This window comes from Salvelinus sp. IW2-2015, linkage group LG13, assembly GCF_002910315.2.
Source record: "Salvelinus sp. IW2-2015 linkage group LG13, ASM291031v2, whole genome shotgun sequence".
NCBI lineage: Eukaryota > Metazoa > Chordata > Actinopteri > Salmoniformes > Salmonidae > Salvelinus > Salvelinus sp. IW2-2015.
In genome coordinates, this window is record NC_036853.1 from 10,665,012 (window position 1) to 10,730,328 (window position 65,317).

Here is a 65,317-nt window from a genome sequence, read left to right on the forward strand (position 1 = left end):
TTATGGCAAGAACAGCTCAAATAAGCAAAGAGAAACGACAGTCCATCATTAGTTTAAGACGTAAAGGTCAGTCAATACGGAACATTTCAAGAACTTTGAAAGTTTCTTCAAGTGCAGTCGCAAAAACCATCAAGAACTATGATGAAACTGGCTATCATGAGGTCCGCCACAGGAAAGGAAGACCCAGAGTTGTGGCGAAATCCTGCACTTAAGTGCACTGCCACTTTAAGAGCTCATGAGCAGTAGGAAGGAGGAGATAAAAGAGCTCGTTAAGCTCTATTGGAGAGAGCTCTTGTTGGCGCGACAGTTTGGTTTGTGTGTGCTATGCGACGACGTGTTTGCTCTCATTTGGGACCGCGACAGTTTTGTTGTGTGCTATGCTGCAGAGGTGTTTTGTTTGTCTTCAGCGTATGTGGTTGTACAGTGTTTGGATCAATCCTCGGTGTGATCGCTGCTCTCTGCTGCAGAGGATAAGTTCATTAGAGTTACCAGCCTCAGAAATTGCAGCTCAAATAAATGCTTTATGGAGGTCAAGTAAGAGACACATCTCAACATCAATTGTTCAGAGGAGACTGTATGAATCAGGCCTTCATGGTCAAATTGCTGCAAAGAAACCACTACTAAAGGACACCAATAAGAAGAAGAGACTTGCTTGGGCCAAGAAACACTAGCAATGAACATTAGACCAGTGGAAATCTGTCTTTGGTCTGGAGTGCAAATGTGAGATTTTTGGTTCCATCCGCCGTGTCTTTGTGAGATGCAGAATAGGTGATTGGATGATCTCCTGTATGTGTGGTTCCCACCGTGAAGCATGGAAGAGGAGGTGTGATGGTGTGGGGGTGCTTTGCTGGTGACACAGTCAGTGATTTATTTAGAATTCAAGGCACACTTAACCAGCATGGCTACCACAGCATTCTGCAGCGATATGCCATCCCATTTGGTTTGTGCCTAGTGGGACTGTAATTTGTTTTTCAACAGGACAATGACCCAACACACCTCCAGGCTGTGTGAGGGCTATTTGACCAAGGGGAGTGATGGAGAGCTGCATCAGATGACCTGGCCTCCACAATCACTTGACCTCAACCAAACTGAGATGTTTGAGATGAGTTGGAGCGCAGAGTGAAGGAAAAGCAGCCAACAGGTGCTTAGCATATGTGGGAACTCCTTCAAGAGTTGGAAAAGCATTTCTAATGAAGCTGGTTGAGAGAATGCCAAGAGTGTGTAAAGCTGTCGTCAAGGCAAAGGGTGGTTATTCGAAGAATTTGTTTAACACTTGTTTGCTTACTACATGATTCCAAATGTGTTAAAAAAATTAAGAAAGAAAAACTCTTAAATGAGTAGGTTTTCTAAACTTTTAACCGGTAGTGTATGTTTACCAGTTCAGGGCCGGTGAGGACCAGTGCTGATTTCTCCCCAGCCCTCTCCCTGTCCACACACCACAGCTCTGTCTCTTTGCCCTTGGAGAAAGTAATCTCTGGATCAGGAGACTGGAGGAGCTGCCTGTGGGAGGATACAGAAAAATAGATATATTGGAAAGTATCGTCAATGTGTGTGTGTGTGTCCATGTGTGTGTGTCCGTGTGTCTCTGTGTGTTTGTCCGTGTGTGTGTGTATGTGTGTGTGTGCGGGAATGTGTGTCTTTGTGTGTCTGTGTGTTTTCGTCTGTGTGTATGTGTGTGTGTAAATATGTTTGACCTCAGTTCATCCCCTTCTAGTAGTCTGGTATCAGGATCCAGAAGTCTGCAGGCGTACCCTATGTTCACCACTGTCTCTGCAGAGAGAAAGAGAGAGAAAAAAGGAGTGAAAGACCAACAGACAGAGACAGACAGACAGCGGGGAGCAGTAGTTACCTTTCTTGTCCCCGGTCAGCACCCAGACTTTGAGTCCAGCCTGTCTGAGCATGGAGATGGTCTCAGGGACCTCGTCCTGCAACCGGTCCTCTATAGCTGTCACCCCCAGCAGCTGCACAACAGGAACCAGGATGTAGAGAGTTTATCACTCTGATTTGGATCACATTGCATTTATATAAAGCGTTCATGAGTTTCCTTGATGGGCGTCATCCTTTGGAGCATAGGAATTCTCCTCAAATGTCATTGTATGGTAAACATACTGTAATGCAGTGCCCTGATTATGAGGATACCTTTAGATCTCTCTCCATGTCGTCATGCAGCCGTTCCAGCATGTCATCACGATTACGGGTTGTCATGGCAGCCTGGGCCATGGTTTTGCTCCACTCCTCCCATTTGGCCTCAGATACAGTACGCTCAGCTATGCACAGAGTCCTCAGACAGGACTGGGCAAACAGCTGGAGGAGGACAGGAATATACTGGATGAGATGCTGGATGAGATGCTGGATGAGATACTGCATGAGACCTACTTACTCTGCTTATTATCAAATCTAATTGTATCTGTCACATGCGCCGAATACAACAAGTATAGACCGTACAGTGAAATGCTTACTTACAAGGCCTTAACCAACCATGCAGTTCAAGAAATAGAGTTACGAAAATATTTACTAAATAAGCTAAAGTAAAACATTTAATAAAAAGTAACACAATAAAATAACAATAACAAGGCTATATGCAGGGGGTACCTGTACCGAGTCAATGTGCGGGGGTACAGGTTAGTCGAGGTAATTTGTACATGTCAGGCTACCTGCCGCCCCAGTGTGTGTGTGTGTGTGTGTGTGTGTGTGTGTGTGTGTGTGTGTTGTGTGGTGTGTGTGGTGTTGTGTGTGTGTGTGTGTGTGTGTGTGTGTGTGTGGTGTGGTGTGTGTGTGGTGTGTGTGGTGTGTGTGTGTGGTGTGTGTTGTGTGTGTGTGTGTGTGTGTGTGTGTGTGTGTGTGTGTGGTGTGTTGTGTGTGTGTGTGTTGTGTGTGTGGTGTGTGTGTTGTGTTGTGTGTGTGTGTGTGTTTTACATCTAAGGCTCTCTCAGTGCTTTCCAGATGTGGACAGTCTTTTTGTAGTCCTCGCAGGATCACTATGTCAGCACCTTTACAGTATAACTTCAGCCCTCCCTCTGGCTCCCGCACTGCACACACAAAATACATCAGAGGATAGAACACATTTATACATGTCAGGAGAATACATCAAGATGAGAGACTGAGGGATAGAGAGATGAAGGGAGAGAAAGGGAAAGGGTCCAGGATAGGGGAGCTGTGGGGCAGATGCATCCAGTCTCACTCAGGTAGTCACTAGATAGCCATGCTAGAACGTACAAAAGAGGAAATTCTGTCAGATCTTTTGAGAAAGTACATCATTAGGATATATTTTTTACGGGTAAGCTCAAGGTTAGGGTCGTACATTCATCCTTTCTAACATGGCCAGATAGTAATGTCAGTCTTACCCAGTACAGACATGCGTCGCCTCTGGCTGGTGAAGTCTAGCAGAGTGAGGAGCTGGTAGTGGCGTTTGAGGCCCAGCTCACTGACTGTCAGAGAGTCCCTGGTCCTGGAGAGGAAGACCCAGCCCAGCTCCCTGGCTGCCCCCACCAGGGCCTCTTCGTCTGGGGACGCAGCCTGGTACACCGGGGCCCCTGGGACAAACATCACACAACAGAACTGTAACAGTATCTGGGCGATTCCAAGCCAGCATAGCACAAATATATTTTTTGGCATCTCAGATTCTTCTGGCAATTCTCACATAGTAGATTTATTAGGAGGAAGGATGTTCGGCATACTTTTTACATGAAAATCACGAAAGTGGCAATTTTAGGCCCTTTTTAGACCTATATATGCCTCTTGTCAGACCCTATGATCTGTGAACCGTACATGATACAGACAACATCTTGGTGTCATTATGCTCCATATAGTGCTCTCTCAAATATGGAGTACGTCTAGATTCTGAAATACTATTTTTCACATTCATTTATTCAACACAGAATTATGAATATGAATATCTCAAAATAAACCTTTTAGATATAGCTTCTTATTTTTAGACATATTGCTTGGAACAATATACTCTTCAAACAAGTCACATTTCCAGAGTGGGTGCTCTGCTACTTTTAATGATATGACCCATTTTATACATAGAAATTGACATTATAGATCAATATAATGTTCCCTTTGAATCCATTTTCCCTTCACTGTCTTGCTCATAAAATGTATCATACCTTCAGAATTAGCAGAGAGCCCACTCTGGAAATGTGATGTACTTGTTCCAAACAATATGTCTTAAAATGAACAAAATCAAAAATGGTTCTTTTGAGATATTAATGTTTTTAATGTTGAATAAATTACTTTTAAAATATGTATTTCAGAATCATGACAAACTCCATATTTTGGAGAACACTACAAAGAGTATAATGACACCAAGATGTTGTCTGTACGGTACGGTTCACAGATCATAGGGTCTTACAGGATGCATGTATAGGTCTAAAAAGGGCATAAAATGTCAACTTTCACTTTCAAAAGGGTTTGTGATACAAATGTAAAAAGCATGTCAAACATCCTTCCTCCCAATTCATTTTCTATGTGTGAATTGCAAGAACAATCTGCCATACCAAAAATATATTTGGCCTACGCTGGCATGGAATCGCCCAGCTGTATTGTTGTATCATGCTGAGATGTGTTCCTACTTCTTGAGAGGGTTTAGTACAATTTTATTTTACTGTACAGAAAACACCAAGTATTTACTGAGTTAAATTTACGAACTTACATGGTAAAATGTTAATTACACAATAATTACTTGTTTGCCCTCACCGTTCTTCCATTCGGTCATGACGGTGTGGCAGAGTGCCAGTGTGGTGAGGAACTGTCTGCTCTGTGTGCACTGCTGCCCCCTCAACTTGTCCACCAGCCGCTGGTCAGACAGATACAGACCGCCACAGGAGAACGGGTTCCAGCTCAGGTCTAATGTCTGGGGGGAGGCAGAGGTGGGGCAGAGAGATGGAAGTTATGTTATTTTGTTTGTCTACTACTTCATGACTGATTTGACAATGTGCAAATAAACTGAATTAACCACATAACGTGAATGTTTTCCTCTACAATGATTTGGTACATCTAAATCTGGATCATTACCTGTGATTCCTCTGCACTGATTGACGCATCACCTGAAAAATTCAAAAAAGAGAAATTAAGACATTTGAGATAGAGTGGCGAGAGTGGGGAGAGTGGCGAGAGTGGGGAGAGTGGCGAGAGTGGCGAGAGTGGCGAGAGTGGGGACCTTTAGACTGACAGTAAGCATGTTCTAACTACCAGACCGATAGTAGTAGTAGACAGTGGGCAGATGGGGAATGTGATTCCAGACAAATTTCAGATTACACCTTGACTCTAGAGGGCTGGACCAACATTCAATATTTAACACTTATGGGCGTGTCTATATTATTATTTTAACACTTACGAGTGTGCCCTGATTTGTTATCAGAGTGGCTGCGGATCCGACTTTTCTGGACCCCTCTTTCCTGACAGCTAAAGGTCCCGAAGATTCTGCGCATGTGCAGGATTCTCTACTTTACAAACAGTCTCTGCTTTACTCGTAGAGGCCAGGCTACTCTGGTAAATGGTGCTGGTTTAATAAAGTTGGATCAAAGTTGAATCAAAGTCTGCAAGATCAGATAATGATAGTATTCTACATAATAGAACCAAATATAATAGCAGAGTATACCATTACTGTAAGACAAAAACACCACCTAATTTCATGATTCAGGATTGTGCGAATGGTCACATTTTTCTCTCAAATCAGATTTTTCAAAACTCAACAGCATGACCACTAGGCAAAACATAGGCTTTCATTTCAACTAAAACACAGGTAGGCTATGCTACAGTTTGTTAACACCATCTGCTCTAAAATCAAATCAAAGTTTATTTGTCACGTGCGCCGAATACAACAGGTGTAGACCTTACAGTGAAATGCTTACTAACCAATAGTGCAAAAAAGGTATTAKGTGAACAATAGGTARGTAAAGAAATAWAACAACAGTAAAAAGACAGGCTATATACAGTAGCGAGGCTATAAAAGTAGCGAGGCTACATACAGACACCGGTTAGTCAGGCTGATTGAGGTAGTATGTACATGTAGATATGGTTAAAGTGACTATGCATATATGATGAACAGAGAGTGGCAGTAGCGGAAAAGAGGGTGTGGCAGGTGGGACACAATGCAGATAGCCCGGTTAGCCAATGTGCGGGAGCACTGGTTGGTCGGCCCAATTGAGGTAGTATGTACATGTAGATATGGTTAAAGTGACTATGCATATATGATGAAAAGAGAGTAGCAGTAGCGTAAAAGAGGGGTTGGCGGGTGGTGGGTGGCGGGACACAATACAGATAGCCTGGTTAGCCAATGTGCGGGAGCACTGGTTGGACGGCCCAATTGAGGTAGTATGTACATGAATGTATAGTTAAAGTGACTATGCATATATCATAAACAGAGAGTAGCAGCAGCGTAAAAAGAGGGGTTGGGGCGGCACACAATGCAAATAGTCCGGGTAGCCATTTGAATACCTGTTCAGGAGTCTTATGGCTTGGGGGTAAAAACTGTTCAGAAGCCTTTAGGTCCTAGACTTGGCACTCCGGTACCGCTTGCCATGCGGTAGTAGAGAGAACAATCTTTGACTGGGGTGGCTGGGGTCTTTGACAATTTTTAGGGCCTTCCTCTGACACCGCCTCCTCCTCCACTTCCGGGTTGGAGCGAGTAGTCGCATTCCGCATTCCGCTTCGCTCCACAGGTAGTATTACCATCTCATTTTCATTTTCATTACAGTACAACGGTTTGATTTGTTTGATCTTAGCTAGCTACATAGCCGTCTTTGTATCAAAGATAATTGTGTAGTTATTGAGGTTCGCTAGCCAGCTATTTTCGTCCTAACGTAACGTAACGTAGTCAACACTGCTAGCTAGCCAGCTAGCCAGCTAGCCAGCTAGCCACCGAATAGCAGCACTGTAGAAACGATTACATTACAACGGAACGACTTGATTAGTGTAGTGTTAGCTAGCTACATAGTTGTCTTTGCTATCTTTGTATCTAAGATAATTGTGTAGTTTAGAGTAGTTTAGAGTAATTATCGGTTAGCTAGCCAGCTATTTTCGTCCGCCGCGCTGCCGTTCTCCTACCTAGTCAACACTGCTAGCTAACACTGCTAGCTAGCCAACTTCTACCGAATAGCAGCACTGCAGAAACTTACATTACAACTTACATTACAACGGAACGACTTGATTAGCGTAGTGTTAGCTAGCTACATAGTTGTCTTTGCTGTCCTTGTATCCAAGATAATTGTGTAGTTTTGAGAAATTGTCGAGGTTACCTAGCCAGTTAGAGGTTACCTAGCCAGCTACACTTTCAAACAAAGTCAACAACGCAGCCACTGCTAGCCAGCCTACTTCACCAGCCAGCAGTACTATATCATTTTAGTCAATAAGATTATTATTTTTTTTATTTTTTATTTATTTATTTTTTTGCAACGTAAGCTTAACTTTCTGAACATTCGAGACGTGTAGTCCACTTGTCATTCTAATCTCCTTTGCATTAGCGTAGCCTCTTCTGTAGCCTGTCAACTATGTGTCTGTCTATCCCTCTTCTCTCCTCTCTGCACAGACCATACAAACGCTTCACACCGCGTGGCCGCCGCTACTCTAACCTGGTGGTCCCAGCGCGCACGACCCACGTGGAGTTCCAGGTCTCCGGCAGCCTCTGGAACTGCCGATCTGCGGCCAACAAGGCAGAGTTCATCTCAGCCTATGCGTCCCTCCAGTCCCTCGACTTCTTGGCACTGACGGAAACATGGATACCACTGATAACACTGCTACTCTACTGCTCTCTCCTCGTCTGCCACGTGTTCTCGCACACCCGAGAGCATTCTGGTCGCGGGGTGGTGGCACTGGGATCCTCATCTCTCCCAAGTGGACATTCTCTCTTTCTCCCCTGACCCATCTGTCTATCGCCTCCTTTGAATTCCATGCTGTCACAGTTACCACCCTTTAAAGTTAACATCCTTATCATTTATCGCCTCCAGTTCCTTGGAGAGTTCATCAATGAGCTTGACGCCCTGATAAGTTCTTTCCTGAGGATGGCTCACCTCTCACAGTTCTGGGTGACTTTAACTCCCCACGTTACCTTTGACTCATTCCCTCTCTGCCTCCTTCTTTCCCACTCCTTCCTCTTTTGACCTCACCTCTCACCTCCCCCCTACTCACAAGGCAGGCAATACGCTTGACCTCATCTTTACTAGATGCTGTTCTTCCAGCTAATCTCATTGCAACTCCCCTCCAAGTCTCCGACCATACTTGTATCCTTTTCCCTCTCGCTCTCATCCAACACTTCCCACACTGCCCCTACTCGGATGGTATCGCGCCGTCCCAACCTTCGCTCTCTCCCCCGTACTCTCTCCTTTCCACCTATCATCTCTTCCCTGCTCAACCTTCTCCAACCTATCTCCTGATTCTGCCTCTCAACCTCCTCTCCCCCTTTCTGCATCCTTTGACTCTCTATGTCCTATCCTCCAGGCGGCTCGTCCTCCCCTCCTCGCCGGTGGCTCGACGACTCACTGCGAGCTCACAGAAACAGGGTATTCCAGTTGAAGCTCGCATCCGCTACAAGACATGGTGCTTGCCTACGGAGCTGTGAGGGGAACGGCACCTCGGTACCTTCAGGCTCTGATCAGGCCCTACACCCAACACGGGCACTGCGTTCATCACCTCCTGGCCTGCCGCCTCCCTACTCTCTGAGGAAGTACAGTTCCCGCTCAACCCAGTCAAAACTGTTCGTGCTCTGGCACCCAATGGTGGAACAACTCCTCACGACCCGGTCAGCGGAGTCATCACCACCTTCCGGAGACACCTGAAACCCACCTCTTTAAGGAATACTGGATAGGATAAAGTATCTTCTAACCCCCCCTCCCCCTTAAAAGAGTTAGATGCACTATTGTAAAGTGGTTGTTCCACTGGATATCATAAGGTGAATGCACCAATTTGTAAGTCGCTCTGGATAAGAGCGTCTGCTAAATGACTTAAATGTAAATGTAGAGGTCATTGTACATCCTTCACAACAAGATTGTAGGCTACTTCGAAACAACACTGAATAACTCAATATGATCTAAATGCATATCTCTATAAAACTGATTGAGATCAAATGGTTGGTATGCAGATGCTGCGTAAACGTCTTACCGGTTAAACTTGAAGAATTAGCATTTACGATTGACAGTGAGAAAGGTGAAAGGAGGGTGACCACAACAATGTGTTCGGAAAGTAGAGGCAAAGAAACACATGCGCAGAACTTGATTTGGATCTTCAGCTCTGGGGAAAAGGTATCCAGGAGGGCGGGGCGGTTACTTTTTGTTATAGTGCCCAGCACTTCCAGACAGCCTTGTAACTCAAGCCCTGAGTCTGACACACATACAATTGTAGGTCTTGGTCTTTAGTCAGATGCAAACAAAAGTGAGTTCAGTCACTGTCTTTCCGAACCAGGGAGCAGACTGAGAACCCGCTGCACAATAACACAAGGCACTCCAGGCCCTTGTAGGTTTAGTGGTGAAACCAAATCTAACACACACAGACAGAGGGTGGTTGTTTCCAGGTCATAGGCCATCCTTACCATAGACGTCCCCTGCAATGCAGCACTGTCTGAAGAGCAGGCGGTTCTGGGTGAGGGTGCCTGTCTTGTCACTCAACAGATGTCCCACCTGACCCAGTTCCTCATTCAGAGAGGTGTTCCGGGCCTGGGCAGGGATGGACCTCTCCACCCCTCCTCGCATCTCTACGTCCCAGCCTATAAACAGGCTGTGCAGCACGTGGATCATCTCAAACCTGCACACAGAGACATAAACAGACTCAATACTAGATATGTGACCGACAAAATACATTTCAATAGAGATTCATAGACTGCTGAATAAGTATGCTGTGTACAGTACTATAGGATTGGAAGAGCTGATTCCACTTTTCGATTTCTCGTATTGGAATTGAATGAATTCAAATAGAACTGACACCAACCCTGGTAGTGTTACTCACGTGATGTAGAGAGACATGGGCATGGCAGGGCTGAGCAGGATCACATAGCTCCAGTAGGTGAGGAAGGCTGTGTAGATGGGCGAGTTTCCTTTCGTTAAGGCAGACAGAACCTCTATTTGGGACGACACACGCCCCTGAAATACTCCCGACCCCACAGCCAGCAGTAGAGCCACCAGCAGCAGGAGCAGCACTATCTGAGATCACAGACATAGTACATGAAGTTAAACACACACTAATACACAAAAGCACTTTTAATACACGAATAAAACACATGTTAGCGTGTTTAGTGAGACAAGACAAGAGGCGCATATAACTCAACAGATAAAACCATCTATCTCCATAACTCTCACACTGCTTTACTTCCTCATCCTCTCCTGGTCTTTATCACTCACCCCAATGACAACTTTGTTCAGGACCTTCTCAATCTGAGTCATCTTGACTCTGAGCCGACCAACGTTGCGAAGGATTTTACTATCTGAGCCTGAGGGACAGGAAGATCTGTGTTATTTACATGTTCAATTTCATTGTCCTTGTCATTGATCTGTTAGGGGGAAAGAGAGGGTGCATAAAGTATTGAAGCAGGGGCTATGTATGTGTGCTGAGTACCGGTGTATATGGCCATGCCAAAGGCTGTGTCTGTATTTCGAAGTACTGTTCCTCTCAGCAGGATGTGTTCACTGTCCAGAGGGTGGCGCTCTCCTCTCCAGCGGAGCTCCCCCCGGAAGGTGTACAGATGGCTGTTGGGCTCCTCACACAACACAACGCCTGAAAGAGGGAGGGAGAGAGGGAGAGATGGGGTGGAGAGCGAATAAGAGAGGAAAGGAGGGAGAAAGAGAGAAAGGGAGGCAGAGAGAGAATGATGGAGGGATAAAAAGAAAGAAAAGGCTGTTTACATTTGTAAACCCTCTCCTCCAACCCTACCCACTCAGCCCCTACCCATATGGTCATGTGCCATCGCAATCTTCGCTCTCGCTCTCCCACTACTCTCTCCTCTTCTATCCTATCGTCTTTCCCTTCTGCTAAATCCTACTCCCTCCTGTCTCCTAATTCTGCCTGTTTGACCCTACTCTCCTCCCTTTCCACATCCTATGACTCGCACCGTCCCCTTTCCTCCCGGTCGGCCCTCCACTCCTGCTCTGTGGCTCAATGACTCAGTGGGAGTCTACAGAAAAGGGCTGCGGGCAGCTGAGCGAAACTGGTGGAAAACAAAACTTCCAGAGGACCTATCATCCTTTCACTCCCTCCTCTCTACCTTCTCTTCCTCTGTATCTGCTGCTAAAGCCCCTTTCTACCAACAACCTGCCAACTCGACCCCATCCCTTCCTCCCTTCTCCAGACCATCTCTGGAGACCTTCTCCTATTCCTCACTTCCCTCTCCTATTCCTCACTTCAAAATGGCCAGAGTCACTCCCCTCCTCAAGAAACCAACACTCAACCCCTCTGGCATCAAAAAGTACAAACCGGTATCCCTTCTTTCTTTTCTTTCCAAAACACTTCAGCGTGCTGTCTCTGACCAACTCTCTTGCTATCTCTCTCAGAACTATCTTCCTGACCCTAACTAGTCAGCCTTCAAGACGGGTCATTCAACCGAGACTGCTCTCCTCTGTGTCACAGAGGAGAGCAGCAACATCAGGGAAACTTGCAAGAAGGGAGTAGTGAATCATATTACTTCTGCAACATCTTAAATTGAGACTCTCATTCTCCTTAATTGCCAGCCTGAACACGTTATGGAAGAGATTAACTGTATAGGAAGCTCTGAGGACAGCCAATAGGTCATCTGGATTGTGGACAGCCAATAAATTGTCAGATGCAAACAGATTATAATCTTTAGTGGAAAACAGTTCTTGAGGGCTTGACTTTTTTTATAGGCCTACTGGTGAACCGGTGTTTGAGTTGTGTGGTTGCAATATCATTCATTTCAATTGATGTGCTGCACAATGGACATATAATGCACAATGTCTCAGGAAAGACTGTATGGGTTGGCAGTACTAAGTATAGAAATCAACCTGGACCTAGAGGCCTAATGAAAACATTTGCACACAAAAAAGGAGAACTTCAGGAGACCAGAGGAGTCTAAGAAGTTGGATTTCATTTAATTTAAATTCCTTAAATATTGCAGCCCATTTGTGTAGGCCAGATAAAACCCACTGAGTTCAACGATAAATAGTGACTGAATTTATACTCAATAACTTTTTTCCTCATTGTCAGGCTATTTGATTTGTCATTTTTATAAAAAGTTTATAAATAGCGGGTAAATACTGTAGGCCTATATAGCTATAGATAGTACACTGCATAATGAAACAATCCCCAATAAGCTTGTGTTTTTAGGGTGGACTGACTATTATTTGGCATTAATAGATTGTTTTTAAGCACTTTCTATCCAAGCTGGAAGAGAGCGCGATGACAGCTCAGGTTCAGTTAGGCTATAAAGGACAGTTGTATATTCAAAAAAAATAATTGGTAGCTGATTAGTATGCTGTTGCATCGAAAATACATTTTACAATTTCCAGTGTTTGAATTTTACATTTTAATTAATGAACAAGTAATTACATAATTGCCACCAGCCAGAAGTCTAAAAATGGGAAACTGTTATGCCAGCGATCCCGGTTCACAACTCCACAATGTCCCCCACCCAGAGTCCAAAGAACCCTGGACAACACCCTGGCATGACCCTGGACAACACCCTGGCATGACCCTGGACAACACCCTGGCATGACCCTGGACAACACCCTGGCATGACCCTGGACAACACCCTGTCATTCTCTGCAAACATCAAAGCAGTGACTCGCTCCTGCAGGTTCATGCTCTAGCTACAACATCCGTAGAGTACGACCCTAACTCACACAGGAAGCGGCGCAGGTCCTAATCCAGCCACTTGTCATCTCCCGTCTGGACTACTGCAACTCTCTGTTGGCTGTGCTTCCCGCTTGTGCCATCAAACCCCTGTAACTTATCCAGAATGCTGCAGCCCACCTGGTGTTCAACCTTCCCAAGTTCTCCCATGTCACCCCGCTTCTCCGCACCCTCCATTGGCTTTCAGTCAAAGCTCACATTCACTACAAGACCATGGTACTTGCCAGCAAAGATGAACTGCCTTCAGGCTGTGCTCAAACCCTACATCCGAACCCGAGTACTCGATTCTGCCACCTCTGGTCTCTTAGCCCTCCCACCCCTACAGGAGGCCAGCTCCCACTCGGTCCAGTCCAAGCCCTTCTCTGTCCTGGCACCCCAATGGTGGAACCTGAAGCTAAAACAGCATAGAGCTTCCCCATCTTCCGAAAACATCTTCCAAAAAAAAAACTCGCACACACATTTTTCTAAATAAATAAATTGCCTTTCGTAAATTAACACTCACACTTCACCCCCCCCCCCCACTAGCTCTGAAACATGTACTTACTATGACTGTGATATGTTGTAATTTCACCTAGCTATTTTAGGATGAACGCACTACTGTAAGTGGCTCTGGATAAGAGCGTCTGCTAAATGACTCAAATGTCAAATGCAACCTGACACTGACATATTGTTATTATGAGCTCACCCTCATTTTTATACACTTTGCATTTTTTCCTAATTCCCTTTACTTCCTAATGCTCTGAGTCAGGGCGGTGACTACTATTGAAGGCAGATAGGGTCTGCTTCAGTTATGAGCTCACCTTATTTTGCATACGCTTTGCATTTTTTCCTAACTCTCCTAATGCTTTGGGTCAGGTGGTGCCTACCATCGAAGGCAGCCAGGGTCTGTTCTGTGGGGTCAGAGGTCATCTCTGTATGGGTGGCGTCCAGGGCCTGCCGGTACTTTAGATTGGTCTCTCTGCAAAGACAGGGACCACGGTCAGGCTTCATAACCCTCAGCTTAAAATAAACAGGTCATATCTGGTTCAGTGTACAGTATAGACAAGAGTACATTGTCAGTATATGGATGTTTCTGTCCCCTACCCATCAATGTCAGCTGTCTCTACGTAGCACAGGCTGTGTGGCTCAGAGCTGCAGAGGAGCAGTAGATCTGCCTACAAGGGATACAGAAGGAGAAGATGTCTATAGAGAGAAGCACAAAGGGAGATGGGCGACCAGACAGTCAGGGCTAGGGAACCGCTTTGGTGGTGCTGAATCAGCTGAAGCTAAAGCCTAGGCATGGAAACTCACCGGGATTATCTGGTCTTTGTGAATCCGCAACACATCTCCCACACACACATCCTTCCACTGGGATGGGCTGAAACTGAGACGTGGAGTGGAGAGAGACAGAAGGTAGAGAGACAGAAGGTAGAGAGACAGAAGGGAGAGAGACAGAAGGTAGAGAGACAGAAGGGAGAGAGGCAGAAGGTAGAGAGACAGAAGGGAGCGAGACAGAAGGGAGAGAGACAGAAAGGAGAGACAGAAGGGAGAGAGACAGAAAGGAGAGAGACAGAAGGGAGAGAGACAGAAGGGAGAGAGACATAAAGTAGAGAGACAGAAGGGAGAGAGACAGAAGGGAGAGAGACAGAAAGTAGAGAGACAGAATGGACAAAGAAAGGAGTTGAGGTAAAGACCTATATTATTTCTCTTGTACTAGAAGCACAAAGGAACTGACATAGAGTAGATTGACACAAACGTTTAAATGTTTTACAATTCACAAGGGTGTCTGAAGTTAGGTTTGTGCCCTAAGAGGCAGAGCTGGCATCTTTGTGCTCACCTCTGGGAGATGAGAACATCACTGGGTCGCTTATTAATCTGAGAGTCACTGCGTCTCCTGGCCTGAGGGAGAGAGAGAGAGATAGTAGAGACAGACAGACAGATAGTAAATGGTGAATAGGAAAGAGCGAGAGAGAAAGAGAGAAAGAAAACACAATTAGGGGACCATATAGTGACACAAGCTGAGAGATTTACATCCTTCACTAATTGACAAGTCAACACCATAACGCAGTGATGCACTTAACCACAGAATGCTCCATGCAAAACATAATCGCTGCTGGAGGAGAGAAGCTAGCTAAAATCTATGCAACTTGGAAGATCAGTTTGTCAATGAGTACAAGGAGTAAATGAGGACAATGAATAAGAGAGGTGCGTGATTGGAGGGTGAGTGAGTGAGCTCACCAGGTCATTGGCCAGGTCTTTAAGCCCCCGTACTGACAGCACTATTACCAGGGGAATGGTGGTGGTGTACCAGGGGATGGACGAGATGGCAGGGACACACTGGAAACACACACACACATGCACATATGCATGCACTCTAGTGCTGAGCGATTAACCAAGATTTTTATTGTTGTTGTTATTAAGCAACTAATTGACCGACGTTGGTTCAATTACTTGAATACCATTTTTTTTTTGTGAGCCCAACGAGCTGTTTCTCTAGAGAGAAATCAAATTATTCCCGAGAGAAATCAAGTCAAGAACTATCTGGACTGAAGGAAGTTGTAGTTCACATTAAGCAAATATTTAACCTAGTTCAGTGCATAAATGTGGTAATTGCCTTCAATGACCATAATCCATTGTGCCTGTTCTTTCCTGCTCGGACAGAGACGGATACACTTTTACAGCTGCTACATTAGGTTAGATGGACACACCGCATAGAACGCATGAGAGAGGAACGTACACAACACAACAACGAGAGGGATAGAGAAGAATGTGATAGTATGCCTTATCTACTTTGAAGAACTAGTCAAATGATTTTGTCAGACATACTTAGGATATAAAATTTGAATGTTCACTATTTTCGGATTTAGAATTTCCATTAAAAAGCTCTAAAGTCATTTCAATGTCATTATTTCATAATGCATTTAATGTTTAAAAAAAATATCAAAACCAAAATCAAAAAACCCTAATTATGTTTTAATAATTGGACTGAAACCGAACTGACCTAAAAAAGCACTGTTCGCTCAGCACTAATGCACGCACACACACACACACACACACACACACACATTGAGTACCACATTCACTGAATCACAAGTATAAATTGCACATAAGCTGCTCATACTAGAACACTAGTCTAAAACAATCGAAAATATTACCATTCTTTTGTCAACATATATACAGATAAATAAAATCACTCATGTCAAATATTGCCCCCAAAAAACATATGATTTACCCATCCTCAGAAACCATAGAAATGAACTGATAAATGATAAATGAAACCCAGAGTCTGACCTGCATCACCACCATGAGGAGGAAGTAAAGGTTAGCTACTCGCTGGAACTGTTCGTACAGCGTGAGGGGTAGGAAGGTCAGAGGGGAGTACTTAAAACTGCGCACCACATTGTCCTGGCAACCCAACCCAGCGGACAGACACAGAAAGAAACACAGAGAGAGAGACACAAGGGAGACGTGAGTGTTTGTCAATTAGTGGGTTAGTGTGTTTGTGCCTACAGTGTTGGGTTACAACAACACAGTGTACTGTGACTCACGGCATATCGGCCCCAGCGGAAACACAGAAAGGATCTCCGCTGTCGATGTTTGTGGAAGTGGCGGCTGTTTGCTCTCACCTCCCACGTAATATCTGTTAAAGACAGGGTTAAAGAAAAGCCTATTACAACCACAAATTGGCTTTCTCTATCACCAATGAGATTTGAGGAGGGCATAGCACAGGGACTAGGTCACGTCACTGTCCATCACATATGGGGTAGGATGAGATCATGTGTGTGTGTGTGTGTGTGTGTGTGTTTGTGTGACAGACTGTAGTGTGTTATTATTACATCTCTCAGGGGGAATCTTGCAACCCCTTATTCCCCTATCCCGCGCCTGGAGAAGGCAGAAATTACTCTAATAGCTTCTTCTGAGGAAACCGGATCCCTTAAAACACTCCGTCATTATCAAACTAGGTCAAAGGTCATAATTTGGATGCTTTATTTGACATCTAAACACTTTTCTTTGTTTCATGCAAATATGGATGGACACAAAGACTGGACTGACCTGTTTCAGGGTTGGTGGTAGTATCCCCTTTGGGCATGGTGCTATAATGACTAAATATACTGTTCTGGAAGAGTGAAATAGAAATCAACAGGCAAGTTATTCATAACATTGACTCTCATGCCAGCCTTGTAACTCATTACACTGCTGCCATGCTTGCTTACCTCATAGAACACACAGAGAGAAAGAGGGAATCTTGACTTCTCAAATCATTGACTGTGACCTATTCTCATCAGAAAGACACACAAAATCCTATGTTACTACTGGTCGTTTGAGGTGACTGAGTGTGAACTCAAATGGTCCCAAGGTTTAACATTTAAGACGTTCGATCAGTAGATGACAAAATACCTACCGAACATGAGTTAACCCAGCTTTGGTTGAAAGTCTTTGTTTGGTAAGCAGTTGGTAAAACTTGTCGATCCAACTATTTGAGTATCATACTTTTAAGCCAGGACTCTCAACAGGTAACACAACAAGAGGCGGTGAATCGTGGTTCGGTGGTAGATATCCTGTTTTCATCTGTCACCATGACCTAAAGAGGAGTAATGATCGTATTCAGTGGAATGAATGTCGACACAGTTCACCTCAGATAGACCAGAGAGAGGGACTCCACCTCCTTAGCTATAACTCTCTAATTCCCTCTTCTCCTTACAAAGAAAAGAGATAACAGGTAAATGTTACCTGATGACAACAAACACCAACCCTAAACACTAGCCTCCCGCACACAATTTAGCTTAAACAGCACAAACTCGAATAAGCTCCCACAATAAATGAACTAAGAAACGTACTTCCTAACAAACTCATAGCTCGATGTTAAAAAGTTTGTAGGTGTGTAGGTGTGTAGGTGGTCGTTAATAACACTCACCTGTAAACAGCAGCCTTTGAGTATCCCTCCATGGCATGTGTGTCTCTGTGTGTCACATAACACCTGTTACCAGGTGACTGGCGCACGTGCCAACGACCTCAGCAGTCAGACCACAGCTGAATATTAACATGGTGGTGACTTTCCACACATTCTCCACAGCATTTCATAACAATTCACCTGCTGTCGTTCCTCCCTCTCTTCCTGCCTCTCTCAGTCCCTGCCCATCTCTCCTTCCCAGGTAGCTTCAGTATCAACATATTCTACCTGCACCTGCCAGAGGGAGGAGGAGGGAGGAGGGAGGGAGGGAGGGAGGGAGGGAGGGAGGGAGGGAGGGAGGGAGGGAGGGAGGGAGGGAGGGAGGGAGGGAGGGAGGACAATGTATGGGAGAGATGGGAGAAAAAATTAAATGAAAGGTGGAAAAGAAGTTATAAGAGTTTGTGGGAGAACACAAATACCAGTGGTCCCTCGTTCCCCAGCCCCTTTCTCCCTGGCCATTCAACACTGGACCATTGAATGTACTCGTCTGGACAGAGGGACTCATTGACGTCTTTGGCTGATTTCAATAGTTTAAGGAGGATGGGAAAGCGGTCTTACAGAAACAAGGAAAATTATTTGAGATTTAGTCTTGTCACAATGCTAATAAGGCTAACTAACACAGGCCTTAAGTCAGGTGAAAGTATGTATAAGTAGGAATAGGTCACCATCTTTGTCCTGGAAATACCAGGCCAAATTCCCAGCTCTGATTTCCTTTCACCATGGGTTTCATGTTCTTTCCCCTCACAACACACGAGGTCTCCTTTTCTTCCCCACTATCCCCCTTTCTCCTCTTCTCTCCTCTCCCTTTTCCTCTCCTCCTATCCTCTTTCTCTGTCTTCTTCCCCACATCCCCCTCTCTCCCCTCTTCCCTCCTCTCCCTTTCCTTCTCCTCCTACTCTTCCTCTGTCTTTTCTTCCCCACATCCCCCGTCCTCTCCCTCTTCCCTCCTCTCCCTTCCCTCTCCTCCTATCTCTCCCTCTGTCTTTTCTTCCCCACATCCCCCTTTCTCCTCTTCCCTCCTCTCCCTTTCCTTCTCCTCCTATCTCTCCTCTGTTTTTCTTCCCCACATCCCCCTCTCTCCCTCTATCCCTCCTCTCCCCTTTTCTTCTCCTCCTATCTCTGCCTCTGTCTTTTTCTTCCACATATCCCCTTCTCCCTCTTCCCTCCTCTCCCTTTCCTTTTCCTCCTATCTCTTCCTCTGTCTTTTCTCTCCCTCTCTCCCTCCTTCTTTCTCCATTCCTCTCTCCTCTCTCCTTCTCGCTCTATTTTTCCCTACCTCTCTCTCCCTCTCTCTCTTTCTCCCTTCTTCTCTCCTCCTCTCTCCTTCTCTCCTTCCTTCTCTGTCTATTAGATCACTCCAAGCTGCAGGAGGACTGAGATGAGGATGGAGGGGCACAGTGAGCTCCCTCCCATGGGTGGTTACTATGTCTTTATCCTCAAAGGGAAGCTCCTGTCCACACAAAGCCCCATGTATCGACCTTACAACATGATGAAAAACCTCCATACACCTCAACTAGGAAAGTGCTTTCGGTATACCACGTTATGCCATAAGCAATTTGATTGTTTATGGCATAACATTGTCTGCTATTTAGTGACATGTTCTGTTAACTCACTATTGCATTGGGATAATCAATGAGACCTGTGAAGGAAAATATGTTACAGTAAGAGGCCTATTACATTCAATATGTATGGCCTATAGTATTTGAATAGCCATTCTGGTCTAAATTCTTTTTCCAGTCCTCTTGTGTATTTCAAGTTCTCAACCACATTCAGAGGACTGGCGTGGACCAGAAAACCACCCAGCTAGCACATCATGTTCTGAGAACCATATGTTTCTTAGAACTCAGTGAGAGTGTGTTTGTCTTATGGTTATTTTGCATACAACTTTCTGGAAATGGTGCAGGAAAGTTGCTTGGCTTTGGAACATTCTCAGCATGTCACGCCCTGACCAGAGAACTTTTATACTCTATGTTGGTTAGGTCGGGGTGTGATTTAGGGTGGGTCATCTAGGCGTTTATATGTCGATGTTGGCCTGTTATGGTTCCCAATCAGAGGCAGCTGTTTATCGTTGTCTCTGATTGGGGATCATATTTAGGAAGCCATTTCCCCTTTGTGCTTTGTGGGATCTTGTGTTTGTGTAGCTGCCTGTGAGTAGTCCAGAACGTCACGTTCCGTTTGTTCTTGTTTGTTTTGTTTGGTGAGTTTCTATTTATTAAAATATGTGGAACTCTACGCACGCTGCGCCTTGGTCCATTCCTTATGACGAACGTGACACAGCACATGTAGCTCTTTCCTACAGTCAAATGACCAAATCGCCTTCTAGTGGCCTCATGGGTGGAATGTTATTCATATTTTTCATAATTAATCAACTTTTTTATTTAATTTATTCTTTTATCCGGTGTTTCTATGTCAAACAGTTTTGCTATATTTCAGTCTCCTGTGATGTACATCAAGTGTAACATTGGGATTCAAATTCTAAATGTAAGACATTTGAACTATATCTGACATGGTACAGGTGTCTTCTTTTGTTTAAAACCCTAACCATGTGTGTGAGGTGTATACATTTGTTTCGAAGTAGATTTGTTTAAGACGACCAAGAAACCCTCTGTGTGACCATGATTTAACCCACGGCAGTAAAAGGATATTGAACTTGACAAGAAATATATATTGGTACTTTCACAGAACGTTTCCTAAAAGTTCAAACATGGTTACATTCAATTTCTCTCTACCCTCTATCTTGTTAAGTGTGTGTGTTGACTGCTCCCACTAATTGGCCACACCTGAGTGCTTGTTTCCTTTGAATTTGGGTCTATTTGAATAGACTAAAATGAATAATTTTGTATGCATACCAACACATGGCATGCTCGCTCCATCCTGGTGGCGCAGTGGACTAATTCCATGGATAGAGAACAGAAGATTATAGGTTAGAATCTCACTGATGCCATGTCACTTTAAAAAATAAATGTGTTTGCATGGTTATTGTCTAAGGAAATTAATGTCCATGTGTTCTATCTGGGCTTGAAGTTACACAAAGTTAACCCAAAATAAGCTAGCACTGTTATTAAAAGTCTTATTGAAAGATTTAAGGAAGTTATTCAAAAACCTCCAAATAACCTATAATTTCTGTTCTGAGAGCGTTTAATTTGATTTGATTTAATAAAACCTCCCAGGAAATCTTTCAAGGAACCAGAGTAAAACGTTTTCAGAACCTCCATGCAACCTAAAAAATGTATGTTCCCAGAACATGCAAAATGTTCTGTTCTCAGAACATTTAAAAAAACATTTTGTTTTACCGGTCAGGAAACCTATGGCTTCTTTCCCACAACCAATGTGAAACCAAAAATATACATTCCCACAACCTCCAATGAACCAAATGTGCTAGCTGGGCGAGGTGGCCACATCAGTGGAAACTACTGAATGGCCTGGAATCACCATGGAACTACAGCAACTGTCAGGATTTAATATCAAAATGGTGGGTCAATTTCCTTAGGTCAAAAGGCAACATATCACCATTACTGTTTGGAAGATCAGAAGTGGACATGCAATGACTATCATTGGTATCAGTATGAAATAAATACATATATAAAAGCCCCTAAGATACATAGCTAATTATCTCAAAGCATGTTTTAGGTTCAAAAGGCATGTGTTATCAGAGCCATTTAGATATCATACAAATCCATTGTTCAGTCAGCCCACCATCTTGTGCTTTTCTCTGTTGCATTGCCATCTGGTGGTTGTAAATAACCACTGCAGCTTGACAATCCACTCAACAATTTATTACCAGTCTATAAACATTAACAAGACGTCATGTTCTGTCAACACATATAAATATCTTACAGCTAGTTCAAATGGTTCAATTATATGTACTCTATTTAACATAGCGTTAAATGTGGTTATGTTTTTTACTCATACCTATATTTGATTATCCTCAAAAGGGCCCCATACTAAACCTTGAACGCAAGTGTCTTTGTGTGTGCACACTGTGTATTTTATCAGGAACAATCAGTCCCATCTATTTTTAAATGTGGGCTTGAGCAGAGTGGTTTTCTGAGATGCGTTGAGGCATGGAGTCTCAAACCTCCACACACAATAAGACCAGTCGGCCAGGCTTTTTCCACTACAGTTTAACTGCTGCCTGTTATACCTGCTAAACCTCATATCCCTCAGCAAACACACAAACACACAAACACACACACATACACACATACATACACACATACACACATACGCTTCGATGTGAATCTACCACACCACTGGAAATAGCACAACAGGAGGAGGCCTACTTATGATGGTACATGTAACCGTTGGGACAGTTGCTGATTGATGTCCACACACAGAGAGCTGGATGGGCAGCAGACATGCTGCAGTATATTTAGTTGGGAGTACATCAGTACCACTGTGTTGGTGTCAAACTGCAGCCCTGTAGTGCACAACATAACACCTTCTGAAGAGAGAGGACTGGAGGCCCCTTTGAGCTAGCTCCATCTCACCTGGTTAGAGCAAACCCGTACTCAGTCCAATCAAATCAAATCAAATTGTATTTGTCACATGCGCCGAATACAACAGTTGTAGACCTTACCGTTAAATGCTTACTTACAAGCCCTTAACCAACAATGCAGTTCAAGAAATAGAGTTAAGAAAATATTTGCTAAATAAACTAAAGTAAAAAATGTAATAAAAAGTAACACAATAAGATTATATAACAATAATGAGGCTATATACGGGGGGTACCTATACCGAGTCAATGTGCGGGAGTACAGGTTAGTCGAAGTAATTTTTACATGTAGGTAGGGGTAAAGTGACTATGCATGGATAATAAACAGCCCGGGTGGCCATTTGATTAATTGTTCAGCAGTCTTATGGCTTGGGGGTAGAAGCTGTTAAGGAGCCTTTTGGACTTTGACTTGGAGGTCCGGTACCGCTTGCCGTGCGGTAGCAGAGAGAACAGTTTATGACTGGAGTCTTTGACTATTTCTCGGGCCTTCCTTTGACACCGCCTGGTATATAGGTCCTGGATGGCAGGAAGCTTGGACCCAGTGATGTATTGGGCCATATGCACTACCCTCTGTAGCGCCTTACTGTCAGATGCCGAGCAGGTGCCATATCAGGCAGTGATGCAACCGGTCAGGATGCTCTCAATGGTGCAGGTTTAGAACTTTTTGAGGATCTGGGGACCCATGCCAGATCTTTTCATCAGTCTCCTGAGGGGGAAAAGGTGTTGTCGTGCCCTCGTCACGACTGTCTTGGTGTGTTTGGACCATGATAGTTTGTTGGTGATGGGGACACCAAGGAACTTGAAACTCTCAACATACTCCACTACAGCCCTGTCGATGTTATCGGGGGCCTGTTCGGCCCTTCTTTTCCTGTAGTCCACGATCAGCTCCTTTGTCTTACTCACATTGAGGGAGAGGTTGTTGTCCTGGCACCACACTGCCAGGTCTCTGACCTCCTCTCTGTAAGCTGTCTCATCGTTGTCGGTGATCAGGCCTACCACTGTTGTGTCATCAGCAAACTTAATGATGGTGTTGGAGCCGTGCTTGGCCACGCAGTCGTGGGTGAACAGGAAGTACAGGAGGGGACTGAGCACGCACCCCTGAGGGGCCCTGGTGTTGAGTTTCAGCGTGGCAGATGTGTTTTTGCCTACCCTTACCACCTGGAGGCGGCCCGTCAGGAAGTCCAGGATCCAGTTGCAGACAGAGGTGTTTAGTCCCAGGATCCTTAGCTTAGTGATGAGCTTTGTGGGCACTATGGTGTTGAATGCTGAGCTGTAGTCAATGAACAGCATTCTCACATAGGTGTTTCTTTTGTCCAGGTGGGAAAGGGCAGTGTGGAGTGCGATTGAGATTACGTCATCTTTGGATCTGTTGGGGTGGTTGGCGAATTGGAGTGGGTCTAGTGTTTCCGGAATGATGGTGTTGATGTGAGTCATGACCAGCCTTTCAAAGCACTTCATGGCTACCGACATTTTTTAATTTTTTATTATTTCACCTTTATTTAACCAGGTAGGCTAGTTGAGAACAAGTTCTCATTTACAACTGCGACCTGGCCAAGATAAAGCAAAGCAGTGCGACAGAAACACAACACAGAGTTACACATGGAATAAACAAGCGTACAGTCAATAACACAATAGAAAAAAAGAAAGTCTATATACAGTGTGTGCAAATGGCATGAGGAGGTAAGGCAATAAATAGGCCGTAGTAGCAAAGTAATTACAATTTAGCAGATTAACACTGGAGTGATAGATGAGCAGATGATGATGAGCAGATGATGGTGTGTAAGTAGTGATACTGGTGTGCAAAAGAGCAGAAAAGTWAATAAAAACAATAYGGGGATGAGGTAGGTAGATTGGGTGGGCWATTTACAGATGGACTATGTACAGCTGCAGCGATCGGTTAGCTGCTCAGATAGCTGATGTTTAAAGTTAGTGAGGGAAATGTAAGTCTCCAGCTTCAGCGATTTTTGCAATTCGTTCCAGTCACTGGCAGCAGAGTACTGGAAGGAAAGGCGGCCAAAGGTGGTGTTGGCTTTGGGGATGACCAGTGAGATATACCTGCTGGAGCGCATGCTACTAGTGGGTGTTGTTATCATGACCAGTGAGCTGAGATAAGGCGGAGCTTTACCTAGCAGAGACTTATAGATGACCTGGAGCCAGTGGGTCTGGCGATGAATATGTAGCGAGGGCCAGCCGACTAGAGCATAAAGGTCGCAGTGGTGGGTGGTATAAGGCACTTTGGTAACAAAACGGATGGCACTGTGATAGACTACATCCAGTTTGCTGAGTAGAGTATTGGAAGCTATTTTGTAGATGACATCGCCGAAGTCGAGGATTGGTAGGATAGTCAGTTTTACGAGGGTAAGTTTGGCGGCGTGAGTAAAGGAGGCTTTGTTGCGAAATAGAAAGCCGATTCTAGATTTGATTTTGGATTGGAGATGTTTGATATGAGTCTGGAAGGAGAGTTTACAGTCTAGCCAGACACCTAGGTATTTGTAGACATGAGTGCTACGGGGCGGTGGTCATTTAGGCAGATTACCTTCACATTCTTGGACACAGGGACTATGGTGATCTGCTTGAAACATGTAGGTATTACAGACTCGGTCAGGGAGAGGTTGAAAATGTCAGTGAAGACACTTGCCAGTTGGTCTGCACATGCTCTGAGTACACGCCCTGGTAATTCGTGTGGCCCGCGGCCTTGTGACTGTTGACCTGTTTAAAGGTCTTGTATATCCTTCGCGTCGGACTCATCAAAGAAAACATCTTCATCCAGTTCGAGGTGAGCAATCGCTTTTCTGATGTCCAGATGCTCTTTTTGGTGATAAGAGACAATAGCAGCAACTTTAAGTACAAAATAAAACTAACAGAATAGCACAGTTGATTAGGAGCCTGTAAAACGGCAGCCATCCCCGCCGGTGCCATTAGAAAAACTTCCACATGAGCTCAAAAGCAGTGCAACACCCTGACCCGAATTACAGACTTGTAAACCTTCACACACTCTGAGGTCAATCTGTAATCTCTGTGGCCCTTTACATACTACTGGATGTGACATGTACCGATGGGTGAGTGGATTAGTGTGGGAGAACTGTACTTTCCTCTTTGAAGAGTCTACCAGCCAGGGAATACCATCCAGGCTCTGACCAACCTCTGCTCTCAGTCAACCTGTCACCCTGTCACCCTGTCACCCAGTCACACTGCATCTGAGGCAGGAGGTGACACTTGTGAGCTAAATGAGGCAGTGAAACTTCCTGTGTAGAGTGGTTAGCACCTTAGCCGACAGGAGAGGAGCAGGAATCATGCAAAGACAACAATATTTCAAAAGGGCCTTTCGACCAAGATGGTGAACATGAAGACATGATCTGTTTTGAAATTGAACCACGTCTTGTCATTCACATTACATTATGTTAAATTGTCAAAATGCACATGCACACACTTCTGACAACTAGAAACAGAAAGCAAAAGAAACAAGGCCCAAAGGTCTTATATTTTTTCTAAAAGTATTTTTTTTATCAACTCTTTAATTAACCATGTAAGATGAAGAGTCGTAACCTGTCAAACAATACTTGATGTGTACTAGTTTACAGGACACCACAATTAACCACTTTCCGGAAGTACTGTATGTGAGACTGTGCATGGGTGCAGCACCCTGTGTGTTAGCTGTGATAAGATGGGGGTTGGGAGGATGAAGAGGTGAGATGGACAGGGTTCTGCTGCTTGCCTATAGATATGCTAGCTAGCGTGTCGCTTTGTTGATATACTGTAGGCCTATGTATGCAGAGGAGGAAAATTCCATGCAAGCATAAAGGCAGGAAGTGGTTTTGCCACACAATGAACTGAAACCTGTACTGTATCTCAATAGTTTAAAGTGGCTTCCTCTCCTCATACCTCCATCTGCACTAATGTGAAAGAACTGGACAGTTGTGAGAAAATACCCGATAGGCCATCCACCACATTGTTTTCAGCCACCATGTATTCTCAGTTCAGTGCAGATAAATGAGTTTAAACTACTTTAGACTATTATTGATATGCCCTCCTGGCAGTGTTGGGAAGTAGTGAACTACATGTAGTTCAACTAGTAATTTTAAAACATTTTGCAGTAGCTTTGTGGTAGTTGAACTAAACTCAAATCTAGGTAATATTTCCTGTAGTTAATTACTTTTTTTGCCATGTAGCAGTGTAGCTACAGTCCATTCAGAAAGTATTCAGACCTCTTCCCCTTTTCCACGTTTTGTTATGTTACAGGCTTATTCTAAAATGGATTAAATGGACAAAGCGAAAACAAGCTTTTAGAAATGTTTCAGATATATTAAAAATAAAACAGAAATACCTTATTTACATACAGTATCAGTCAAAGTCTACTCATTCAAGGGTATTTCTTTATTTAAAAAAAATTCTACATAGTATAATAATAGTGAAGAAATCCAAACGGATATTTTCATTTTTTAACTTTTTTATTTAACCTTTATTTAACTAGACAAGTCAGTTAATTAAGAACAAATTCTTATTGACAATGACGACCTACACCGGCCAAACACTGGGCCAATTGTACACCGCCCTATGGGACTCCCAATCACGGCCGGTTGTGCAGCCTGGAATTAAACCAGGGTGTCTGTAGTGATGCCTCAAGCACTGAGATGAGGTGCCTTAGACCGCTGCTCCACAAACAACACATACGGAATCATGTAGTAACCAAAAAAGAGTTAACTTCTCTAGGATAGGGGGCAGCATTCTCACGTTTGGATGAAAAGCATACTCAAATTCAACTGCCAGCTACTTATCCCCAGAAGATAAGATATGCATGTTAGTAAATTTGGATAGAAAACACTGAAGTTTCTAAAACTGTTTGAATCATGTCTGTGAGTATAACATAACTTATTTAGCAGGCGAAACCCCGAGGACAAACCATTCAGATTTTTTTTTTTTTAGGTCACTCTCTTTTCAATGGATTTTCATTGGGAATACAGATTTCTAATTGACCTTCTTGCAGTTCCTACCGCTTACACTGGATGTCAACAGTCTAGAAATTAGTTGAGGGTTTTTCCTTTGTGTAATGAAGAAGTATGGCCATTTTGAATCAGTGTCACTTGTTGTGTACTGTTAGAAAGAGGCGCGTGACAAGAAAGCATGCTACAGATTGTTTTAATCCTGTATTGAACACAGATCATCCCATCTTCAATTTTATCGATTATTTACGTTACAAAATACCCAAAGTTGTATTACAAAAGTAGTTTGAAATGTTTTGGCAAAGTTTACAGGTAACTTTTGAGATATTTTGTAGTCATGTTTCACGAGTTGGAACCGGTGTTTTTCTGGATCAAACGCGCCAAATAAATTGACATTTTGGATATATATCAATGGAATTAATCGAACAAAAGGACCATTTGTGATGTTTATGGGACATATTGGAGTGCCAACAACAGAAGCTCGTCAAAGGTAAGGCATGAATTATATTTTTATTTCTGCGTTTTGTGTCGCACCTGCAGGGTTGAAATATGCTTATCTCTCTTTGTTTACAATGGTGCTAACTCAGATAATAGCATCGTTTGCTTTCACCGTAAAGCCTATTTGAATTCTGACATGTTGGCTGGATTCACAACCAGTGTAGCTTTAATTTGGTATCTTTCATGTGTGATTTAATGAAAGTTTGATTTTTATAGTAATTTATTTGAATATGGCGCTCTGCATTTTCTCTGGCTTTTGGCCAAGTGAGACAGTAGCGTACCGCCTAAACTCAGATTTTTGGATATAAATATGAACTTTACCGAACAAAACATACATGTATTGTGTAACATGAAGTCCTATGAGTGTCATCTGATGAAGATCATCAAAGGTTAGTGATTAATTTTATCTCTATTTCTGCTTTTTGTTACTCCTCTCTTTGGCTGGAAAAATGGCTGTGTTTTTCTGTGGCTATGTACTGACCTAACATAATCGTTTGGTGTGCTTTCACCGTAAATCCTTTTTGAAATCAGACATGTTGGCTTGATTCACAACAAGTGTAGCTTTAATTTGGTATCTTTCATGTGTGATTTAATGAAAGTTTGATTTTTATAGTAATTTATTTGAATTTGGCGCTCTGCATTTTTACTGGCTTTTGGCCAAGTGGGACGTTAGCGTCCCACATATCCCAGAGAAGTTAAACAAATAAAAATATATATAAAATGTTGATTCTTCAAAGTAGCCACCCTTGGTCTTGATGACAGCTTTGCGCACTCTTGGCATTCTGTCAACCAGCTTCACCTGGAATGCTTTTCCAACAGTCCTGAAGGAGTTCCCACATATGCTAAGCACTTGTTGGTAGTTTATCCTTCACTCTGTGGTCCAACTCATCCCAAACCATCTCAATTGGGTTGAGGTCAGGTGACTGTGGAGGCCAGGTCATCTGATGCAGCACTCCATCACTCTCCTTCCTAATCAAATAGCCCTTACACAGCCTGGAGGTGTGTTGGGTCATTGTCCTGTTAAAAAACGAATTACAGTCTCACGAAGCGCTGGTGTATCACTGCAGAATGCTGCGGTAGCCATGCTGGTTAATTGTGCCTTGAATTCTAAACAAATCACTGACAGTGTCACCAGCAAAGCACACCTACACCATCACACCTCTTCCTCCATGATTCACTGTGGGAACCACACATGCAGAGACACAAGGGTTGCAACCAAAAATCTCAAATTTGGACACATCAGACCAAAAGACAGATTTTCACTGGTCTAATGTCCATTGCTCGTGTTTCTTGGCCCAAGTAAGTCTCTTCTTCTTATTGGTGTCCTTTAGTAGTGGTTTCTTTGCAGCAATTCGAAACCATGAAGATCTGATTCTGAACATTTGCTGTTGAGATGTGTCTGTTACTTGACCTCTGTGAAGCATTTATTTGGGCTGCAATTTCTGAGGCTGGTAACTCTAATGAACTTATCCTCTCCAGCAGAGGTAACTCTGGTTCTTCCATTCCTGTGGTGGTCCTGATAAGAGCCAGTTTCATCATAGTGCTTGATGGTTTTTGCGACTGCACTTGAAGAAACTTTCAAAGTTCTTGACATTTTCCGTATTGTCTGACCTTCATGTCTTAAAGTAATGATGGACTGTCATTTCTCTTTGCTTATTTGAGCTGTTCTTGCGTATGGACTTGGTCTTTTATCAAATAGAGCTATCTTCTTTACCATCCCTACCTTGTCACAACACAACTGATTGGCTCAAACGCATTAAGAAAGAAAGAAATCCCACAAATTAACTTTTAACAAGGCACACATGTGAATTGAAATGCATTCCAGGTGACTACCTTATGAAGCTGGTTGAGAGAATATCAAGACTGTGCAAAGCTGTTATCAAGGCAAAGGGTGGCTACTTTTAAGAATCTCAAATATGAAATATATTTTGATTTGTTTAACACATTTCTGGTTACTAGGTGATTCCATATGGGTTATTTCATAGTTTTGATGACTTCACTACTATTCCACAATGTAGAAAATAGTAAAAATATAGAAAAACCCTTGAATGAGAAGGTGTGTCCAAACATTTGACTGGTACTGTAAGTATTCATACCCTTTGCTCTGAAGCTGAGCTCAGGTGCATCCTGTTTCCATTGTTCATCCTTGAGATCTTTCTACAACTTTATTGGAGTCCACCTGTGGTATATTCAATTGATTGGACACACCTGTTTATATACGGTCCCACAGTTGCCACTGCATGTCAGAGCAAAAACCTTCCAGAAGGACAACCATCTCTGCAGAACTCCACCAATCAGGCCTTTATGGTAGTGTGGCCAGATGGAAGCCACTCCTCAGTAAAAGGCACATGACAGTCAGCTTGGTGTTTGCCAGAAGGCACCTAAAGGACTCTCAGACCATGAAAACAAGATTGTCTGGTCTGATGAAACCAAGATTTAACTCTTTGGCCTGAATGCCAAGAGTCACTTCTGTAGGAAACTTGGCAACATCCCTACAGTGAAGCATGGTGGTGGCAGCATCATATTTTGGGGATGTTTTTTAGTGGCAGGGACTGGGAGACTAGTCACGATTGGGGGAAAGATGAACAAAGCAAAGTACAGAAATATCCTTGATGAAAACCTGCTCCAGAGCACTCAGGACCTCAGACTTAGGCGAAGGTTCACCTTCCAACAGGACATCCACCCTAAGCACACAGCCAAGACAACGCAGGATTGGCTTCGGGACAAGTCTCTTAATGCCCTTGATTGGCCTAGCCAGAGCCCGGACTTGAACCCGATCAAACATCTTTGGAGAGACCTGAAAATAGCTGTGCAGTGACGCTCCACCATCCAACCTGACAGTGCTTGAGAGGATTTGCAGAGAAGAATGTGAGGAACTCCCCAAATACAGGTGTGCCAAGCATCATACCCAAGAAGACTCAAGGCTGTTATCACTGCCAAAGGTGCTTCAACAAAGTACTGAGTAAATTGTCTGAATACTTATGAAAATGTGATGTGATTTTTTTTTTTATACATTTGCAAAAAAAATTTTTTAAACCTGTTATTGCTTTGTCATTATGGGGTATTGTGTGTGGATTGATAAGGGGGGGGGGCAATGTACTACATTTTAGAATAAGACTGTAACGTAACAAAATGTGGAAAAAGTCAAGGGGTCTGAATACTTTTCGATGCACTGGAACTACTGGAACTATACACTACATTTTATGCAAAAATTAAATTAAATCATTTCCTTCTTTTTCGGTATCAAACCTGCCTATTTCTCACTTGAAACATAGTTTTTGTGTTTAATATGCTAAATTACACATTCTGTTAACATATGACCCCAAAGTGATCTGTCTTGCAATTTGTAGTCTATGACATTACAGATTTACACATGATAATTTTTCACAAAGTGGTTTGGATGTAGTTAACTACTTTTTCAAAGTTACTTTAGTTAACCAAACTATATTTTTCTTAATTAAGGTTAGCTTTAGTGTAGCTTAACTTCTTCCAGTGTGAAGTAATTGGAAGCTTGGTAAACTATATTTTTAGAGTAGCTTCCCAAACACTGCCCCCTGGTACCTGTAAAGTATAGAATGAATCTTGAAATCACTACCAATAATAAGTCTGAGCACCACAACAAGCCCTGTCTACTAAATCTCAAAATGGATCCGTACTCCCACAAAGACAGTTTTTTCAAAGTGCTTTTTCACTTCTACAGTATAATGGCATAAAAGGTATGCTTGCGGTAAGTCGGACTAGATACAAATTCAGGTGAATGTCTGTGGTTAAACCCTTTCAGTTGTTCGGAAATATAGACAAGACTTTATGAGTCATCATGACCACAGAATCTGACAAGTTGTCGAGCTTTGGCAGTTCAGAACTATAGAAGACCTGTGGATGGCTCACAGGAGAGCGCAAGCAACATGTTTAACACAACGCTTCCTTTCCTCACAAGACTGTCCCCCACTTACTGCCTGGATAACCCCCCCACTCACCACATGCCTATGGCTCAACCATAGATACACAAACACTGACCCATTTCTATGGATAGGATGTTTGTAAGGTAGGCTACATTAGTGATACATACTGTAGGATGGGTAATTCAGACTGAGTAATTTCTTGATTCACTTTTTTTTTTACAACCTTGCTCAGGATTTCCCTTTCAGAACTCCTGAAGAAGCTAGGTAAGACTACTGAAAGTAAGCATTGTTTCCAACCACATAGATGCGCGTGCACAGAAATAAACACACCATGCGTGCACACGCACACACAAGACGCTTAAAAGTTTTCAGAGCGCATTGTCTCATTATCACTTCACATCATGACAGCGAAACAAAGGTAGGCCTAAAACATCCAAATACGGTCACTATAGCGGTCACTATAGCTTACCAAAACGTTATTTGAAAATTATGGGAAATACCTACACCACTGTGCAGTTAATAGTTTTCTCAATATTTTGTAATAGTCTAAAGAATATCACCTTTTCCAGTATATTTTTGTTGAAATTCCAACCTTGGCTTTTTTTGTATCAAGTCAACTATTATCAAGTCAATTACCGTGTAAGATAAATATTTCAAAGTCCAATATATTACCTTTAAACAATTTTACTATAGAGCCTATCCTGTAAAGTGCTAATCTGTAAAAGAGACTTGGTCTCAGTATGACTCCCTGATAAATAAATAAATTCTGTGTTCTCTCATAGCCTACTGAGTGACATGTCTACCCCACGGAGTAGGGACGGGCCCCAGGAGGGTATATGCCAGCCCTCCTCCTCGTTGGAGAGCAGTGGTGGGGAGGAGGAGGTGTCGACAGACCCTGGCCTCATCTTCCCTGTGGCCTGGCCGTCCTTTCTGGGCCAGAGACTACTGAGGCTTGAGACTACACGCCGCAAGAGAGAGATGACCCCTACTGACAAGAAGGACGCCAGCTACTGGGACAAGCGGCGAAAGAACAACGAGGCCGCCAAACGCTCGAGGGAGAAGAGGAGGGTGAATGACCTTATGCTGGAGGGCCAGTTGCTGGCCCTGAGTGAGGAAAATGCCCGGCTGAGGGCCAAGGTGTTCAACCTGCAGTACCACATGGACCTGGGGAAAGAGGCAGGCCCAGCCACCCTGCCTTCCTATGGCTCAGCTCCACTGCTCTGGGGCCATCCCACCTCCCTCCTAGGTGACCAGCAGGATCTGGAAGGGCTGTTCCTTAGAACCATGGTAAACCCTACATTGATAACCAGCAGTGGTGGTGTGGGTCTCAATCAACGTAGTCCTCAGATTGGTTTTGATTCAGGTCTTCCTAGTTTCTTCCCTCAATCCCTCCTCTCACAGAGAAGAGCCTGTGCTCCAGAGAGTGTTGGATTGGCTGAACAAGAGAAAGCAGCTCACCACCAGGTCTCCTCCAGCAATGATCTTCCTGGCAACGAGGAACCCCCTTCTGCCTCTAATAGAGCCTTCCTTCCACCTTCTCACCCTTTCCCCACTTCCTCCATCATCACCCCCTCTTCATGCCCACCCCAGAATTTGCTGATGCCCGATCTTAGTCATTCCTCAGTGCATACCAACCTGTTGATGCCCTGGGGTTTCCCCAGCCTCCCCCAGTCAGCCCTGTACCCCAGCCTGCCTCTCCACCTGCCACTGGAGGAGCGTGAGGGGCAGCACCAGGTCTTGGACATACACAGGGGCTTCAGGGGAAGGTTCAACACTCTGGCTCAGTTCAGAAGGTACCGCAGTCCAAACAGCTTCTAGCTAACAGAGACGCGAAGAAGAAATCAGACCCAGATATTAATACATATTGTAACGGTATTCTTAGAAATAAAGGTGCTAACTAGAACCTAAAAGGGTCCTTCGGCTGTCCCCATAGGAGAACCTTTTGAATAACTGTTGTTGGTTCCAGGTAGAACCCTTTTGGTTCCAAGTAGAACCGTTAATGGTTTCACGTAGAACCCTTTCTACCAGAAACCCAAAATCGTTCTACCTGGAGCCAAAAAGGGTTTCACCTAGAACAAAAAAAGGTTTTCCTATGGGGACAGCCAAAGAACTCTTTTGGAACCCTTTTTTCTAAGAGTCTTTTAAATGTCAGATAATGTCAGATAATAAATGGACACTGTATTTAATTAAAGGTTACTAATCAACAATTGCAATTATCATTTCAAATATTGTTATAAATGCATTACGTATAGAAATAACATTTTGAGAGTGAATTGGGAGTTCATTGAATGAATGTCAGACTATTACATGCAGGAATATCATTTACATTTTTGGGGGGCAAAACGTCAATTTGGTATTTCCCAAGAAACAGATTAACCATTGAGAATGTAATGTACTTATTTTTGATTAAGAAAATTATCATTTTCGCACAATTATTCTTCGAAATAAATGCCTTTCAAACACAATATATTTTAATCGAACACAAGTTTACAATTAATCAACTCTGTTTGTATTTTCTAATTTCATCAGTTTTTATCAAAACTAGTTAATTCTGCTGTATACCTCATAGGCCTACAAGTGTAATTTTTCTAACCGCAGCAACAAAACTGGTTTAACAACTCTTACAATTACAGTGAAGATTCAATTATTAGGGATAAAATAGACAGATTATATTTTCTTTCAATTAATTATTGAATCTTTACACCAATGAAACATACACGTTTTCAAAGATAATCAAATATTTGTCTAGTTCTGAAATAAGCAATATAGCGCAGGGCAGGCTTGAAGGCGATCAAAGTGACATTTTCAATCACTTTGTTCTATTAGGTGTGGGGGAATACTATTGCTTTCTTAGCCTAATGTCAAGAAGTGACACTAACACGTCAAGCAGACCTTCTAACGCACGCTGCAAATACGGATTTAAAATGTTTTGACATCTGCAAACGGAGATGAGCGACATTGGTTTGAACATTTAGCTTAGCCTTATAGGAATTTTACCGTTCAAATTGTGTTTTTTCTGTGGTGTGAAGCATCGAAACTGGGTGCTCTTTTTGGTTGGTGGGTGGTAATCCCCTCTACCCAACACTGAGAATTCCGTTATTGACAACTATTGCACATTGCAGAAAGCTAGACATTAATTCAATGCATTGTCGTGGGAAAGCAGACATTTTCTAATCAAAACAAATCGAAATGTATTTGTCACGCGTACAGGATACAGCAGGTGTAAACAATACAATTCACATACAATTAAGGTCGGAAGTTGACATACACCTTAGCCAAATACATTTAAACTCAGTTTTTCACAATTCCAGACATTTAATCCTAGTAAAAATTCCGTGTCTTAGGTCAGTTAGGATCACCACTTTATTTTAAGAATGTGAATGTCAGAATAATAGTAGAGAGATAATTAATTATTTCAGCTTTTATTTATTTCATCACATTCCCAGTGGGTCAGAAGTTTACATACACTCAATTAGTATTTGGTAGCATTGCCTTTAGATTGCTTAACTTGGGTCAAACGTTTTGTGTAGCCTTCCACAAGCTTCCCACAATAAATTGGGTGCATTTTGGCCCATTCCTCCTGACAGAGCTGGTGTAACTGAGTCAGGTTTGAACTTCCTGACTGATGTCTTGAGATGTTGCTTTAATATATCCATATAATTTTCCTTCCTCATAATGCCATCTCTTCTGTGAAGTGCACCACCCTCCTGCTGCAAAGCACCCCCACAACATGATGCTGGCACCCCCGTGCTTCACGGTTGGGATGGTGTTCTTCGGCTTGCAAGCCTCCCCCTTTTTCCTCCAAACATAACGATGGTCATTATGGCCAAACAGTTCTATTTTTGTTTCATCAGACCAGAGGACATTTCTTCAAAAAGTATGATCTTTGTCCCCATGTGCAGTTGCAAACCGTAGTCTGGCTTTTTTATGGCAGTTTTGGAGCAGTGGCTTCTTCTTTGTTGAGCGGCCTTTCAGGTTATGTCGTTATAGGACTCGTTTTACTGTGGATATAGATACTTTGTACCTGTTTCCTCCCTCATCTTCACAAGGTTCTTTGCTGTTGTTCTGGGATTGATTTGGACTTTTCGCACCAAAGTACGTTCATCTCTAGGAGACAGAACGCGTCTCCTTCCTGAGCGGTATGATGGCTGTGTCGTCCCATGATGTTTATACTTGCATACTATTGTTTATACAGATGAACGTGGTACCTTCAGGCGTTTGGAAATTACTCCCAAGGATGAACCAGACTTGTGGAGGTTTCCAATATATTTTCTGAAGTCTTGGCTGATTTCTTTTGATTTTCTCATGATGTCAAGCAAAGAGGCACTGAGTTTGAAGGTAGGCCTTGAAATACACCCACAGGTACACCTCCAATTGCCTCAAATTATGTCAATTAGCCTATCAGAAGCTTCTAAAGCCGTGACATCATTTTCTGGAATTTTCCAAGCTGTGTAAAGGCACAGTCAACTTAGTGTATGTAAACTTCTGACCCACTGGAATTGTGATTCAGTGAATTATAAGTGAAATAATATGTCTGTAAACATTTGTTGGAAAAATGACTTGTGTCATACACACAGATGTCCTAACCGACTTGCCAAAACTATAGTTTGAAATTTGTGGAGTGGTTGAAAAACGTGGAGTGGTTGAAAAAGTCCAACCTAAGTGTATGTAAACTTCTGACTTCAACTGTATGCCTCAGAACAACGGTCTTCAAAGTGCGGTCGGTGGACGAGGTAGCCTACTTATGTTCTTAACCCTGGGCAACATGGGCCTGGGAGGCTCCCAGGGACATTGGTATCCGGAGTACTCCACCAACAATTGTCAATTTTTACATAAATGCACTGTAATTTAAGCTTTAATACATCAACGTTTTCTCTCTGCCTCATGGCAAAATGTGTAGAATTGCCGGAAATAAGCTTGAAAACTGCAAAAATCTCTCTACGATGCCAAGAGGCGGGCCTTTTAAATGTTCTTTCCCCAGGCTCGAGACTTGGTTTGTCCAGCCATGCACTGCAGATGTCATAGTGAAACTCTTTGTAGACTTTTTTTTATCGCACTCAAGATGTGTTCTGATTACGAGGGGGTCCCTGAAGAATTAGCTTGAAACATATTTTAAAAATTATTTTGATTTCATCTCATTTTTGACTGAGGCCCTTCACACCCATGCTACAGTGTGAGAACATCACTCATTCAATATGATATATGGGTTGTAGAATAATAGTGAGGACATTAAAACTATGAAATAGCACATATGGAATCATGTAGTAACCAAGCAAGTGTTAAATAAATCCAAATATATTTTCTATTTTAGATTCATCAAAGTAGCCTTGATGACAGCTTTGCACACGCTTGGCGTTCTCTCAACCAGCTTCACCTGAATGCTTTTCCAACAGTCTTGAAGGAGTTAACACATATGCTGAGCACTTGTTGGCTTGTTCACTGCGGTCCAACTCATCCCAAACCATCTGAATTGGGTTGAGGTCAGGTGATTGTGGAGGCCAGGTCATCTGATGCAGCACTCCATCACTCTTCTTCTTGGTAAAATAGCCCTTACACAGCCTGGAGGTGTGTTGGGTCATTGTCCTGTTGAAAACAAATTATAGTTAGACTAAGCGCAAACCAGGTGGGATGGCGTATCACTGCAGAATGCTGTGGTAGCCATGCTGGTTAAGTGTGCCTTGAATTCTAAATAAATCACTGACATTCACCAGCAAAGAACCCCCACACCATCACACCTCCTCCTCCATGCTTCACGGTGGGAACTACTCGTGCAGAGATCATCCATTCACCTATTCTGCGTCTCAGAAAGATGCAGTAGTTGGAACCAAAAATCTCAAATTTGGACTTATCAGACCAAAGGACAGATTTCCACAGGTCTATTGTCCATTACTTGTGTTTCTTGGCCCAAACAAGTCTCTTCCTATTATTGGTGTCCTTTAGTGGTGATTTCTTTGCAGCAATTCGACCATGAAGGCCTGATTCACGTAGTCTCCTCTGAACAGTTGATGTTGAGATGTGTCTGTTACTTGAACTCTGTGAAGCAATTATTTGGGCTGTAATTTCTGAGGCTGGTAACATAGTGCTTGAAGTTTTTTGCGACTGCACTTGAAGAAACTTTCAAAGTTCTTGACATTTTCCGCATTGACTGACCTTCATGTCTTAATGTAATGATGGACTGTCGTTTCTCTTTGCTTATTTGAGCTGTTCTTGCCATAATATGGACTTCGATTTGTTTTGATTAGAAAATGTCTGCTTTCCCACGACAATGCATTGAATTAATGTCTAACTTTCTGCAATGTGCAATAGTTGTCAATAACGGAATTCTCAGTGTGGGGTAGAGGGGATTACCACCCACCAACCAAAAAGAGCACCCAGTTTCGATGCTTCACACCACAGAAAAAACACAATTTGAACGGTAAAATTCCTATAAGGCTAAGCTAAATGTTCAAATAGGGCTATCTTCTGTATACTACCCCTACCTTGTCACAACACAACTGATTGGCTCAAACGCATTAAGAAGGAAAGAAATTCCACAAATGAACTTTTAACAACGCACACCTGTTAATTGAAATGCATTCATGAAGCTGGTTGAGAGAATGCCAAGAGTGTGCAAAGCTGTCATCAAGGCAAAGGGTGGCTACTTTAAAGAATCTCAAATATAAAATATATTTTAATTTGTTTACAACTTTTTTCGTTACTACATGATTCCATATGGGTTATTTCATAGTTTTGATGTCTATAAAGAAAAACCCTTGAATAAGTAGGCGTGTCCGAACTTTTGACTGGTACTGTATAACTACTATAACTACAACTATAACTAATCATTTTGTAGACAGTAACTACAAAACCAGTATAGTAACAGTTATAATAACAAAACAAGATCACATTAGAGAATCAATTGGGCAACTCATGAACCCTTGAAGCATGGTCCTCAGACCAGCACTATTCTACATGTAAAAGGTTATTAGACCTCCAGCAGAGGATACTGCAGTACAGCACTCTGAACACTGCACAACATGGCAGAAAAATGCAACACCTGTTTCTATGATAAGCCACTAGATGGAGTACTTTACTACCAGACACAGAATCTCAGTCATGACATGCTTGGTCAATAAAGTATTGTTTGTCAAAATCTTCCGAATCCTAAAGGTTAATCCCAAAAATATTTGATGTAAAATTGTATGAAGTAATTATTAACTAGTTATTAACAAACTAGAAAGCTTGTGACAGTTGTGAACAAATGTAGCCTAACTGTTGATGCTGGAGAATTAAAAAGTGTGGTGACACACTAGGTCTATGATGTTTTGCCATTGCACTGGAATTTCCCAATTGGATCTTGATTTCAAATTTGCAACACAATATTTTATAATAAAGAAATAGAACGTTTTCAGAGATTCCACTTTCCAGTGTTTAACCTAGTGGATAAAGAAGTACTGTATGTCATTCCTAACATGACAAAAGGACAGACATTTTTATTGAACATTTGTGGGAAACTTGAGGTCATATGAGGGTCTTTATGCATCTTAAAGTAAATTGCTTTATCACCGCATAGAATACATAGTGATGGTTAAGGGCTAGAAAGAGAGAAACAAATATTTGATGTTTCTGGGAAGGACACGGTAAGCCAGATATCATCAGATCTAAAGCCTGACCCTTCCAGGCTCTCTCTGATCAAACACATCTCCCAGATGATAACATGCGTAAGCCTCGAACTTTACACTGAGGGGGACTGAGGGGGACTGAGGGGGATACAGACACACAGAACACAAGAGATGGGCTAGGCTCGATGGTGCAGGGGTGGAAAGACAAACAGGCAGACAGACTTAATGCACTAAGAGTGAGAAAACAAAAGGTTGTGACATGTCACACATAGTATTGGTGGTCATAGCCACATTACTGTAGGTGAACTTCAGTTGAGTTACAGTGGAAGGATGATTATACAGTTCTGTAAGTTGCCGTCTGTTTCTCACAGAAACGCAATGGGTGGGCGGTGGCACTTTGAGTGAGGTCATTGTCATGTTGCATCAGTGGTGGACTCACTGGAATATAGTTGTCTGGCAGCAGAAGGTAAGATCCTGTGTTCATTTTCACCTAATTTTCACCCAACTAAATTAAAGTTCCCTTCACATATGACGTATACAGCAACAGAGAGAGTGAGGTAAATATCAAGGAGTTGATTGGGTACAATATGTCATTTTTTAGAGTCATGCTCTGCCGTCTGATCTAACTCTCAAGTCTCAGCTTGCAGCAGTCATCAGAGAATATTACTACACTCTTGAATTCGTAACTAATATTTTCAGACTTGAAAAGTTAGTCTTGATGTACAGTATTCTGGTTTTCAGATTTTTGGAGTGTGTTATCATAGCAAGTCTATTTTAGATATGGTATCTCAGATCTGGGTATATTTTAAATGAGGTGACTTCCCCATTCAAAAAAGATCACACATTTTATAAAATGTTGACACTGGATAGGAGCTAGTTTTTTAAACAAATTAACATCTTTCTTTAACTTATTTAGAATACATTTGTACAACATACAAAAGCCAATACAATAATGCTATTTATTGCATATGTGTTGCATAAGTGTAAACTAGGAGAAATGTGAAATGTAGTCAGGTAGTGTAGGACCTGTAAGACCTTTCTACATTTACATAGTAAAAGTGATTACAGCAATGACAAATGTTTTTAATTGACCGATTATTGTTCTATAAATCAAATCAAATCAAATTTTATTTGTCACATACACATGGTTAACAGATGTTAATGCAAGTGTAGCGAAATGCTTGTGCTTCTAGTTCCGACAATGCAGTAATAACCAACGAGTAATCTAACCTAACAATTCCACAACTACTACCTTATACACACAAGTGTAAAGGGAAAATAATATGTACATAAAGATATATGAATGAGTGATGGTACAGAAGGCATAGGCAAGATGCAGTAGATGGTATAGAGTACAGTATATACATATGAGATGAGTAATGTAGGGTATATAAACATAAAGTGGCGTAGTTTAAAGTGGCTAGTGATACATGTATTACATAAAGATGGCAAGATATATATAAGAGGGTGAAAATGTATAATTGTAAAAAAAGAGATATCAGACGGATATTATCTTCTATTTTATTCCCTGTTGAAAATGGTATAAACTTTGTAGAGTTAAAGGCTTAGTTACTTCTCCCTACATACTGTATAAAGCTTGTAGAAGGTAGAACAACCAGAAAATTCATAATGGAACTCGTTGTTGTTGTTCTTCTTCTTCTGGTGACGAGCTAATAAATAAGAGTCAATTAAAGTGTTATTAATAAAAAAGTACTTTTCTTATAGACACATACAATGCAAGAAAGATCCTAACTGATTTGATATGTTATTTTTTGAAGAATATATGCGTTAACTGAAAAGCATGCTTGTAATGAAGGCAATATTCCATGGAGAATTTAAGAGGTACTGGATATTTTCTATCATTGCCACCGTGACAGTTCGCTGAAAACATAAACAGCAAAAGTCAGGAGGTTAACCAATGGTTTCCTATTAGGAACCAGGGAGAGAGACTCAAGTACTTCACAAAGCAAGGAAGGAAACAACAACAGACCAACGGGTGCTGTGACTGCTGCTGTAAAAACAGATAGGTGTCAAAAGAAGAAGTTTGAGAGTTTCTTACTAAAAAGCAGGGTCTATAATAAGCATGTCAATAAGAAACAGGTGCAGAACTCTAGCATTGAGGTTCTCGTCTCTGGAGAGGACTGTTCAGGAAGCTGAGCAACTCTCTCTGCTGCAGTCCTGTGCTGTCAAGCTTCCCTAATCGCTAACGCTGTACACAGCATCACTGCTCTCCTCTTGCTAGTTCTCAGCCCTTGACCCCTGACAAATGTCCTCCAACTTACTGTTCCCTTACAAAAAAGATTGAGGTTTTGAAACTGCAGTAAAACTGCAGTTATACTGCACTTTAACTGCAGTTACACTGCAAACTTACTGCAGTAAAAAAAATGGTTATTAAGGAAGCAGTATTTTCAGTATACTGCTGTTATGTTGCACTCTGACTGCAATCTTTTTACGGAAGGGTTGGGGCAAGTTTTTCCAGTTTGTACCCATTTAGGCCACTCTGCCATCCAGACACAGAGCTGCTCTACATCCAGCACCTCTAGCACCAGGCTGTAAATATGTAGCACCGCTTGAAATACTGTGCAACAGTACAGCAGCAATGTCAATGAGGCTTAAAATGGTCTGGATGTGTATTGTACACCCCATAAACAGATTGGTTGCTTCTAGTTATCAATTGATGAAGATGTGCATTAAGAAATTATTATGGCCTGCAATTATTCTAGCTTCTCATACAACAATGTAAAGAGAAGGTACAACTGCAAGGGAAATGTTGAGAAGTCCAGCTATATCTGGTGTAGGGGAGTGGGTAGACTATATATAGGTATTTTGACCTCTAAACGCGTGTACTCTCCACCACAAGGCAGAGCACTAATCTCTGTCTCTCATCTCAGTCTTTGGGTAAATGTTTATGTCCTTTGCTCTGACTGCCACTTCAAATAGTAAGTATCAGCAACGCGCAACAACGTCGGTCTACTGTGATCTACATGAATAGTAAAATTCTCAGAGTTGTATTTTCTGGGGTTCTCGTACATGCAACATTTCCATTTTTAAACTCCTTTTCAATATTGTTAGCTTTCATAATATTTAATTGTTGTTGTGAAATTGCTTCAGACAAAGATCTACATAATAAATCTAATAGGACAGACAGTGAAACTTCTCGCAAAGGATTCATAAAAACGAGAACATGCAGGATATTTCACTATAAGTTGAGGTAAAAAGCTATAATAGTTATGTTTATGCACTTTATACAGCACTGGTTCGTGTGCGAAATCCTGTGCGAAAACGTATTTTGCAGTGCATCTATGAAGTGTTAAGTACAGCGGTCAACAAGAGGTGTAATATCTGATTGTACATTTTGCCTGGTAAGAAGCAGTAATGTTGCCTAATGGTGTCACGACTTCCACCGAAGTCGGCTCCTCTCCTTATTCGTTCGGCGTTCGGCAGTCGACATCACCGGCTTTCTAGCCATCGCCGCTCCATTTTTCATGTATCCATTTGTTTTGTCTTGTTCCCTGCACACCTGGTTTTCATTCCCCAATCAATCTACATGTATTTATTCCTCTGTTCCCCATCATTGTTTGTGTTACGTGTGTTTTGTTGACGCGCCAGACTGGCTTGTTTTTTCCGTGTTATTTTTTCACAAAGATGTTTATTGTTAAACATAATTCTTGTGACTGTTTTGCGCGTTTTGCACTTTTGCCTAAATAAAGTGTGCGCCTGTTCACAAATCTCTGCTCTTCTGCACCTGACTTCGCTACCAGTACGCACACATCTGACAAATGGAGACAATAAAGAGAGCGTGTCCCATGTGTGCATGTGCAGTTAAAAAGACTCAATATACTCATCATATTAATTAGCCAAAGGCTGAAACCTTGGTCAAAGGCAATAGGGCTCTCACTATACCAGTATCACAATACTATTATACTTGACTTTCCATGACAAAAAAGTAAAACACAAAGAAGACTTAACTCTTTAAAAACCTGCTTTTTGTTAAATAGTGTGTGCTATAGTTAGGAAAACTTGCAAATTTGACTCTGAATGACAACATAAGGCTGTTTGTATGTTTTCAATATTACAATGATTTTCCCCAAGAAATGTAGTCCGCTTCATAATAATAATAATTATCATGTTTGGTTTGCGTGCCATGATACTTCTGAGTATCATGATACTGGTATCTTGGCAACCCTAAAAGGGAGTGAGGTGGGAACATCCCTCAGACCCATGGTTATTAACAAATCATTGTTATTTTTATCTCTCAGAGCAAAATGTTTACCTTCATAGACATGACAACCTTTGGGGAATTTTGTACAACACAGACGTGTGGCTGCCAGTGTGATTATAGCAGTTTAGAATGGACACACTGTATTACCTACAGTTGTGATTGTGATCAGACATTTGATCAAAGGTATGATGAGTAAGTGGTCTCACCCAAGGGCACAGTCATTGCTGGTATGTTTACAACATTTTAAATCTGAGAGAGTAAATATCCAAATCGGTAGCTTACTTCCTTTTACACTGACATTTTACTGAGCTTCGTCCCAGGGTACAGTGAGAGCAGAGCAGCACAAGCCATACTAAGTTGAATACATGCCTTTCCCTCAAGGCCTCATATCTCCAAATCGTATGACTTACACTAAGCTCAAATGACATAATTGCTGGTCTCATGTTACATAACTGGCAAATAAATGTAGTTTAAATCTCTAGTGTATTTTTGTCTATTTCACAAGCTATCTTGTTTGCAACACACCACTGTAGGACCTTACCTTGTCCCTGATAACCTTGTCTATAACCTTGTCCCTGATAACCTTGTCTATAACCCTGTCTATAACCCTGTCTATAACCCTGTCTATAACCTTGTCTATAACCCTGTCTATAACCCTGTCTATAACCCTGTCTATAACCTTGTCTATAACCCTGTCTATAACCCTGTCTATGACCTTGTCCCTGCTAACCTTGTCTATAACCTTGTCTATAACCCTGTCTATAACCCTGTCTATAACCTTGTCTATAACCCTGTCTATAACCCTGTCTATAACCCTGTCTATAACCCTGTCTATGACCTTGTCCCTGCTAACCTTGTCTATAACGTTGTCTATGACCTTGTCCCTGCTAACCTTGTCTATAACCTTGTCCCTGCTAACCTTGTCTATAACCTTGTCTATAACCTAAACTTTCCTGACGAGTCTTGACTGTTGCTTTACTATATCCATATAATTTTCCTCCTCATAATGCCATCTTTCTTGTGAAGTGCACCATCCCTCCTGCACTGCAAGGCACACCCCACAACATGATGTGGCACACCCGTGCTTCACGTTGGGATGGTGTTCTCTGGCCTGCAAGCCTCCCTTTCCTCCAACATAACGATGTCAATGGACACCAAACAGTTTCATTTTTGTTCATCAGACACAGAGACAATTTCTTCAAAATAGATCTTGTCCCCATGTGCAGTTGCAACCGTAGCTCGGCTTTTGAGCAGTTTTGGAGCAGTGCTTCTTCTTGCGAGGCGCCTTCAGTATGTCGTTATAGACAGGACTCTTTTACTGTGATATAAGATACTTTGTACCTGTTTCCCTCCCTCACTCTCACAAGGTTCTTTGCTGTTGTCTGGATTGATTCGGGACTTTCGCACCAAAGTAGATCGTCATCATCTCTAGGAACAGAACGGCGTTCTCCTCCTGAGCGGTTGATGGGCTGTGTCCGTCCCATGATGTTTATACTTGCAACTATTAGTTTATACAGATGCAGTGGTACCTTCAGCGCGTTTGGAAATTACTCCCAAGGATGAACCAGACTTGTGGAGTCCAACTAATTCTGAGTCTTGGCCTGATTTCTTTTGATTTCCTCATGATGTCGAAGCAAAGAGGCACTGAGTTTGAAGTAGGCCTTGAAATACACCCACAGGTACACCTCAATTGCCTCAAATATGTCAATTAGCCTATCAGAAGCTCTAAAGCCGTGACAGTCATTTCTGGAATTTCCCAAGCTGTGTAAAGGCACAGTCAACTTAGTGTATGTAAAACTTCTGACCCACTGAATTGTGATTCTAGTGAATATAAGTGAAATAAAAATGTCGTAAACATTTGTTGGAAAAATGACTTGTGTCATACACACAGATGTCCTACCGCACTTGCCAAACTCATAAGTTAGAAATTTGTGGAGTGGTTGAAAAACGTGGAGTGGTTTGAAAAAGCCAACCTAAAGTTTATGTAAAACTCTGACTTCAACTGTATGCCTCAGAACAACGGTCTTCAAAGTGCGGTCGGTGGACAGGTAGCCTACTATAATGTTTCTTAACCCTGGGCAACATAGGGCCTGGGAGGCTCCCCAGGGGACATTGGTATCCGAGTACTGTCTCACCAACAATTGTCAATTTTACATAAGCACGTGAATTTAAGCTTTAATACAATACGTTTCTCCTCTGCCTCATGGCAAAATGTGAAGATATGCCCGAAATAAGCTTGTAAAACTGCAAAAATCTCTCTAAACGATGCCAAGCAAGCCGGGCCTTTAAAAATGTTCTTTCCCCAGGCTCGAGACTTGGTTTGTCCAGCCATGCACTGCATGATGTCATACGGTGAAACTCTTTGTAGACTTTTTTTATCTCACTCAAGATGTTCTGACTAGAGGGGTCCCTGAAGAATTAGCTTGAAAAACAATCATTTAAAAAATTATATTTGATTTCATCTCATTTTTGAACTTGAGGGCCCTCACACCCATGCTACAGTGTGGGAACACATCACTCATTCAATATGATATATGGTTGTAGAATAATAGTGAGGACATTAAAACTATGAATTAGCGACATATGGAATCATGTAGTAACCAAGCAAGTGTTAAATAAATCCAAAATATTTCTAATCTTTAAGATTCATCAAAGAAGCCTTGATTGGACAGCTTTGCGCACACTGCTTGGGCGTTCTCTCAACCAGCTACACCTGAAGTGCTTTTCCCAACGAGCTGAAGGAGTTAAACACATATGCTGAGCCACTTGGCTTGTTACATGCGGTCCAACTCACCCAAACCATCTGAATTGGGTTGAGGTCATGATTGTGGAGGCCAGGTCATCTGATGACAGCACTCCATCACTCTTGCTTCTTGGTAAACAGCCCTTACACAGCCTGGAGGTTGTGGGTCATTGTCCTGTTGAAAACAAATTTATAGTTAGACAGCGCAACCAGGTGGGATGGCGAATCACGGCAGAATGCTGTGTAGCTCTATGCTGGTTAAGTGGTCCTTGAATTCTAAATAAATCACTGACAATCACACAAAGAACCCCACACCATCACACCTCCTCCTCCATCTCACGGTGGGACTACTCGTGCAGAGATCACCATTCACCTATTCTGCGTCTCAGAAAGATGCAGTAGTTGGAACCAAAAATCTCAAAATTTGGACTTACTCAAGACCAAAGGACAGATTCCCACAGGTCTATTGTCCAACGTGTGTTCTTGGCCCAAACAAGTCTCTCCCCATTATTGGTGTCCTTATGTGTGATTTCTTTGCAGCAATCGACCATGAAGGCCTGATTCACGTAGTTCCTCTGAACAGTTGATGTGGAGATGTGTCTGTTACTTGAAACTCTGTAAGCAATTATTTGGGCTGTAATTTCGAGTGCTGTCAAAGTGGCTGTGAAGTTTTTTTTGCGACTGCACTTAGAAGAAACTCAAAGTTCTGACATTTCCGCATTGACTGACCTCATTCTTAATGTAATGATGGACTGTCGTTCTCTTGTGCTATATTGAGCTGTTCTGGCCAAATATGGACTTCGATTTTTTGATTAAAAATGTCTGCTTTCCCACGACATGCATTGAATTAATGTCTAACTTTCCTGCAATGTGCAATAGTTGTCATATAACGAGAATCTCCAGTGTGAGGGGTAAGGGATTAACCAACCCACCAACCAAAAAGAGCACCCAGTTTCGATGATGCTTCACACCACAGAAAAACACAATAATTGAACGGTAAAATTCCTATAAGGCTAAGCTAAATTCAAATAGGGCTATCTTCTGTATACTACCACCTTGTCACAACACAAACTGATTTGGCTCAACGCATTAAGAAGGAAAGAAATTCCACAAATGAACTCTTAACAACCCAACCTGTTAATTGAAATGCATTCAGAAGCTGGTTGAGAGAATGCCAAGATGTGTGCAAACTGTCATCAAGGCAAAGGGTGGCGTACTTTAAAGAATCTAAATTAAAATATATTTTAATTTGTTTACAACTTTTTTCGTTACTACATGATTCCATATGGGTTATTTCTAGTTTTGATGTCTATAAAGAAAAACCCTTGAATGAAGTAGGGCTGTCCGAACTTGACTGGTACTGTATAAACTACTATAACTACAATATAACTAATCATTTGTAGACAGTAACTCACAAAACAGTAAAGTAACAGTTATAATAACAAAACAAGATCACATGAGAGAATCAATTGGGCAACTCAATGAACCTTGAAGCAATGGTCCTCAACCAGCACTTCTACATGAAAGTTATTACCTCCAGCAGAGGATACTGCAGTACAGGCACTCATGAACACTGCACACATGGCAGAAAAATGCAAACACCTGTATCTAATGATACCCACTAGAGAGTACTTACTACGCAGACACAGAATCTCACATGACATGCTGTTTGCCCCAAAAATAAAGTATTTTTCAAATCTTCCGAATCCTAAACGGTTAATTCCCAAAAATATTTGATGTAAAATTGTATGAAGTAATTATTAACTAGTTATTAACCAAACTAGAAAGCTTGTGACAGTTGTGAACAAATGTAGCCTAACTGTTGATGCTGGAGAATTAAAAAGTGTGGTGAACACTAGGTCTATGATGTTTGCCATTGCACTGCGAATTCCCCCAATTGGATCTGATTTCAAATTTGCAACACAATATTTTATAATAAAGAAATAGAACGTTTTCTAGAGATTCCACTTTCCAGTGACCTAGTGGATAAAAGAACTGTATGTCATCCTAACATGACAAAAGGACAGACATTTTTATTGAACATTTGGGGAAACTTGAGTCATATGAGGGTCTTTATCATCTTAAAGTAAATTGCTTTATCACCCGGCATAGAATACAGTAGTGAGTGTTAAGGCTAGAAAGAGAGAAACAAATATTTGATGTTTCTGGAAGACACGGTAGCCAGATATCATCAGATCTAAAGCCTGACCCTTCAGGCTCTCTCGATCAAACACATCTCCCAGTGATAACATGCGAAGCCTCGAACTTACACTTGAGGGGACTGAGGGACCTGAGGGGGATACAGACACACGAGAACACAAGATGGCAAGGCTCGATGGTGCAGGGGTGGAAAGCACAACAGGCAGACAAGACTTAATGCACTAAGAGTGAGAAAACAAAAGGTGGACATGTTCACAGCATAGTATTGGTGTCATAGCCACATTACTGTAGGTGAACTCAGTTGAGTTACAGTGGAAGGATGATTATACATCTGTAAGTTGCCGTTGTTTCTCACAGAAACGCAATGGGTGGGGCGGTGGCACTTTGAGAGGTCATGTTTCATGTTGCATCAGTGGTGACTCACTGGAATATAGTTTGTCTGGCAGCAGAAGGTAAGATCCTGTGTTCATTTTCACCTAATTTTCACCACCAAAATTAAAGTCCCCACATATACGTATACAGCAACAGAGAAGTGAGGTAAATATCAGGATTGATTGGGACAATAGTCATTTTTTAGAGTCATGCCTCTGCCGTCTGATCTAACTCTCAAGTCTCAGCTTGCAGCGTCATCAGAGAATATTACTACACTCTTTGAATGTCGTACTAATATTCAGACTTGAAAAGTTAGTCTCTGATGTACAGTATTCTGGTTTTCAGATTTTTTGGAGTGTGTTATCATAGCAGTCTATTTTAGATATGGTATCTTCAGATCGCTGGGTATATGTGTAAATGAGGTAACTTCCCCATATCAAAAAGATCACACATTTTAAAAATGTTGACACTGGATAGGAGCTAGTTTTTTTAACAACAAAATTAACATCTTCTCTTAACTTATTTAGAATATTTGTACAACATACAAAAGCCAATACAATAATGCTTATTTATTGCATATGTGTTGCATAAGTGTAAACTAGGAGAAATGTGAAATGTAGTCAGGTAGTGGTAGGACCTGTAAGACCTTTCTACATTTACATAGTAAAATGATACAGCAATGACAATGTTTTTAATTGACCGATTATTGTTCTATAAATCAAATCAAATCACAATATTTATTTGTCACATACACAGGTTAAACAGATGTTAATGCAAAGTGTAGCGAAAGCTTGTGCTTCTAGTTCCGACAATGCAGTAAATAACCAACGAGTAATCAACCTAACAATTCCACAACTACTACCTTATACACACAAGTGTTAAGGGAAATATACGTAAAAAATATGAATGGATGATGGTACAGAAGGCATAGGCAAGATGCAGTAGATGGTATAGAGTACAGTATATACATATGAGATGAGTAATGTAGGCGTAATAAACATAAAGTGGCGTAGTTTAAAGTGCTAGTGATACAAGTATACATAAGATGGCAAGATAATATAAGAGGGTGAAAAATGTATAATTTGTAAAAAAAAGAATATCAGACGATATCTTCTAATTTATTCCCTGAAAATGGTATAAAACTTGTAAGAGTTAAAGGCTTATTACTTCTCCCTACAACTGTTATAAAGCTTTAAAGGTAGACCAACCAGAAAATTCATAATGGAACTCGTTGTTGTTGTTCTTCTTCTTCTGGTGACGAAGCTACATAAATAAAGTCAATTAAACTTATTATATATAAAAAAGTACTTTTCTTAATAGACACATACAATGCAAAAGATCCTAATGATTTGATATGTTATTTTTGAAGAATATATGCGTTAAACTGAAAAAGCATCTTGTAATGAAGGCATATTTCCATGGAGAATTAAGAGGTACTGGATTTTTCTACATTGCCCGTGACAGTTCGCTGAAAACATAAACAGCAAAAGTCAGGACGGTTAACCAATGGTTCCTATTAGGAACCAGGAGAGAGACTCAAGTATCCACAAAGCAAGGAAGGAAACAACAACAGACCAACGGTGCTGTGACTGGGCTGCTGTAAAACAGATAGGTGTCAAAGAAGAAGTTTGACGAGTTTCTTACTAAAAAGCAGGGTCTATAATAAGCATGTCAATAAGAAACAGGTGCAAACTCTAGCATTGAGGTTCTCGTCTCTGGAGAGGACTGTTCAGGACCTGAAGCAACTCTCTCTGCTGCAGTCCTGTGCTGTCAAGCTTCCCTAATCGCTAAAACGCTGTACAACAGCATCACTGCTCTCCTCTTGCTAGTTCTCAGCCCTTGACCCCTGACAACTTCTCCAACTTACTTGTCCCTTACAAAAAAGATTGAGTTTTGAAAACTGCAGTAAAACTGCAGTTATACTGCACTTTACTGCAGTTACACTGCAAACTTACGCAGATAAAAAAAATGTGTTAAAGGAAGCAGTATTTTCAGTATAGCTGTTAGTTGCACCTGACTGCAATCTTTTTACGGAAGGGTTGGGGCAAGTTTTCCAGTTTTTACCCATTTAGGCCACTCTGCCATCCAGACACAGAGCGCTCTACATCCAGCACCTCTAAGCACCAGGCTGTAAATATGTAGCACCGCTGAAATAGCGTGCAACAGTACTCGCAGCAGCAAGTCATGAGGCTTTAAAAAAGGTGGATGTGTATTGTACACTCTCAAATAAACGAGATGGTTGCTCTAGTTATCCAGTCGGAAGTTTATATACACCTTAGCCACATACATTTAAACTCAGTTTTTCACAATTCCTGACATTTAATCCTAGTACAAATTCCCTGTCTTAGGTCAGTTAGGATCACCACTTTATTTTAAGAATGTGAAATGTCAGAATAATAGTAGAGATAATGATTTATTTCAGAATTGATTTCTTTCATCACATGCCCAGTGGGTCAGAAGTTTGCATACACTCAATTAGTATTTGGTAGCATTGCCTTTAAATGGTTAAACTTGGGTCAAGCGTTTCGGGTAGCCTTCCACAAGCTTCCCACAATAAATTGGGTGAATTTTGGCCCATTCCTCCTGACAGAACTGGTGTAACTGAGTCAGGTTTGTAGGCCTCCTTGTCCGCACACGCTTTTTCAGTTCTGCCCACACATTTTCTATAGGATTGAGGTCAGAGTTTTGTGATGGCCACTCCAATACCTTGACTTTGTTGTCCTTAAGCCATTTTGCCACAACTTTGGAAGTATGCTTGGGGTCATTGTCCATTTAGAAGACACATTTGCGACCAAGCTTTAACTTCCTGACTGATGTCTTGAGATGTTGCTTCAATATATCCACATCATTTGACTTCCTCATGATGCCATCTATTTTGTGAAGTGCCCCAGTCCCTCCTGCAGCAAAGCACCCCCACAACATGATGTTGCCACCCACGTGCTTCACAGTTGGGATGGTGTTCTTCGGCTTGCAAGCCTCCCCTTTTTCCTCCAAACGTAACGATGATCATTATGGACAAACAGTTCTATTTTTGTTTCATCAGACCAGAGAACATTTCTCCAAAAAATACGATTTTTGTCCCCATGTGCAGTTGCAACCGTCGTCTGGCTTTTTTATGGTGGTTTTGGAGCAGTGGCTTCTTCCTACAAATAAGCATGTAATGGTTCAGGAGAGCCTTTTATTAGGGTTGTATTAGGGTTTCTATTTTTCAGCACAGCTTGTGCTGTGGCTAGGGCCCATGCACCTAACCTCTTATCTCATACAGAGGGGATAGAAGATGAAAGGGAGGTAGAGGATATGGAGCCTGAGATGAGCACCCCTTCACAGTAGCTGCTTGTGAAGGGGTGGGCAAGTCAGTGCACCATCAAAAAAAAGAAGACTGTGTGAGAGAGAGAGAGAGAGAGAGAGAGAGAGAGAGAGAGAGAGAGAGAGAGAAGAGAGAGAGAGAGAGAGAGAGAGAGAGAGAGAGAGAGAGAGAGAGAGAGAGAGAGAGAGAGAGAGAGAGAGAGAGAGAGAGAGAGAGAGAGAGAGAGAGAGAGAGAGAGAGAAGAGAGAGAGAGAGAGAAGAGAGAGAGAGAGAGAGAGAGAAGAGAGAGAGAGAGAGAGAGAGAGAGAGAGAGAGTAGGAGAAGAGAGAGAGAGAGAGAGAAAAAAAAAGAGTGTGAGAGAGGGAGAGAGCAGAATTGTGAAACCAAAACTTTCCTAGTTTCTAAAACGAGCCTGATCTGCATCAAGCAGATTGAGTGTGATCGTAACTCTCAACCACTTGACTTGCCTGTTCTGTCAACCGAAATAGTGGTAGTAAAAAAGTAATAGTAATCTAGGAAAACAATATGAGTTTATTAGTCAAGTTGAAGGAAGAGACAGGTCCAGAGATGTTCCTGTGTCAAATCTAGAAGTTGGTTGTGTGATTGACATAAAAGCTGGCACAGCAAAGACTAGACTATATATACTTATATATACGTATACTATATCATACCAACTCTCCAACATGAGCATTTTAACGTGCAGGCCATGCATACTGTCTGGTCTCTGTGTATACGAGATGAATCACACGTTAAATGTACACGTCTTTCAGACATTAAGAGCAAAACGTGTTACATTATTTTAGTCACATTTGAGGGGATGGCTACACCTCAGACAACTCCTCCTCTCTGCCCTTCCACCATATACACCACTGCTTTATTCAGCCTGTATATCCGGTTAGACAGTGGGATATGAGTGTGTTTGTGGCTCTACAACACCATGTCATTCAAAGATTTCAATGCTCAAACACAGAAATTAATAAATGTTCTGATCTGTGACCCAGACTGTATAGCAGAAATGTGTAAATGTATAGCCTAATCATAGGATTTTGCAAATAACTAATAATAAACCTTCCCTTCACAGGTGAAATCCTAGACAGCTACCTGACAGAAGTGCACGAGAACTTACTTATCCTCCTTTTATCTGCCCAACCAAGAAATAGCCATCCTACTTTCTATACTGAGGCCAGATGGAGCCCATGTCAGTATCTCCAAATGGGAGCACGGAGACAGTGGAGGATGGTCATACAGCCTCCCTAGAGGGGGCGCTGACACCCAAGGGCCTGAGGCGCAAGAGAGAGTTCATTCCAGAGGAGAAGAAGGACGTCACCTACTGGGAGAAGCGTCGCAAGAACAACGAGGCGGCCAAGCGCTCCAGGGAGAAGAGGAGGGTAAACGATTATGTGCTGGAGAGCCGCCTGGCGGCCATGAACAAAGAGAACGCCCGGTTGAACACAGAACTGCTGGCCCTCAAACTTCACTTTGGCCTGGTGAGCCCTGTGGGCTATGCTGCCCACCAGAACAGCCTGCTACGGCTCCACCATGCCCATACCCACAGCCCTCATTCTCCGCCACCCAGCAGCCCAACCCAGCACCTGGACAAGGACGTCTACTGGGGTAGGAGGCCCAGCTACAGAGACCCCTCTACTTTGCCAAATTACCACCACCTACCCCCTGTCCTGACTGGACAACTTGCTCCTGGCATGATCAATCCACATGCTCTACCAACTAGAAGGGCCTATCCATACTTCTTAGAAATTCCTGGTGTTGTCCACCCTGCAAACTCATCCTCCCTTCTCCTGCCCCCGCTACTCCCCTCTCCCCTATTGTCCTGGCCGGGCGTTTCCCTGCTGAGGCCCACCCCTAGGAGAGGGGGTTCAGATGAGGAGGGGGAACAGCAGGTCCCAGCAGCCTCCTCCAGTGCTGCATTACCGCACAAGCTGAGGCTGAAGGCCCTCAGAGCTCCTACTGTCCACAGGGATGTCAGAGACAGGGCCTCCCCCCCGCTCCCGCTCTATGTATCTGACTGACTGACCACATGGCACAGAGCAGACCAACCACAGCACTGAGAACATGAAGGATCCATGCTCTTAGCGCTGTAACATTGACACCAAATTTACAGTAAAGGACTATGTCCAACTTAAAACAGACATTTGTCTTTTGATTGATTTTCTGAAAGTTGTTGCTTCTCAGGTTTTGCTTCTTTACTGCCCACGTTAACTGGATTAAATACAATGTAATATACTTTACTGGAAAGCATGCTGAACCAGCTGGACTTTGGGATGAAGCTATGTTTGATAGTACTGAGGGACTCCGGGGGGGTGGATGGAATTGATCTTTTTTTTTTTTTATCGAATTAAGTGTTTACGTTGCTGTGTGGGTAATGTTTAGGTTTTGTTGGTTGGCTGGCTGGCTGGCTGGCAGAGCAAGATAGCACTGTGGTTCAGTGCCTCTCTAGAGTGAGGAGCAGGGCCGTAGCTACACATGAGGACGCCGAGCTCCAGACCGCTGTCATTTAAAAATATATATATAAATAATAATACATTTAAAAAATCTGTCGGGGTCTCAACTTACTGTTGTGTTAGAATAGTACAACATACAAGGTGCAATTTCAAAACCTTGTTGCAGCAGTTTTCCTCTTGGTATATGTCACTCACTGACAGTCACTCAATTAACCCACGTCAGTTAAATATTTTTAGATTGGTCAATTAGCCTAGTTAGTCTAGCCAGCTATCTAAACTTGTAGTAATCATGGCCGAATTACCAATCGGAAACGCAAGTTGCCCTGACCTCCACAGAGCCCCTATTGATTTTGTTAGTCACTCTCACTCAGATATCATATTAACCTGGCAAAAGTCATGGCAAAATGTGTAGAATTGCAGGAAATTGGCTGTAAAACTGAAGAAAAAATGTGTTCTGTAAAGCAAACTTAATTGTTTACCTTTGTTAATAAAATACTTTTCTGCTAACAGATCCCTGATGTATTAAATGATATTTTTACTCCCGGTGCTGAGTTAGTGTGTAGCGGCTAATTGTATAGCTAATAGCTATGTGTTTTCAGAGAGACTGAGGTGGGTGAAGCTACAGCAACCAATGTGATAAATGCTGGGGTAATTTATGCTTGTTTTTGCTGTTCTCAAGACTGCACTAAAATTCAGACCCTGGCAACAACCCTGGTGAGGAGTGTGTTTTTGGGTTGTGGTTACAGACATATTATTTTTGTCTGCTCTGCCTGCCAGCATTTCAAATGTACTTCATAAACTTTGAGGTGGAGAGATGGGCCATCTGTGACATGTTTTCTAAGGGATAGGTCAAAATTTACTGGTTGGTCCAAAATAGGTGAGGGTTGACAAACTTTTTTTTAAGCTTTGGGGAGGGTTGTGTGGTTTTTTGGGGAGCAAAGGGGAGGGGAGTGTGTTTTTTTCCCTTGGTTTTCATTCGCTCTTCTGCTCGTATTTTCCAAATAAACAATGGCCTGACTTACTTTTGATATTATCCTATTAAAGTTTAGACAGGCTTGTGAATGTTTGGTATGGTGTGGCTATTATTATCAAGCTATTGCTACTGCAGGCCTATGATATGAAGGCAGTGTGCCACGGCACTCCAACTGACTCCGACAGTTGAACTTGAGGTGAGGAAGACTGTATCAGGCCTTTCAGAGTTACTCCTATAATCTAACAATATAATGCTTACATTTATACAAAATATTTGGATTGAAAATGAACGAATAATCCTCCTTCATTATGGCTACATGTATATCTGTATAGCAGACACAGTAGTCATCAAACATAAAGAAATGCATGTTTGTGTCGTAGCATACCACGGGCCTATCTCTATCTCTCTAGGTGTCACGGCTGTCTTCGTCCTCCTCATCTGACGAGGAGAGGCGAGAAGGATCGGAGGACCAATACGCAGCGAGGTAAGTGTTCGTCATTATTTAATGAAAGAAACTGAACACTACAAAAACAACAAAGTGACAACCGTGACGCTAAATAACAATAGTGCTGACACAAACACTACACATAGACAATCACCCACAAACCCCAACAGAAAACAGGCTACCTAAATATGGTTCCCAATCAGAGACAATGAATGACAGCTGCCTCTGATTGAGAACCATATCAGGCCAAACGAGAAAACCCCACATAGAAACAGACAACATAGATAATACCCACCCAACTCACGTCCTGACCAACTAAATAAAGACTAAACAAAGGAAATAAGGTCAGAAACGTGACACTAGGGTTATGACTAAGCTTCTCTTACTTTATATTGGCTGTACCAGTCAAAAGTTTGGACACACCTACTCATTCCAGGGTATTTTCTACACAGTGTATTTTCTACACTGTAGAATAATAGTGAAGACATTAAAACTATGAAATAACATACAGAATCATGTAGTAACGAAAAAATGGATAAACAAATCAAAATATATTTTAATTGAGATTCTTCAAAGTAGCCACGTTTTGCCTTGATGACAGCTTTGCACACTCTTGGCATTCTTTCAACCTGCTTCATGAGGTAGTCACCTGCAATGTATTCCAATTAACAGGTGTTCATTGTTAAAAGTTAATTTGTGGAATTTCTTTCCTTCTTAATGCGTTTGAGCAATCAGTTGTGTTGTGACAGGGTAGGGGTTGATAAAAGAACAAGTCCATATTATGGCAAGAACAGCTCAAATAAGCAAAGAGAAACGAAAGTCCATCATTACTTTCAGACATGAAGGTCAGTCAATGTGGAAAATCTTCAAGTGCAGTCGCAAAAACCATCAGGCGCTATGATGAAACTGTCTCATGAGGATCACCACAGAAAAGTAAGACCCAGAGTTACCTCTGCTGCAGAGGATAAGTTCAGAGTTCAAGTAACAGACACATCTCAACAGCAAATGTTCAGAGGAGACTGCGTGAATCAGGCCTTCATGGTTGAATTGCTGCAAATAAACCACTCCTAAGGGACACCAATAAGAAGAAGAGACTTGCTTGGGCCAAGAAACATGAGCAATGGACATTAGACCAGTGGAAATATGTCCTTTGGTGTGATGAGTCCAACACACCTCAAGGCTGTGTAAGGGCTATTTGACCAAGAAGGAGAGTGATGGAGTGCTGACCGTAGAGTGAAGGAAAAGCAGCCAACAAGTGCTCAGCATATGCGGGAACTCCTTCAAGACGGTTGGAAAAGCATTCGTGGTGAAGCTGGTTGATAGAATGCCAAGAGTATGAAAACCTGTCATCAATGCAAAGGATGGCTACTTAGAATAATCTAAAATTGAAAATATATTTTGATTTGTTTAACACTTGTTTGTTTACTACATGATTCCATATGTGATATTTCATAGTTTTCATGTCTTCACTATTATTCTACAATGTAGAAAATAGTAAAAAATAAAGAAAACCCCCTGAATGAGTAGGTGTGTCCAAACTTTTGACTGGTACTGTAAATATATGCATATACACACACTATATATATGCATATATACAAAAGTATGTGGACACCCCTTCAAATGAGTGGATTAGTGTCACGTATATGGAGGGAGTCAGGAAGCAGGTGCAGATGGAGAGTTTAATAACAAAGATGCAATGCAAATGAACAAAACAGGGGTTGCGTACTGAACATGAAAACAAACCAATACTGACTGATGACTGAGGCTAATGAGGGCTAAATAAAGGGAAGGTAATGAAGGTGATGATGAAGTCCAGGTGTGCGTAATAATGGTTGCCAGGGCCGGTGGTGAGTAGACCGACGTCGAGAGCTGGAGAGAGGGACCGGGAGTAGGCGTGACATTTCGGCTATTTCAGCCACACCCTATGCTGACAGGTGTATAAAATTTAGCACACATCCATGCAATCTCCATAGACAAACATTGGTTAAAAAAATGGCTTTACTAAAGAGCTCAGTGACTTTCAACGTGGCACCGTCATAGGATGCCACCTTTCCAACAAGTTAGTCTGTCACATTTCTGCCCTGCTAGAGCTGCCCTGGTTAATTATGTGGTAAGCCACACACTCTCACAGAACGGGACCGTCGAGTGCTGAAGCGCGTAAAGAGTAAAAATCCTCTGTCCTTGGTTGCAACACTCACAACCAAGTTCCAAACTGGCTCTGGAAGCAACGTCAGCACAAGAAGCTTCATGAAATGGGTTTCCATGTCCGAACAGCCACACACAGGCCTAAGATCACCATGCGCAATTCCAAGCGTTGGCTGGAGTGGTGTAAAGCTCGCTGCCATTGGACTCTGGAGCAGTGGAAACGCGTTCTCTGGAGTGATGAATCATAATTCACCTTCTGGCAGTCTGACGGACAAATCTGGGTTTGGCAGGAGAAAGCTACGTGCCCGAATGCATAGTGCCAACTGTAAAGTTTGGTGGAGGAGGAATAATGGTCTGGGGCTGTTTTTCATGGTTCGGGCTAGGTCTCTTAGTTCCAGTGAAGGGAAATCTTAATGCTACATCATTCTAGATGATTTTGTGCTTCCAAATTTGTGGCAACAGTTTGGGGAAGGCCTTTTCCTGTTTCAGCATGACAATGCCCCTGTGCACAAAATTATTATTATTATTAATTTTTTTCCCCCGAGATTGGTGCGGAAGAACTTGACTGGCCTGCATAGAGCCCTGACCTTAACCCCATCGAACACCTTTGGGATGAATTGGAACGCCGACTGCGAGCCAGGGCTAATCGCCCAACATTAGTGCCTGACCTCACTAATGCTCTTGTTGCTGAATGTCACCAAGGCCCCGCAGCAATGTTCCAACATCTAGTGGAAAGCCTTCCCAGAAGAATGGAGGCTGTTATGGCAGCAAAGGGGGACCAACTCCATATTAATGCCCATGATTTTGGAATGAGATGTTCAACGAGCAGGTGTCCACATACTTTTGGTAATGTAGTAAATATATATATATATATATATACTACATTATATATCAAGTTGAAGTCGGAAGTTTACATACACTTAGGTTGGAGTCATTAAAACTCGGTTCCAACCACTCCACAAATTTCTTGTTAAGTTTTGGCAAGTCGGTTAGGACATCTACTTTGTGCATGACACAAGTAATTTTTCCAACAATTGTTTACAGACAGATTATTTCACATATAATTCACTGTATCACAATTCCAGTGGGTCAGAAGTTTACATACACTAAGTTGACTGTGCCTTTAAACAGCTTGGAAAATTCCAGAAAATGATGGCATGGCTTTAGAAGCTTCTGATAGGCTAATTGACATAATTTGAGTCAATTGGAGGTGTACCTGTGGGTGTATTTCAATGCCTACCTTCAAACTCAGTGCCTCTTTGTTTGACATCATGGGAAAATCAAAAGAAATCAGCCACGACCTCAGAAAATCTGTACAAACAATAGTACGCAAGTATAAACACCATGGGACCACGCAGACGTCATACCGCTCAGGAAGGAGATGCGTTCTGTCTCCTAGAAATGAACGTCCTTTGGTGCGAAAAGTGAGAATCAAACCCAGAACAACAGCAAAGGACCTTGTGAAGATACTGGAGGAAACAGGTACAAAAGTATCTATATCCACAGTAAAACGAGTCCTATATCAACATAACCTGAAAGTCCGCTCAGCAAGGAAGAAGCCACTGCTCCAAAACCGCCATAAAAAAGCCAGACTACGGTTTGCAACTGCACATGGGGACAAAGGTTGTACTTTTTGGAGAAATGTCCTCTGGTCTGATGAAGCAAAAATAGAACTGTTTGGCCATAATGACCATCGTTATGTTTGGAAGAAAAAGTTAGAGGCTTGCAAGCCAAAGAACACCATCCCAACCGTGAAGGACGGGGATGGCAGCATCATGTTGTGGGGGTGCTTTGCTGCAGGAGGGACTGGTCCACTTCACAAAGTAGATGGCTTCATGAGGAAGCAAAATGAAGTGGATATATTGAAGCAACATCTCAAGACATCAGTCAGGAAGTTAAAGCTTGGTCGTAAATGGGTCTTCCAAATGGACAATAACCCCAAGCATACTTCCAAAGTTGTGGAAAAATGTACTAATGACAACAAAGTCAAGGTATTGGAGTGGCCATCACAAAGCCCCGACCTCAATCCTATAGAAAATGTGTGGGCAGAACTGAAAAAGTGTGTGCGAGCAAGGAGGCCTACAAACCTGACTCAGTTACACCAGCTCTGTCAGGAGGAATGGGCCAAAATTCACCCAACTTATTGTGGGAAGCTTATGGAAGGCTACCCAAAACGTTTGACCCAAGTTAAACAATTTATTGGCAATGCTACCAAATACTAATTGAGTGTAGACCTCTGACCCACTGGGAATGTGATGAAAGAAATATAAGCTGAAATAAATGATTCTCTCTATTATTATTCTGTAATTTCACATTCTTAAAATAAAGTGGTGATCCTAACTGACCTAAGACAGGTAATTTTTACTAGGATTAAAAGAAAGGAATTGTGGAAAACTGAGTTTAAATGTATTTGGCTAAGGTGTACAGTGGGGCAAAAAAAGTATTTAGTCAGCCACCAATTGTGCAAGTTCTCCCACTTAAAAAGATGAGAGAGGCCTGTAATTTTCATCATAGGTACACTTCAACTATGACAGACAAAATGAGAAAAAAAATCCAGAAAATTACATTGTAGGATTTTTAATGAATTTATTTGCAAATTATGGTGGAAAATAAGTATTTGGTCAATAACAAAAGTTTATCTCAATACTTTGTTATATACCACAAGAGAAGAGCATCCGGTATTCAAGGCACCATCAGTAGCCTATATTTTCTATTTTAGCAAAAGTGGGCTAAATTTACTTCAAAGAAAAAAACAATAATAGCAATTTTCTATCATCCACTCAACTGAAATATTTTTAAAATATAATTGGATTGAAATACAATAAAATAAAGTGCAAAAATCTATTAATCAAAACACACTTTGTTTAAGGAGAAGTAACATGCAGTGAAAACATATTAAACTTTAACTTTTAAACTTGAACTGAGTAAAAACTCTAAATATGTGATTGCACAGTAATGTTCACTTGTTTGAGGTTGAGGGTGATACTTGGTGGTGTCCCATCTTTTCCACAAGTTCATCAATGTTCGGGGTAAGGCTCTGAGCTGAGGAAATCCTCAGAATTGAGTGGAGGTGTTCAGCAGTAAGTCGACTTCTGTGTGATGTTTTGTTCAGGTTCATCAAAGAAAACAGTTGTTCACACAGGTATGTGCTGCCAAACATAGACAACGTTTGAGCAGCCTGGATGCGCAGCTGGGGCATTGTGTCGGGGAGGAAACGGGCGAACTCCGCAGCACCCACTGCCGCATATTTTGCCCTCAGTGCATCATTGCATTGGAGGTCAATCAACTCCATTTGGAGGTTTGGTGGTGAGCTTTCCACGTCAACAGCAAATGGGTTACCGAGCAGTTTCCAACCTGCTTTTTTGTGCTTCAAAGTCAGCAAATCGGCGTCGAAAGTCAGCGGCAAGCATACCTATTTTATCAGCCAACTGTGCGCTCGGGAACGCACTGGTAGAGAGCTTCTCTTTCATGGTCTGGCAGCTGGGAAAGTGGCTCAAATTTTCTTTCCGCATCTGCGTCTCCCACAGAGTCAGTTTGGTTTTAAATGCCTTCACTGTACGTACATATCAGAGATGACATGATCCCGACCCTGCAGCTGCAAGTTCATTGCATTCAGATGACTCGTAATGTCACACAGAAAAGCCATTTCACACAGAAACATTTCGTCTCGGAGTTGTGTTGTGTCTTTCCCTTTGCTGTCCAAGAACAGACAATTCTCCTCACGAAGCTCGAAACATCTTTGAAGCACCTTTCCCTGGCTTAGCCATCGCACCTCTGTGTGATAAGGCAAATCACCATGCTCCGTTTCTAACTCCGTCAGAAATGCCTTGAACTGGCGGTGATTCAAACCTTTGGCTCTGATAAAGTTAACTGTGCGCGTGATGATGCTCATTACATGCTCCATTTTCAAGGCTTTACCGCACAACGCTTCCTGGTGTATGATACAATGATAAGCTGTCAGCTCACCTGTCGCGTTTTCCTCTTGCATCTTTTACCCGTGTCTTCGCCACCAGTCCGCTCCTGTGTCCACACATCGCAGGTGCTCCGTCGGTTGTCAAACCACGAGTTTTTCCCAAGGCAGCTCCATCTCATTTACACATCTTGACACCTCTTCATACAAATCATGCCCCGTAGTTGTGCCATGCATAGGACGTAAAGCCAAAAACTCCTCTGTCACGCTTAGGCTGGAGTCCACTCCGCGGATGAAAATTGACAACTGGGCAATGTCAGAAATGTCGGTGCTCTCATCCACAGCCAAGGAATATGCAATGAAATCTTTTCCCTTTTTCACAAGCTGCTCTTTTAGATTGATGGACAACTGGTCTACTCTCTCGGCAATGGTGTTTTCTCAGACTCACATTTAAAAAGAGTTGCCTTTTTTCTGGGCAAACTTCGTCACAAACTTTAATCATGCAGTTTTTGATGAAATCCCCCTCCGTAAATGGCCGGGCTGATTTAGCGATCTCTTCTGCCAAAATAAAACTGGCCTTGACAGCAGCCTGGCCTTGTGATTTGGCTTTTTTGAACAGAGCCTGTCGAGATTTGAGGCCTCGTTTTAATTCCTCTGCCTTTTGTAGCCTTTGTTCCATGTCCAATTTCTTGTTTTTGTCCGCGTGTTTCGTTTCATAATGTCGTCTCAGATTATACTCTTTCAGTACCGCCACACTTTCTCCACACAGAAGCACACAGGTTCCAGCTACCTCCGTGAACATATACTCCGACTCCCACCTTGTTTGAAACCCCCGGTTCTCAGTGTCCACCTTCCGTTTTGCCATTTTTGATGGGTATCTGAAAGTTAATTTTACTGTGATGCTGACGACTGCTGTGCCAATAAATATTGAAATGAAGCAGCCTACTGCTCGGTGCGTCACCGTTGCATTGTGGGAAATGTAGTATTGGTGCGTGTAAAAGATCTGCGGGCTGCCGGCTTGCTGCGGTCTGCGGGCCGGTTCTAATAATAAATCAAGATCATCCCAGGGGCCGTAAAAAACCTTCTCGCGGGCCGGATGTGGCCCGCGGGCCTTGACTCTGACATATGTGGTCTAAAATGTTGCACATACACTGAATTGCAACTGGGCTGGAATAATACATTATGGCCTTTCTCTTGCCTTTCAAAGATGATGGTACAAAAAATACAAACAAATTTATGTTTTTTTCTTTGTATTATCTTTTACCAGATGTAATGTGTAATATTCTCCTACATTCCTTTCACATTTCCACAAACTTCAAAGTGTTTCCTTTCAAATGGTACCAATAATATGGGACGTTAAACGGGTGTCCTGACTCTCTGAGGTCATTAAAGATCCCATGGCACTTATCGTAAGAGTAGGGGTGTTAACCCCGGTGTCCTGGCTAAATTCCCAATCTGGCCCTCAAACCATCATGGTCACATAATAATCCCCAGTTTATAATTGGCTCATTCATCCTCCTCTCCCCTGTAACTATTCCCCAGGTCGTTGCTGCCAAATGAGAACGTGTTCTCAGTCAACTTACCTGGTAAAATACAGGTAAAATAAATAAATAAAATAAATAAATATCCTTGCTTCAGGGCTTTTGAAAATATGCTTTGCAGCGAAAGCAATCCAAGCTTTTCAATGCTAGAACAGCTAGCCCCAAATTAGCATGGTCACGAAAGTCAGAAAAGCAATAAAATTAATCGCTTACCTTTGATAATCTTCGGATGTTTGCACTCACGAGACTCCCAGTTACACAATAAATGTTATTTTTGTTCGATAAATATTACTTTTATAACAAAAAAACACCATTTGGGTTGCGCGTTATGTTCAGAAAACCAAAGCCTCATTCCGTTCGACGAAAATTCCAAAAAGTATCCGTATGTTCGTAGAAACATGTCAAATGTTTTTATAATCAATCCTCAGGTTGTTTTTAACAAACATAATCGATCATATTTCAACCGGACCGTAACCTATTCAATAAAAGAGAGAAAGAAAATGGAGAGCTACCCCTCTCGCGCGCAGGAACTATCAAGGACACCTGACTAGTTTTTAAAAATCTCGCTAATTTTTTCAAAATAAAAGCCTGAAACTATGTCTAAAGCCTGGTCACAGCCTGAGGAAGCATTGGAAAGGGAATCTGGTTGATACCCCTTTAAATGGAAGAAAAGACGGGCAAGGAAACACAGATACAAAATAAAAAAAATCACTTCCGGGTTAGATTTCCTCAGGTTTTCACCTGCAGAATCAGTTTTGTTATACTCAGAGACAATATTTTGACAGTTTTGGAAACTTTGGAGAGTTTTCTATCCCAATCTGTAAATTATATGCATATTCTACGATCTGGACCTGAGAAATTGTCCGTTTACCTTGGGAACGTTATTTAAAAAAAATAAAGAATTCTGACCCCTAGCGTCAAGAGGTTTAAGAGGTTTTTTAAGTAGTTGGCAAAATCAGTGGGCTATGTGATGAATGAGCCATCGGATTCAATGAATGATGGAGCCGAGTTGGCCTTTTTTCCGCAAATTTAATTTAAGGTGCCCCAAAGCGTTTTACTATCATTCTTTATAACATTTATCTTTGTTTCATAGTGTAGTTTATTTTGATTTAGTTTAGTCACATGTTTCTTATTTGCAAAACGTTTGCCTGTCAGTTGGGCTGCGGGCCAGAAGATTGAGAGTTCGCCGACCACTGCAGACAAGATTGTCCCCTGCTTGTCCCCCTGACCACCGCAGACAAGATGTCCCCCTGCTTAAGCCAGTACATGTCCAGGCCCGTCTGAAGTTTGCTAGAGAGCATTTGGATGATCCAGAAGAAGATTGGGAGAATGTCATATGGTCAGATGAAACAAATAGAACTTTTTGGTAAAAACTCAACTCATCGTGTTTGGAGGACAAAGAATGCTGAGTTGCATCCAAAGAAAACCATACCTACTGTGAAGCATGGGGGTGGAAACATCATGCTTTGGGGCTGTTTTTCTGACAAGGGACCAGGACGACTGATCCGTGTAAGGACAGAATGAATGGGGCTATGTATCGTGGAATTTTGAGTGAAAACCTCCTTCATCAGCAAGGCATTGAGATGAAACGTGGCTGGGTCTTTCAGCATGACAATGATCCCAAACACACGCCCGGGCAACGAAGGAGTGGCTTCGTAAGAAGCATTTCAAGGTCCTGGAGTGGCCTAGCCAGTCTCCAGATCTCAACCCCATAGAAAATCTTTGGAGGGAGTTGAAAGTCCGTGTTGCCCAGCAACAGCCCCAAAACATCACTGCTCTAGAGGAGATCTGCATGGAGGAATGGGCCAAAATACCAGCAACAGTGTGTGAAAACCTTGTGAAGACTTACAGAAAACGTTTGACCTCTGTCGTTGCCACAAAG

At 42.2% G+C, this 65,317-nt stretch overlaps 2 protein-coding genes across 2 annotated transcripts in view; one reads left to right on the forward strand and one right to left on the reverse strand.

The window, feature by feature from the left end:
- Nucleotides 1-17,899, reverse strand: part of atp8b3 (ATPase phospholipid transporting 8B3) — a 40,239-nt gene extending 22,340 nt beyond the window's left edge. Inside the window, exons 1-23 of the mRNA XM_023998635.2 lie at nt 17,687-17,899; nt 17,174-17,353; nt 16,986-17,044; nt 16,825-16,888; nt 16,320-16,411; nt 16,063-16,176; nt 15,010-15,108; nt 14,609-14,670; nt 14,083-14,155; nt 13,876-13,946; nt 13,659-13,750; nt 10,546-10,704; nt 10,332-10,420; nt 9,940-10,133; nt 9,527-9,738; nt 5,017-5,048; nt 4,699-4,855; nt 3,345-3,533; nt 2,917-3,029; nt 2,140-2,304; nt 1,850-1,961; nt 1,695-1,770; nt 1,377-1,500 (exon numbers count right to left, since the gene is read on the reverse strand). Coding sequence (XP_023854403.1) covers nt 1,377-1,500; nt 1,695-1,770; nt 1,850-1,961; nt 2,140-2,304; nt 2,917-3,029; nt 3,345-3,533; nt 4,699-4,855; nt 5,017-5,048; nt 9,527-9,738; nt 9,940-10,133; nt 10,332-10,420; nt 10,546-10,704; nt 13,659-13,750; nt 13,876-13,946; nt 14,083-14,155; nt 14,609-14,670; nt 15,010-15,108; nt 16,063-16,176; nt 16,320-16,411; nt 16,825-16,861 — 2,262 coding nt within the window. The 5' untranslated portion in view covers nt 16,862-16,888; nt 16,986-17,044; nt 17,174-17,353; nt 17,687-17,899. The remainder of the gene's footprint in view (nt 1-1,376; nt 1,501-1,694; nt 1,771-1,849; nt 1,962-2,139; nt 2,305-2,916; nt 3,030-3,344; nt 3,534-4,698; nt 4,856-5,016; nt 5,049-9,526; nt 9,739-9,939; nt 10,134-10,331; nt 10,421-10,545; nt 10,705-13,658; nt 13,751-13,875; nt 13,947-14,082; nt 14,156-14,608; nt 14,671-15,009; nt 15,109-16,062; nt 16,177-16,319; nt 16,412-16,824; nt 16,889-16,985; nt 17,045-17,173; nt 17,354-17,686) is intronic.
- A 21,520-nt stretch (nt 17,900-39,419) lies between these two features.
- Nucleotides 39,420-55,324, forward strand: LOC111972103 (nuclear factor interleukin-3-regulated protein-like). Its single transcript, XM_023998957.2, has 2 exons — nt 39,420-39,624; nt 53,044-55,324. The coding sequence occupies exon 2, from the start codon at nt 53,150-53,152 to the stop codon at nt 53,987-53,989; it is 840 nt and encodes a 279-aa protein (XP_023854725.1). The 5' UTR covers nt 39,420-39,624; nt 53,044-53,149; the 3' UTR covers nt 53,990-55,324.
- Nucleotides 55,325-65,317: the final 9,993 nt, after the last annotated feature.

Excerpts from the sequence above, each read along its gene's own strand:
- LOC111972103 (XM_023998957.2), top strand. The coding sequence starts at position 53,150 with ATGGAGCCCATGTCAGTATCTCCAAATGGGAGCACGGAGACAGTGGAG.